The sequence below is a fragment of the Alexandromys fortis genome, unplaced genomic scaffold (genome assembly GCF_014885135.2).
Source record: "Alexandromys fortis isolate MF-2015 unplaced genomic scaffold, M_Fortis_MF-2015_v1.1 scaffold_37, whole genome shotgun sequence".
NCBI classification, from domain to species: Eukaryota; Metazoa; Chordata; class Mammalia; order Rodentia; family Cricetidae; genus Alexandromys; species Alexandromys fortis.
The window spans coordinates 4,762,254-4,813,726 of record NW_026067914.1 but is presented as its reverse complement, the minus strand read 5'-3'; the positions used below and the strand labels follow the sequence as shown (position 1 = coordinate 4,813,726).

The 51,473-nt window shown below is 38.8% G+C and overlaps 2 protein-coding genes across 2 annotated transcripts in view; both read right to left on the bottom strand.

The window, feature by feature from the left end:
* LOC126499649 (UDP-glucuronosyltransferase 3A1-like) overlaps positions 1 to 3,336 on the bottom strand; it is a 25,265-nt gene extending 21,929 nt beyond the window's left edge. The window contains exons 1-2 of the mRNA XM_050138920.1: positions 3,104 to 3,336; positions 2,545 to 2,643 (exon numbers count right to left, since the gene is read on the bottom strand). Of these exons, the coding sequence (XP_049994877.1) occupies positions 2,545 to 2,643; positions 3,104 to 3,197 (193 nt within the window). The 5' untranslated portion in view covers positions 3,198 to 3,336. The remainder of the gene's footprint in view (positions 1 to 2,544; positions 2,644 to 3,103) is intronic.
* A 4,566-nt stretch (positions 3,337 to 7,902) lies between these two features.
* Positions 7,903 to 40,243, bottom strand: Ugt3a2 (UDP glycosyltransferase family 3 member A2). Its single transcript, XM_050138921.1, has 7 exons — positions 39,754 to 40,243; positions 34,148 to 34,246; positions 25,352 to 25,466; positions 20,034 to 20,565; positions 15,006 to 15,237; positions 13,518 to 13,737; positions 7,903 to 9,524 (listed from the first exon to the last, which is right to left on the bottom strand). Exons 1-7 carry the CDS (start codon positions 39,845 to 39,847, stop codon positions 9,248 to 9,250), a joined length of 1,569 nt encoding a protein of 522 aa, XP_049994878.1. The 5' UTR covers positions 39,848 to 40,243; the 3' UTR covers positions 7,903 to 9,247.
* Positions 40,244 to 51,473: the final 11,230 nt, after the last annotated feature.

Sequence of the window (51,473 nt, the reverse complement as noted above, 5' to 3'; positions counted from 1 at the left end):
AAATTCTCCATTGCACTGAGGAAGGTATGCATTTTTACTCTGAGTACTGCCTTTGCACCTCCCAGGAGTTTATTCCATTGCACGGGAGGAGTACCAGGAGTTTTAGGCCTCCTTTGATCGGTCCTCGCATCATGAGGTGAGGACCTGAACGGGAGTAAGACCTTCTCACTGGCCTACAGAGAAAAACAGAAAGGGGGAACTGCTAGGAGCCGATTTGAGTGGCTGCCATTACAAGATGGCATTTGGCCCCAGCCTCGCTTGATACCATAATAAAGGTTGCAGTTCTTCCACCAGAAAACAGGATGAGTTGTTGTGATCTAGCTGCCCACACTTCCCCTGACCGGCAGGGGAACTTCCTTGTGGTCTGTAATTGACAGGGATGTTCCCCTGCTTTCTTTCCTGCGGGTGGGTCTCCAGAAAAGCAGTTAAAGTATCAAAGTATCAAAGGTTGCTAGGCAGACTCCCTATATAAGCAGCTGCAAATCAGAGCTCGGGGCCCCTTGCTGTCTGCTCTCCCTATGACCAAGAGGCTCCAATAAAGCGTGATTTGGGAGGAATCCTCGTCTGGTGGCTGTTCTTTCCTGCTGGTCAGGGAGTTCGCCGCAGAGAGGAGGATGCATGAAAAAGGAAAGTATAGGGAAACAGTGAGAACAACAAGGTTTAAGTGGCAAAGAGGACAGAAGTTATCAAGAAGTTGGGGTAGGGACTAGCCAAACCTAAGGATTATACAGAAACCATATGGAAATTTGCTAATCTAAAAGCTAACATTAAAATTCTACTGGGAAATAGAAAAAAAAAAGACTAACCCATTATCACATCAGAAATGTCAAGTGTTCATGGACAGAAAAAGGATCTCTGAGTTGGGAGTGGTGACTCATGTTTATAATTCAAGAAGTTGAGAAACTAAGATAAGAGAGCAATCATGTGAGTTTGACAACAACTGTGGATACATGAGAGAGTTCTACAACAGCCTGGGCCTGATTTAGAAAAAAAAAATCAGAAAAAGAAAAAGAAAAAAAAAAGAACACAAGGGGAGCAAATAGGAGGACATGGTGGTAGGGGAGAGAAGAGAGAGGGGAAATAAAAGACAAAATCTGAAATCAGCACCACTCGAATCTACAAATAAAAGACATCTGTTTCACTGCTATGGGGAAATTTTAAGTATCTTTTGTGCATACTTTGCTAAAGGAGGAGAAAGTCTGTATCTTTGAGCAATAGATCAAAGGTTGTGGGACTAAGAAAATAGAGTGAGCATGAATTGCAGTTATGAAACCAGACTATTAAGACAATTCAATATATAAAAATATATCCAAACAAAGAAGTGAAGTTTTCTGGACCCCTGTGTCCTATTCTATCAGCAGTGACTGATGATGGTCTTCATTTGGTTATGATTCTCTGTATTTAATAAGCTAAGAACTTCTTGTATCACTATGCAGAGTTTTTGGGGAGCCACTGATTCGTCAAGAATCTGAAGTCTTCTCAATCACACATCCTAAAATTTGTGCATAAATATAATGGCCACTAGAAAATAGTTCTTAAATTGTAGTTCTCATTAAAAAATACATATGGATTTGTGTGACATCAAGTGTAACAATTCTTAGATAATTAAAGCCCTCAGTATGGCAGAACATGTCTTTCAACAATACAATCAGACACATTTGACATAAGAATTTCTCGAATGATCAATAATCATGTGTAGTGCTGACTGGGAGTGACACTCAAGTAATTTAATCTATTTTCTTGCCATAATAAAATATTTGATATTACTTAACTTATATTTTTAATATTATTTACTGAGATGATTTTTCTGTTAAAAGTGTGTATTACTGAGGGCCCATGTTCAGTTCCAAACAACCACATCGATCAGGCAGCTCACAACTGCCTGCTAACTCTAGGCCCAGGTGACCTAACCACTTCTTTTGACCTCATTGGACTCTTGGACATTTATGCATAAATACACACAATCACATACAAAATAAAAATAAAAAATACTTTAGCTCATGGATCTAAAGATTGAGCACCCAGGATGGCATGGAGCTGTGTGCATAGCCTTTGCTGGGAGCCATTTCACTGCATCTTAATACAGAAGGTGACATGTGTGATGCGTGGTAGATACAAGAACCACATGACAAAAGAGAAGAAAGAGACCAGAGAAGGAAAGGATCTTTCTTTTAAAAACACCTACCCTATGAGAAATAATCCACACCTGGAAGGACAATGTAATTCCTTTCCAAGTGTAAACCTTTATAGGCCAATCAGCTTTTATTAGGCCTACTTCTTAGAGCTCAATAATGTTCAATACCTTTGGTTCTTGCACATTAAAGTTTGGGGGACATACTGCAATCATTGTCAACTTATACCATGAAGTAACACACAAAAATATGTCATAGGAGGCAAAGAAAACATAGTCTAATGAGATCTATAAAACTTACACATGCACACACACACACCATGATTTTTCTTGAAATAAGACCAAATACACAACTTTTATCAAAAGCTAGTGTTTACTGTTTAAATTGATATAATAATTGATTTTAAAAGTACCTCGGAAGGGAACATTTTCGTGAAGCAGGTTGGTCACATTATAGCCATGTTCTTGAAGAATTTGTGACACCTGGTTCATCACTCTAAAATGGCTTCCACCTAGAAATAAAACATAAGTTCATTTTTGTGGAGAACAATGAAAAGATTTCTGATTACCATAAATGACTGACATAAAGAAATCCAAAAGTAAGTGTAAAGACACAAAAAGTGTCAAAAATCCATATAGAGAAACCAGCTCTTCCATGTTCTCAATTACATTGTAGGTACTATCCAGGGTGAGAACCCAGCGCTCTGGCCAATAGTAATCTTCCACCAAAGTGCACTATTGCTGTTTCTACATTGGATGCTATTTCAATGTAATATTTACCCCCACCCTTGGTACAGTCCCTACTAAGCACCACATTGCACACACTCCATATGACTTCCCTCAGATTTTCTCTCAGCCTAGCTATAAAATCTCGTGTATAGATGATCCAGTACGTGCTATTTTTATGAGACATGTCCTTCCCTCCCAAGTATCCTGGTCCTACAAGACTCTACATTCACAGCAGGCACTCACCCATTGTAGCTATAGTCAGGATTTTTGCAGCCTCCAAGAAAAGAACGTCAGTGAGAAATAAGCTCACTAGAAGCCAACTCCGATGCTGAGCCATCTGTAGAACTCACAGAACGCAGGTATAGGATCCACACCTGGAGAATGTGCACCAATAAGGATCCCTGGGAGCCTCTGTCACAGTGTCCTCTTGCTCTTTACCTTGTCTCTGCAGGCCACTTTCCACTGGAGATTCTGTTTCACCTTTCATAAACAGAGTTGATAGATCAATAGATGGAGAATTAATATTTAACTTGACCTTTAGCCACAGTATCCTCTTTATTGCTTCAATAGAACTCTCTAAACTGTGACTGAAAGGACCTTGAGAAATCCTTCCAATGACAGCATCTTGAAGTGACATGTACCGTGACCATTTTATAGGCCCATTCACTAACTTACAAGACTCTGTCTGCCTCCTCTGTCATTTCTTTACTTGGATCCTATTGCCATATCTGTTATCCTTTAAGCCAGGTTCCAGTTCTAAAATCTCCAATAGTGGCAATAATAAGCTAATTTCCCAGGAAAACACCTACGATTTTTCCTCAAGACCTCTCACTAGCCACAAATTCACAAAAATGTGCTCGTGGCCTAAGTTCAGACTTTACCTGAAGACAAAACAATTAAGATTTGAATCCATGGCTCTGAATGAGCATCATAAAGCAGAATGGAAGCATTACACCATCTTCCCACGTGCAAGCACAAGCGAGCAACAACAAACTCTACATCTTCCTGAAGGAAGGGAGAGGGGGCTCATGCTATAAACCTCAAACATCTTAGATCACTAACATCATAGAGCTGTATAAACAATGTCACTACCTCCTGATGTAACACTACTGCCGTGTGATTTCTATTGTTTTTCTAACCCATTTATGGTCAGCTCTTCTGATATTTGCACCTAAAGAGCTCTTTTTTGGCACAACTGGCAAATACTTGTTCCTGCAGTGACCTTATTAGAGTTGATTCTAAATATTGGCCTTGTTCTCTGCTAAGCAATGTTACAGACTATGAGGATGAACCAACTGCTGTCTCTAAGAATTAGGTAGCAGTTGAGAGTGGGGGAGTACTGCTCCATAATAAACTTCTTCCTTCATTAGAAATTACTTGTTACGTATCAGCCTCTTTGGCATTTCTGACTATGAGAGAGAAATCTGCTCAGCGTGCCATTCAAGGACTCCTGTGTCTCTCTTTATGCTGCATCTACAAAGATGAAGGTTGCATCAAACACTTTATGACACAAAATCTGCAGTTTAATATAAGCTTTATGGGGAAACAAATTACAAAAGATAAAAATAACAGCAATCAAGTATGTGGTGGATTTTAGAGAAGGTTCAATGAGGTTCAATTAAGAAGGTATATTGTCTTATCTTCGGGTGGAATTTTCTATAGATGTCTATTAAGCCCATTTGAGTCATGATATCTGTTAGTTCCATTATTTTTCTGGATATTTTCTGTCCAGTAGCCATGTTTATTGGTGAGAGTGGGGTGTTGAAATCTCCCACTATTAGCGTGTGGGGTTTTGTGTGTGATTTAAGCTTTAGTAATGTTTCTTTTACAATGTGGGGGCCCTTGTATTTCAGGCACAAATGTTCAGGACTGAAAATTTATCTTCGTGAATGTTTGCTGCGATAAATATGAAATATCCTTCTTCATATCTTCTGATTACCTTTAGTTTGAGGTCTATTTTGTTATATATTAGGATAGCTACACCAGCTTGCTTCTTAGGTCCATTTGATTGGAAGTCCTTTCCCAAACCTTTATTCTGAGGTAATCTCTGTCTTTGACATTGAACTGTGATTTTTTTTATACAGCAGAAGGATGGATCTTGTTTTTGTAGCTATTGTGATACCCTGTATCTTTTAATAGGTGAGTTGAGTCCACTGATGTTAAGTGATATTAATGACCAATGAGTGTTAATTCCTGTTATTTTTGGTGGTAATGTGTATGTGGTTTCCTTCTTTAGGATTTGCTGGTGTGGGATTATCTATTGTCTGTAGTTTCATGGGTGCAGCAAACTTCCTTGGGGTTGGAGTTTTCATTCTAGTGCTTTCTGTAGGGCTGGATTTGTAGATAGGTATTGTTTGAACTTACTTTTGTCATGGAATGTATTATTCCCCATCTATGGTGATTTGAAAGTTTTATTGGATGTAGTAATCTGTACTGGCATCTGTGATATCTCTCTCTCTCTCTCTCTCTCTCTCTCTCTCTCTCTCTCTCTCTCTCTCGTTTTTTTTGAAACAGGGTTTCTCTGTGTAGCTATGGTGCCTGTCCTGGAACTCGCTCTGTAGATCAGGCTGGCCTCCAACTCACAGAGATCCGCCTGCCTCTGCCTCCCCAGGGTTGGGGTTCCACATCACTACTGCCCCCCAGCTAATGTCTATCTAGGACCATCTGGCTTTCAGAGTCTCCCTTTAGAAGTCAGGTGTAATTCTGATGGGTCTGCCTTCATATGTTACTTAGATTTTTCCCTTTGCAGCTTTTGAAATTCTTTCATTATTCTATATATTTTGTGTTTTGATTACTATGTAGTAAGGGGACTTTTTGGTGCAGTCTATTTGGTGTTCTGAAAGCCTCTTGTACCTTCATAGGCATTTTCTTATTTAGGTTGGTAAGGATTTCTCCTATGATTTTGTTGAATATGTTTTTGTGCCTTTAATCTGGAATTGTTTTCCTTCTTCTAACCCTAGTGTTTTTAAGTTTGGTCCCACATTTCCTGTACATTTTGTGTTATGACTTTAATGACTTTGTTTTCTTTGATTGATGAATCTATTTCCTCTATTTTATCTTCAATACCTGAGATTCCCTCCTCCATCTCCTGCATTCTGTTGGTTATGTTTGAATCTGTAGTTCCTGTTCATGTACCCAGGTTTTCCGTTTCGAGAAATCCCATGGTTTGTGTTTTCTTTGTTGCTTATTATTCAATTTTCAAGTCTTGAACTGTTTCCTTTACCTGTTTGTTCTTGGCTTTCTTTCAGAGATTTATTGATTTTTTTCCCTATTTTTTGTTTGTCTTTTCCTCAGTGTCTTCGAGGAAACTTTTCATTTCCTCTTGAAGGGTCTCTAACATCTTCAAAAAGTTGTTTTTAAGGTCATTTTCTTTTGGTTCCTCTGCATTGGTTTGTTCAGGTCTTCCTGTTGTAGGACCACTAGGTTCTGCTAAGGTCACAACGCTCTTTAGAATGTTGAATATATTCTTGCATTAGCATCTACCCATCTCTTCCTCCAATTGGTGCAGACACTTCCTTTGCCTTCTCATCCAACCATGGCAGGCACTGTCTGTGTCTCAGGGGATGTTCCTGGTCCACTCTTTGCCGTTGCTATCTGTGTACAGGGAGCCACTTAGGTCTCAGGGCAGAGGTGGATTTGGGAGCAGAGTGGGAATTGAAGATTACAGAGTCTGATAGGGGTGGAGTAGCCTGCCTGCAGTCTTGCCTGCTAGCTAGCGCAGCTGAAATGAGTTGGGGAAGGGCCCAGGATTTTGCTCCAGGACCTAGGATCTAGAGACTGGACTGTCCAGCTGGGAGGATGGTTACTCACCCTTTGGTCTGCAACAGAATTTCTCTAAGTTCAAATTCATCAAGGGCATCAGGATCCTAACAGCAAATCATCAAAACACTTTTTACCCAGGAACCCAGCATACGTACGCCACTCACAAAGTGTTGTCTCCTTCGCTTTTGCTAAATGATATTGGTTTTGGTCTAAGCATCTCTTCCAAGAACTAGCCCAGGGGTTGGGGGAGGGATCTGTGCTCTGATAGCCTAGGGAGAGGATCACTGGAACATAATTTCTCAAAGCTTAACTTTTCTTTTTAGCTTATAGATCCTATTGTTAAAAATGAAGAAGTGACAGAGGTTATAGAATAAATAAGAACATCAAGTTACCTAAAATGCTGATCTGTAGCAACACATTGCTTCAAGCTGAAACTATGGACATGAATTTCTGCCCCTGGGGACTCAGGTACCCTCCTATGGCCCTGTGTCCCCTCCTTCTTCTCTGTCTTCCTAAAGTGCCCCTGCCCATCAAAACGTTTAGTGCTAATTGGATGGCCTGGACATGCTGCGGCAGACTCACAGTCTGAGGGGCTCAACTCACTGTTAGTCCTATGTTGTTGGTCCTACCTTTTCTCAAGTTTACACCCTTGCTACCTAGGAAATCCCAGTGACTGTAAAATCCCATGCTGTTTGTTGGGGGAAAGATGACAGGCAGAAGTTCTGTCGACAATTGTTTGGTTTCTAACACAGCCTCAACACTGATCTTCCACTTTTAGAAAGGAAATGTTTGGAAAATTGTCGTAATTACTTCAGCAGCTTTCTCCTGACTCTACAACGATGACTCCCTGAATGGCTTATTGCCAGGTGAGACATGAAGCCACACCCTTTAGGAGCAAGCAGAGGTAATTCACACACCGAGAAGTTACCTTTTCCACATTTGTTTTGTTTGGCTTCTTTATTTTAATTCTTTATTTTACATTTGTTTCGTGATTATTCTGAGCAACTCCCCTGCCAGAACAAACGCAGGCTAGTTTGTTCTTGCTGTGGCAGATAAATCTAAGTCACATTTCTTAAACTGAGTTACTTTGACATCCACCCTTCCTCCATACTCCCCCCCCCTCAGGCTCCCTCCATCCTGGAATCATAGAAGAACTGGACCAGAACTTTCTAAAAAGGCCTCCATTACACTTTTCATTATGTATTTTACCTGTGTATTCTCAGTGTAGGGTGGTCATTGGTTTTTTTAAGATCATTAAAGTAAGCGGTATGATTTGAAGATTTAACACAGAAATTAAACAAGATTTATTTTAGAAAATCAACATTAGTTGAGGTGTGTTCTTGAAGGAACAAGAAAACAGCTGCTCAAAAAGAACTTTATCTATTTCTAAGTCAGACGGTATTTCAGGAAGTACTTGCAGTAGAACACTCTGCTTAAAAAGTTAAGAGAATGTGGAGACTCAGCAGGGATTCAGTGTGCTTCCTCTCTCTTCCAACCTAGTATAGTCTGAGCATCACACAAATAGTAAATTACAAGGTCATTTGAAATTATATTTGTCTTTAATCAGATAAATTAATGAACAATTTAAGCTTTCTCAACTCATATTCTATTAGGTTCTTTCATGCTTTTCATCATTATAACGATGCCAATGAAAAGAGCTGCATTTGTTTCTGTGTATATTTTATTTTTTTATTTTATAAGCCCACCTTATATTCTGGCTTCTGTGTGTAACATGAGCTGTGATATGTGTTCCTCATCCATGCTGCAGATGACCCCGCATGGGATTTTCCATGTACACTTGCTTTCAAGGATAAAGAATGTTTTATTAAGAATGGCCATGCATTCCTTGCTGTTGCTCAACTTTCACCATCTTAAAAATGGGACATTCAATATTTATCACTTCTCTTTGTATCTTCTTACTTAGCAGCAGTGAAGTTCATTCTGTATCAATTTATAAATCTCTGGTTTATTCTGTTTTGCACATAGTTGTGACTTCAATAAGTGGATAGACTGTGGCTTCTTTTCTTTACTTTAATTTCTCTGACAGAAGAAAATAAATCTATCATATCAGTCACATAAAGCTTAGGTCTCATGACACTTCAATTTTCTATGAACTTTAATTTTGATTTTACTAAGAAAAAATAATTTACTTTATTCATTTGTTGTCATTGTCAGTAAAATTTGTTCATATTGAATCTTGAAACTGGACAAATATTCTGAACTCTAAAGAGAGACTAAAAGAAAAGAAAAATATATAGGAGTAAGTGAAATTTGTAAATATGTGGGTTTTTTTTTTTAAATCTAAAGCAATTGGAGAAGTAAGAATCAGAGACTAGAAGTCACAGAGGATGAAACTCTCAAAACTCCGTGAATGACAGAAAGGAGTAAAGAGAAACAATGACCAGGAAAAGAAGGATTGTACAGATAGAGCAGGGAATGCTGAGCCCCCATCAGTCAATGTACTGTATGAGCATTATGAAAAACACAGAAAATAGTGAGGACAACTGGAGGTCCACCTGCAGGAAGAGGGAAAAAGGAGAACCCTGGGAGTTTCTTGTACTAGGGAACGGGGAAGCCTTTAAAGAGCCAGAGCTCCCAACATCCTCCCCCAGGTCAAACTGACCATTATGCCTTCTTTTCCTTCCTAGCCACACACAGCAGCCTGAGCAACAAGCCCAGCACTTTCTTCAACAGCCACAAGGTGGCCAGAGTGAGCCCCAGCAGGAACAACAGGACATCCAGCAGGTGCTGCACATGCCATGGCTGCTGAAAGCCATGGGGCTTTAGATGCGCTCCTCCCCCTGTTTGTAGGATGTGGTCAATCCAGCCCACCAGACGCTGGGAAGGTGTGAGGGGGTGGGAGCGCCTGATGGCCCTGGCAGTCATTGCTGCAGACTTGTACCTGAGGGCAGACACAGAGAGAATGTGTTACCAATGTGCTGTGCACATTTGAGACCTTATAACACACACAAAAACGTATACATACACACTTAAGTACACACCTATGTGTATGCACAGAGGTATATGCACATACACACACACAAACACACTACACTTTTTTTCTGATACAGATGCATAAGTTAGCTTCAAACAAAACTGTTGGCATACATTTCACATTGTCTACCTCGTCCTAAGGGTTCAATAAAAAACTAAAAAGGAAAACCTTTTTTTTAAAAAAAATTTTTTTTAAAAAAAAAAAGGATCAAAATTAACCATGGAAGAGAAATTTAAAAAAAAAAAATGACTATGTCTGTGAAGATTGCACTTATGGTACTGAAGATGTGCTCACATTAAATATATTTGAATACATGTGATAGAATATATATCTGATAAAGTGATTAGGACATCAAAAACTGAGTACTTAGTCTACTTTGGTTGTGAAATCATTATGCTGGATGGGCAAATGATATGTTCTTGTCTCTGTTCCTGCCCCATTTGTGCTAGATTTAAGAATTCTTCCTTTATAGCAGGCCTGTTTTGGACATTAGGAGCAGAGCAAAAACTGACATGCAGTGCTCCCCCATGGTGCATGTTTTCTATGTACTAGTGTGGACAGACAATAAAGACACACATGATGGAGCTATTACAAATCTTTCCAAGTGTCAAAGATAAACTAGTGAATGATGAGTGAGCTCAAGTACAGAAAAGATAATAGCCAAGTACATGGTCTCCTAAAAGTAAAATGTTGTAGGGATGATCCTGTGAGAAATAACACAAAGACCATAAGGAGCTGTATAAAAGGGATGCAAAGGTCCTTGGCAGGGCTTCCGTAAGAGTAGCTCCAATAGCCATGGATATTTGAACTCTTGTTTCTCAGTTGGTGGACTCTTTAGGAAGGATTAAGAACTGTGACTTTGTTGAAGGAGGTTTGTCACTGGAGAGTATCAAAAGGCCCACACCAGGACCAGTCTTGATCTTTCTGCCTCCTCCCTGCTGGTCAAGATGTAAGCCCCCAGCTACTGCTCCAGTGCCATGCCTGCAGTCACACTTGTCGACATAATCACCCTGCACTAACCCTATGAAACTGTAAGCAAGGCCAAATTGAATGCCTTATCTTATACACAGCCTTGGTCATGGCATATCCTACGACAGTCCTCTTCTAATTCAGTTGAAATTCTGTACATATATGGTGAGTCAGGGGATCAGCCACAACTGTTCTCTCCTGCTTCAATTGGAATTTTCTTATCAGTACCTAAAATATAAGAGGCCATAAACATAATGTGTGTAGAAGAAATCATCACACCACATCAGGTAGAAGCATATTCTGAGCACCTACCTAAAATTGAGAGTAATAGCAAAGGAAAAGCAGGACCTAAGCATTACACATGTATTTTACTGTAGTGGGAGGGGGCTGCAACAAATTGGCATGACAACATGGTGGACCAAATCCATGTAAAACCTGAGAAAGCTTAAAAATTAATTCTAGACACAAAAGAACAGAATTAAACATGATTTGCTAATGGCATATTCTTGAATTGAATCTGTTTGCTAGAAGCAAGCAGAGCCATGACTCCTTTAAGAGAGGTTTTCCTGACTCAACAATAGCAAAAAAGTCTCGCTGGCTTTCTGGGCCTTGATGCCAGCATGACCTCTGGCTCTTTTGGGAGACAAGCATTTGGGTGGGGTTTGTGAGCAGCATGATACGGCTTGCTTTATGGAAATTTGGACTGGCTGTGTGTCTGAAAGTGGGGCGGCGTGCATGGTTCTCAGGGACCCTAGAAGCTCTGCCATGCTGGACTGGGCAGGCAAGCCAGAAGTACCATATATACCACAGTAATGGTGCAACCTAAGTTTTAGGGAGTACTTGGCATTTTAAAAAGCATTCCTAAGAAAGTAAAGAATTATAGATATGCAATAAAAACAAATCCAGATGAAAAAGACCTCTAAATGAGACATAGTGTGTTTTAAAAATGAATGTAGGCTTGGGAAAGAGAAGAAAAGGAGTATAGAGAGTTATTAAAAGAAGTAAATGTTTTTTTTTAAAAAAAGGTAAAGTCTTTAAAGAGACAGAGTACAGACAATCAGAGATTAAAGAAGTAAAGATAATAAAATAAATATTAAAAAGTAATAGAGTAAAAACAAGCTACATAAAGATGGAAAATTTACAGAGAGTCTAGATTATGTATATTATTCTGTTTTCTTTGCATTTTTGACTGTAAAGAAGCCAAGCATAGAGAGACATTTCATTGTATGGTCTGCTAAGCTAAGCCAACATATATATTTTAAAGGTATCTTGAATTCAAAATATAGTTGTAAGGATATATTGCTTTGGAAAAGAGGTTCTTCTTGTTTCCACAGAGGATGAGAACTTGTGGATTGCTTCCAAACTGGTATGTTTTGATGGAACAAGACCCCCCCAAAGGTCACCGTGAACACCCCAAAAATTACTATGCCCAACAATCATCAGGAAGCAGTTTGGACAAAACTATGCTCATATTCCCAAATATTGTCTATAAATGTTTGTTTACATTTAAAGGGGGACATGCTATAGAGATGGATACTTTGCGTTGGTATGGATCTTGGTTTATTGCCACAAATTTAAGGTCAGTTCTCTTATATGTATATTTCTGCACTTGATTAAGGTGTTTGTGCTGCTCATTTAAAAATGCTATGTATAATTTTAAAATATAGGTTAATAGATAATAATCTATAATAGTAAAGCTTGTGGTCATGTTAGTTAAATATTCTAGATATATAGAGATATATTTCAGTTAGTTAGGTATTCTTTAAATCTCTCAGAGACTTACAGAATATGCATTTAAAATGTTTAAGAGCTTAACACTTTTCATGGCAGTGAGACACGTCTGCTCCTGACAACACCATTTATTTCGAGAGGAAGATGAGGCTTCTTATGGAGTTTGCTATACATTGAGCAAGAAACTGCTCTTGCCTGGACTATTTAACTGGACATGCAGGCCCACAGAGAAAAGACTGCTCAACTTGCCTAAAGGTTACATCATTCTTTGGGGTTCCTGCTACATGAAAGAATCTGCTAGACATTCTGCAGAACACAGAAGAAAATGATGGACAAATTGCCAATATAGGCAGAACTGTCTTTGAAGTTTCCTGCTTCATTGAAAAGTCTGCTAAATACTATGGGCCTATAGGCTTAAGATGGATGCCCAAATGATACAAAAAAAAAAAAAGCTTTGAATGACTGTCCAGGCAGTGAGATGTCTCTGTAAATTCTAGAGTTGCTTACAATGTACTTCCTGTTTACTTAGGTGATATAAAATTTTTCTGGAGTCTTTGATGAAGTTGAAGAATAGATAAGAACAATATGGTTTACCTTAGTTGTGATAAAAGATAAAATATACACAACTGTAATTCTTGATTGATAACTGTTTTGTTGTGTGTAATTTTACTATGTTAAAGATAAAGTGTTCTTTTTTATTTAAACAGAAAAGAGGAGGTGATGTGGGAGTCCCCTCTGTGTGTTGTGATTACCATTAATTACTAAAGAAACTGCTTTGGACCTATAGCAAGGCAGAACTTAGGTATTCAGGGAAAGCTAGGCTGAATGCTGGGAGAAACAAGGGCAGAGTTGGAGAGACACCATAGAGCTGCTGCCAGAGTCAGATTGCTGAAACTTTGCTAGTAAGCCACTGTCACATGGCGATACACAGATTAATAGAAATGGGTTAAATAAACATGTAAGAGTTATCAATAAGAACTTAGACCTAATGGGCCAAGCAGTGATTAATTAATACAGTTTCTGTGTGATTATTTTAGATCTAAGCTATCGAGGCAGCTGGGAATTACAAGCGACCTCCCTCCTCCTACATTTTACCACACCCCACAAAATTCTGGTTTCATTGATAAACAGACAACACAGACCCCTTAGTGTTAGGCCTTCATTCAACCTAAAGGAGCCCAACACTAGAAAACTGCATACCTCTTGTCTTCTATGACTTCTTTCAGTGTAAGTGCAAATGTCTCTGCCTTGATTGTCTCTAGCTGAACAGAAATACCAATTTTCTTAGCTTCTATTCGGACCAAGTTATCAGGCTGGTCTGAACAAAATGGAATCCCTACTATGGGTACTCCATGCTGTATGGCCTCCATGACGCTATTCATTCCACCATGGGTGACAAAAACTCGAATACTAGGATGGGCTGTTGCAAAAGAAAAAAAAATAGAATTCAATATTTCACTCTGAAAGTTTCAGATATCAGGTAAAGCAGCAGACCCAAGAAATACCAACGTACTGGACATAATGGATATACTGTTTTGTATTTTGAGATTTGCATTGTTCTAGGATATGATATCCAGCCTTCCCTCTACAAAAGGATTCCTTACTTCAGTACAAAACTATCAAGCACTTAGAACCCAGTGACAGCTATAAAGAGAGGGAAAGGACAGGCATGTTCCTCTGTCTTTCTAATCACCCTCATCTTCACCATTGATGCTTTCTTTTTTACATTTCTTGCCTCTGCTTTCTCTTGCTTTCCACATTTGATCTCTTACTAAGCTTGTATTCTATGTATTATCTCCTCCATTTTAAGAGAAACTTACAAAAGCTAATGATATATCAGACACTTCTGTATTTACCAGTCTTATCTGTCACTCCATATTGAAAGCAACTATACATTTCTTATGATCATAAAGAAATCATCTCAAATTATACCTCACACAAAATCTGCCCAAGTTCCCTGGAAAGCCAGTCTATTCTCTGTGTGTAGCCTGTAATTTTACTGAATGTAGAACTAAGTGAAAAATTTCCCAGCTTATTTTTAGTCACAAATTTAGGTACAAAATTCTGATTCAGTCATTGTATGTGGAAGTGATGGGTTCTCAAAAAGTCACACAGAAACAATTTGAGGGGATGTGACTTTAGGGAATTCTCTGTTGTACAGAGGAAATCATATCATACTCGGAGGTTACTTGAGTTGACACTCAAATAGCTTCCTATAGCCTCAATCCCCCAACATCAATGTAAATTTCTTGAGTTTCCAGTCCTTTGCCAACTATCAAAATGTGTCTGCATTCTTACATTTATATTTGTGTTTTTAAAATGCTGAAAAGTTCTCACACCATTGTGAGAATAGTGTCATCTTCTCTAAGGAGTAGCTATAGTTCACATATTGTTCAAGATTGTGTTGGAGAGATCAGTGTTAAATATTGTTATGTCAAGGGTACATATCTATTTAGGACCTCGAGACCTGTCTGAGTTGGGAAGGATAAGGAAATTGCTGCTGTTACCTGTCTAGAACACAGACTGATTGCTCCAAGAACTCTAGCTGCTTTTGCTTGCCTGCTGGAGATCTAACTTTACCTATCAGCAGTCTATTCTTCTGCCAGTCCAAATATTCAAACATCCGTTATCTATTAAGTTCCAAAAGCACATAAACTGGAATAAAGTAACAGGTCTAGGGATGCTTACCCAGAAGGTCATTCTGGGGAATCCAATCCACGATTTTGACATTTGGGGCCAATCTCACATCTTTGGGCCAATGAGCATCCTTAACTGTCCACAGCACGCCTTGAGGGAGGCGAGCAAAGGCACTGTTCATCTCTTTAATAAGTTCCTTGGTTTGATGCAGGGTTGCTATGGAGCCCAGGGCCACAAGGACAAAACCTGAGTCTCCAAACTTAGAGAGAAAATCCTCGAGATCCTAGAAAAATCATGAAGGAAAGAAGGCAAAAGAAGTGGTTTGTGAAAGACAAGGTAGCTATGACACAAAATCAATCCTGAACTTAAATAAACCTTTACTTTATTTTCTTGTGTTCTGTATGATAAAACACCCTGATAGACCCAAGCTCTGCTCTGAGTATTGACTGCATAGAGCGATAGTCCTCTCTTCATCGTTGGGCTCTTATGAATTGCTCCTAAGCAAATACACATACAAGATTTTATTTGAGTAACAGAATGCTACCTCTAGAAGTTTAAGTTCAGGAGTAAATGATTGTTAAGGGCAATTTTTTGTTTAATAACTTGAGTCCCCTCCTAAATATTTTCAATATGATCTGTATTCTTTTTTAATTCCAAAAATATTATACACAAAATTTCTTCACTTTCTGTGGTGTATAATGTCTTCTCTTCTGGTGTTGTTTTCTAGCTTTGGTTACAGGGTAATGATAGATTTATAGAATGGGTTGAGAAGTCTCCTTTTCTGTGGAACCACCACCAATATTTATAGAGGAAGCAGTTTGGAGAGAACTAAGCCCAAATTCCCTAAATGATTATTTACATTAAAGGGGGATATGCTATAGACAGATGAATACTTTGCATTGGTATGGATCTTGGTTTATTGATACAAATCTAAGATCAATTTTGTTATATAAATATATATATATATTTCTGCTCTTGATTAAGGTATTGTTTTATGCAGTTCATTTAAAAATGTAATGTATAATTATGAGATATGGGTTAATAGAGTCATTTATAATAGTCAAGCTTATAGTCATGTTAGTTAGGTTTCTAGATATGTAAAGATGTATTTTAGTTAGATAATCTTAAAACCTTTCAAAGACCTATGGAATATGGCATTTAACATTTTTAAGAACTTAGGAATTTTCATGACAGTGAGACACATCTGCTCTTGGCAGCACCAATCTACGTCAAGAGCATAATGGGCATTGAAGAGGCTCCTTATGGCATTGGCTAGCCATTTGGGCAAGAAGTTGCTCTTGTCTGGACTGCTTGTTGCTATGATGTATGAACTGGACACACAGGACCCACAGAGAAATGATTGCTGAACCTGCCTAAAGGTGAGACCATTCTTCTGGGTTCCTGCTTCATGAAAGAGTCTGCAAGACATTCTGCAGGACACAGAAAAATGTGATTGACAAACTGCCAATATAGGCAAAATTGCCTTTGAAATTTCTTGCTTCATGGAAAAGTCTGTTAAATACTATGGGCCTGTAGGCTGCAAATGGATACCCCAACAGTACAGAAGAACTTTCAGTGACTGTCCAGGCAGCGACACATCTCTGTCAATTCTAGAGTTTTGGAAGTTGCTTACAATTCACTTCCTATTAACTTAGGTAACATTATATCGTTCTGGAGTCTTTGATGGAGTTAAAAATAGTTATAATTATAGTTTTCCTTAATTATGATAAAAATAAAAGTAGATATAAATATTGTAACTATAATCCTTGCTTGATAACTGTTTTGTTATATGAATTTTTCTGTGTTAAAGTTAAAAACTTCCTTTTTATTTAAATAGAAAAAGGGAAACGGTGTGGGAAGTCCTTTTATATATGTATTGTTTTAATTGGTTAATGAATAAAGAAGCTACTTTTGGCCAATGACTTAACAGAATATAGCCAGGCTAGAAAAGATATAAATAGAGAGTAAGCAGAGTCAAGGAGATGCCATGGAGCCACCAGAGGAGAGAGCTGCAAGCTGCCAGCCGGAACCTTGTCAGTAAGCCATGAGCCTTGTAAAATATAAAATAATGGAAATGGGTTAATACTAGATGTAAAAGCTAGCTAGCAATACACTTAAGTGATGGGCCAAGCAGTAATTTAAATAATATAGTGTCTGAGTGATTGTTTCAGGGATGAGCAGACAAGAACAAACAAACGGTCTCCCCCAACATTAATTCTTAAGTGTTGCACTTAATTCACCAGTTAACCCATGTTATGTTAGATTTCCTTGGAGATTTTATTATTGTTTCAGTCTAATTAAATGCCAAAAGTTTAAGACTTTTATTTGTTCTTGAGTCAGTTGTGTTACCAGACATACATACACATTTTTCCATTCATGTAGGATAACTATTTTGATGATATACCATTTTTTTAAATTTCCTTATAATCTTTATTGTTTTAAGTAATAGTAGGTAATTTTTTACTTCATAACTTAATTATTTTATTACTCTTTCTTGTTTATTTTCTCAGTTATTCTACTGGTTTGTTAGCGTACTACTCTTTTGTTTGTATTGATTCTAATTTTTTTCTATTCATCATTTCAGTTACCTACACTGTGATTCTTTTAATACTCCTCTTTCTGTTAGCAGCCTGTTTAGTTTTTCTCTTTATTATCTGTGCCTGATACTGAAGGGTTAGGTTATCAATTTCAAATACCTTGTCTGTACTAATGATGAAAATAACAGCTACAAATTTCACCTAAGTCTTGTTTTTATCGTACTCCATTTTCCCCTTCTGTTTCGTCTCATTTCCTTGATATGTAATATTTGCAAATGTTCCTCTTGATTGTTCCCTTAGCCTCACCGGCTGTTTTATAGTGTGTTGTCTGTTTTTACATACTGTTGGTTTCTATCTCATGCCACTGTGACAAGAGTTATTTGCATTAATTTAAGATTTTGAAAGTTACTGGGGTTCTTTTGTCTGTGTGCTGTCTAATGCATGAAGCAAGGCAAGGAATTTGCTTTGTGCATTACAGACTATGTGCCCTGCTCTTGTTGGATGGAACACTTGGGTCTTGTGAGTTGATTCAGCAGCTAAGACAACTAGCTGTCCTTCCAGAGGACAACAGTTAAATTCCCACATAACAGTTCACAATCTTCTGCAACTCTAGCTCCCAGGAATCCAATACCCTTTTCTGATGTCCTCTGGGCCCAGGCACACATACATACACATTCAGAGCAAACACTCAAGCACAGAAAATGACTTAAAAGTAAATTTAAAATATACTCTATATATTTCTAATAGTTCCTGCTAATAAAGGGTGCTATTCAAATTGATAATTTGTATGGATATTCTTTTCATTCAAAAACTGTAGAATTGAAGTCTTAAGTTATTATTTATTTCTTCTTTAAATTCCTAAATTTTCTTCACAATTTTATTTCATATTTTGTGCACATATGACCAATTTCATTGTAAATTAACTGTTTAAAATATTTTAAATAAAATTTTGAAGTTTTGCAAACACAAAATTTCAAATAGTTATGTATTGTCATTAACCTGCAGTGAATGTTTTGATATTGTCTGTTTTCCTTATGCTGACAACCACCACAGTCTATTTTGATTCTCCATGGTTTTTTATGAAATATGACAAAACACTACACAGAGTAGATTTCAGACTCTTTAGTCAGGATTTACTTCAAAACATTTCTTCCCACTCTTTACTTTTAACCATACTCTATTTCATCTCTGTGTGCCAATATCTGAACTTCCTGTATAGAAGGTGAGGTCTCTGCCAATCATATCTAAATTTGTGAATATAAATTAATCTTCTACTACTTCAGAATTCAATCAGGGAACCCAGATGATGATTGTCTAACTTCCAAATCTATATACTGTACACCTATCCCACAAGTTTGGGTTTTCAGGAAATTCTATCCAAATCTCATATCAGAAACCTCCTTCCAAGAAGAATATATATGTATCATTCACAGATCACTTCCCAAAACATCCTTCTCACCCACTGCAAGGAAGTGTAGGCAGTTTGGTACCAAAGAGAGCTAGAGGAATTCTGTATCTTCTCTGCTTTGAATTGAAAGCAGAAGAAACATAACCTTCATCACCTCAACGTCTAGGACAACACTGTACAAAACCAAAGGTGATCCTCCCAGCATGGGACAGAGAATCCCACAGTAACAGATAACAAGCAATCAAATATCCTTAGCTCTCTGCACTTTTAGATTTTCAGTGGTAGCAATTCTGAGCCTGCACTTAACATGCAAACTACATACCAGTTTTGATGGTTTATGGTAGCTTGATGCAATACAAAAGGCTCAACAGTCTCAATAGAACAACAGAATCAGTTCCTCTTGTCGCTGCTAATGCCTGCATACATGTCTTCTAAAAGTGTTTTCTGTTTCATTATGAAGAACCTGTCTCCTTAACAAATACTATATGTGTGGACATTCACTGTAGTTATTTTATATATAGCTCAAAACTAATATGGAAATATCAAGACTAGCTACTGAAGTTATTCCAGCAAACCCAGGCCTACAGAGATACAAAAGAAACTCAAACTTTGTACCAAGATTGTCAAACTTAGCATGTGGTATTCTAACACTCTACTTTTGCAACCCTAAAAATGCACTTTCAGAGTGCCCCTCTTGCCTTATAGGGCATCTCTGCCAAGAAACAATTCCTACCTATAATGGTTTGAAAGAAAACACTCCCCAAAGGTAGTGGCACTATTAGAAGGTATGACTTTATTGGAATGTGTGTAACCTTGTTGGAGGAAGTGTGTCACTATGGGAGTGAGCATTGACATCTATGCCCAAGCTATGCCCAGTGTCACAGTTCACTTCCTGTTGCCTGTGGATCAAGATGTAGAACTCTCAGTTCCTTCTTCAGTTACATGCTACCACGTTTCCTGTCACTAGTATAATGGATTAAATCTTTGAAAATGTAGGTCACCCAAATTAAATGCTGTTGTTTTTTCTTAGAATTTCTGTGGTCATGGGTTCTCCTCACAGCTTTAACGTAGACACCCCCTAAGCATGGCAAGCTTCTGAGTGAAATATAAACTGAGGGCTGAGGTTTCACTCACTTGAGGTATTGGCCTGGCAGGTTTGTCCATTAAGCCTCCCACATAGACTGTGTTGGGAAATAAGGGACGAGCAAATTCAAGGGCAAAATCAGAGTTGACGAAAGAAAGCTCTGCTTTCAGTAGAAGGTCAGACAAAACAGGCCGAGAGTCTTCTGCAAAATGTTCCTGAATGGTGGCATCATATTGAGAAAGTATTTCTCTTTGCCTCAGGGAGAAATCAAAGAACATCAGGAAGTTCTTCACTCGGCCCCAGAAGTCCATTTGGTCAGTTAGAGTGGACCCCCACACTGGAACGTAAGACAAGGGGCTTGGCATCCCAAAGTCCATATAGCTAAATTGCGTGGGAAGAAAGGTCACAAATTTTTTCTCAAGTTTCTCAGCAATCAGGTAAGAGCAAAAATCAAAATAATCAAAAAGTAGTAGATCAAAATTCTCATTCCTTAAGGAGTCCATGATGTCCTCTCTGCCTAAAAAGTGACTGCACAAATCCCCAAAGACTTTATATATCTTTACAAGGACACGATGTGTGTTCCTGTAATAAAAAAGAAGAAGACATAATTTCAGGAGCTGTTTTATACATTTTGGAAGACTTTTATACTCAATAAAAGTATTTCATAACTAGATAAACACAAGTCTATAATCCAACACTCTGAAAATGGAGACAGGAAGATCAGAAATCCAAACCCAGTCTTAGACTTGAGACTTTTGAGGCCAGAAGACTAGATTAAATAAAAGTACGAGTCACTTAGAAAAAATGATTTTAATATGTTTTATGGAAAGAGGTCATGTATCCTGAATTTTTCTTTTCTTCTGTATAAAGATATACAAATCGTTATGTTATAGTATTACTTATTATTTAAAGCATGCTTTTTAATTAAAAACAAAACAGATCCATAGAAATTCATTTTCACGTCCTGCATGGAGATATTTCTTTACTTCTTATACTTCTTAATCATCTTTGCTAGAGAAAGAGAGAGAGAGAGAGAGAGAGAGAGAGAGAGAGAGAGAGAGAGAGAGAGAGAGAGAATATATTCTAGACAATACTAAATCACTTTCCCTCCTGAATTGCAGCTGTTGAACAAAACATTCAGCTTTACTTTCTGGTGTAGATATTTATTTGCTTCTCAAACTGTTCTTACTCCATCACATTTCTTCTAAGGATCTAATTCCCATTCATCATCAATGCAAGTTTGATTTCTTCTGTCTTGAAAGCTATCACTGATTATAGTCAATCTCGGACGATATCCATCTCCTTGAGTAGCTGTATAATGCTGTCTACCTCACATTACATAGTGAGTTTCAGGGTGATAATATTGTTCCTCTTCCAATCTGTGTAAGTGGCATGATTACAGCTTTTATAATCGTCAGTGGTAAAGCCAACTTTTTTAATCATGTTTTTCTTGGCTTAAATGTTTTGTCCCAGAAAGGAACTTTCCAATGATAAGACTGGAACTAGGCTGATCATGTTTCAACTTTCTGCCTAAGAACCTAGGCAATTAAAAATAAAACAAAATATAAAACCTTCTGCTTTTTTCTTTTCTATGTGAAATCTAAACTTAAGTGTGTATGTGTCTGTTTGTGTGTGTGTGCGTGTGCGTGTGTGTGTACGTTTGTCTTTTTACATGATGGAGTTAGAAAGGAGGCTATGAGAGCACATAAAAATAAAAGGCAGCAAAAGAGATACAGGTGTCATGGAACAGCGCTTTGGTGAACAGGGCAAAGGATAGTGACATTGTGTTTTCTTGAAAATTCATAGCAAAACCTATTACTTTGTAGGCTAACCTAAGATTCTAATGGGAAAAAGAAGTGTGATTGGAAGCTTGCTATTAGAATTGACAACTCTTACTGACTCAAACTTCCGCTGAAGATTGTGCTAAACGTTAGTCATCCTACCGATGACTCTTGCCTACAGCATTTTCTAGGGACCCTTTCACACCAATGCTTACTAGATAAGCATCCTGGTAAAAGTGCACAAGTGCAGCATGTCCTCCTACATCAAAAGATCCACAAGATGAAAGACCAGGGGCACTCCTATCTTTGCTCATTTTAGACCCAAGCTAAAATCAAACAGCTGTGATTTGTCTACAAGGGTTCATCTGTCAGAGAGTTGGTGCTCAATGTAGCTGTATATAGGTAGAAGTATCTTTAAGAGAACACCTTAGTAGGAGATTATTAAAAGCCCTTATCCTATAGATTGTTAAAACAGTCCTCCTTAGAGTGAGTTAAACCCAGTAGGAGTTGTAAACATGTTCTTTCTCTTCTCTTGACTCATCCAGTCCCACATACTTTAGTCATTATGATACCTTCTATCATGTTTTCACTAAAGCTGACATGATTGCTGTTTGCACCATGTGTTGGGGACTGCAGACCCTCATACCCTGAATTTTCAATAACTGCTTGCCTGCCAGATAAACAATTTGTTTTCCTATGCTTGCATCTCCTCTGAGTACAAGACCCTCATGAGTTCCGGATGGCAGAGGAGTGGTTTCTGGTGGGCTTACAGCTAAAAAATCCTGAGGGCTGGGGCGTAGCCATTGGTCAGGGAGAGCCCTATATAAGCTGCCCTTTAACACAATAAAACTGGCATTCTTGTTTCCAAGAGTGACCATGTCTTTGTGTGTTTTTCAATCTCCAGCCCCTTGCCCGACTCGCAAACCGTCCGGTAGTGCAGGTGCTGCACCATGAACTTGAACTTACATAACTGAGACCTGAATAAGCTTATTTTCATTATAAAAATCACTCAAATTGAGTTATGCTGTTATAATAATCAAATGTAGATCAATACAAAGCATAAATTCTCTAAACTTATCACCTATATTCGATTTTTAAAAATATTTTGTGTAACACTTGCCAAAAAATGTGATAAATGCAAGAGTGGTTTATTAACAAAAAGAATGGTAGTCCCTTTAAAGTAACTGAACTGTAAAATACTCAAGATGTTTCTTTTCTCACCATCTTGACTGTGTTTTCCTTGGAATTTTCACCACTCCTCAAGAATTCAAGCTTAGAAAAGATGCAATACATATGTTTTAACTGTTTATAAAAATCAGCCCTGTTAGATTGAGATGCAATTTGACTTCTCTTTATATGTAACAAAAGCTTTGTGGTCTTTAAGTGTCTATGAGTGAGAAATCTTTCCAAAAAGAATCTTGGTGCTGTGAGTACCACTTAGAGTGTTAAGTAGAATTATTAAGGAAACAGATGAGATCGAGACCAATGGCATTAACTAGGTGACATATCTGTACTTGCCCTCCGTGTGGAAGACAGAGGAGGTTCTGCACATCCCCACCAAGGACTAAAAGCCTCAGGCACATCTGCATCACCTGGTCATTGAAAATTATTAAAGTTTCCTGCTGTGATTAGATGTTAAGTCAATTATAACCAAGCTACAATCTATGGAACCATAGAGATTAAGTATAAAGTAAGGGACTAGTGGGCACAGGAAGAACTCATTAAGAAAGGGAAATAGAATATTGAAGGGTAGAATTGAAGGTCTGTGTTGGGAGGATCAAGTGGGGAGGAGAGAGAGTGATAAGGGAGAAACATCAGGGAGACAAAAAGCCATTTGAGGGGTAGTTAGTGTGGAAACCTAACACAGTAGACACTTCCTAAGATATAGACATCTGAAGGTAATCAAAATAAATTTTCCAAATAATGTGGGAGACATAGTCCCAGCTGGCCATCTCTTGCCACCAAATGAGCTTCCAGTACCATAATTGTGTCACATCTAATTGAGTTATTGTCCAAAGGGGTCCAACAAGAATCCCCCAAACAACCCAGGCAGTTGCCAAACTATAGGCTACTCTCTACAAACAGGCAACAAAGCTCTATTGCTAAAGATAACACCTATCCAGAACACTGATCATGGGGAAACTGGGCTGTTGCCTATAAAGAGCCTAGGTTCTGGTGTCGTTGCTATAGAGACATACTCTGTACACTACCAAAGGAGAAACATAAACACCAATTTAGGCACAAACCCATTGATCTACAGTGCTGTCCTGCCTGCAAGATATGCTAGAGCAATGGAGAGACAAAGCTTGTGGGAGTAACCAATGGATAACTGGTTTGACTTAAGGCCCACTTCAAAATGAAACCTACACCTAGCACTGATTGAGTAATTAAGAACCTGAGACTAGATACCCCAGGGGAGTAGAGTAAACCCAAATGCTATTGGTCTAAAACACAAAACAAAACATATCAATAAAATTACTTCTAAAGACATTTTGTTATACTAGCAGCTCAGTGCCTTACACGTTTCTTATATCATCAGAGAAGCTTCCTCCTACAGCAGAAGGGAATAAATATAGAGACCCTCAGTCAGACATTATGCAGAGAGTGAGAGACCTTGGAACACTCAACTAAATGGGTTGTCTCCATCAAATCTCTTGTGTTTGGGATCAGGGAACCCAGAGGAAGAGCAGATAGAAACACTAAAAGAGCCGGAGGGGATAGAATATATCAGGAAAACAAGACCCTCTAAACATGAACAAAGATCATGTGAATTCACAGCAACTGTGGTACACACACACACACACACACACACACGTGTATGCTTCTAATTTAGTGTTTTATGCGATTTCTGGGTGTGCAAAAGAGTGGGTCTCTGATTCTTATGCCTTCTCTCAGGTTCTTTTACTTTTGTTTCTTTTTCTTGACCAACTCTGCTATAACATTTTTGGTTTTATGGTATTCTATTTTGTTGATTTTATTATTATATGTATGTAACATATTATTATATATTATTAGAAGCCTGCTTGTTTTCTAATGAGTGACAGAGAGAGTGTGGATCTGGGTGTATGAGACCTGGGGAGCTACTGGAAGGAATAGAGGGAAGACTGTAATCAGGATATATTATATGAGAAAAAATAATTTTCAGTAAAATGAAGAAAAAGGAAATCTTTTAAAGTAGCTTAATAGGGAAGGAGCAAAGCATGACAGATGACATATGCACATGCAATGGAGTGTCCTCCATTAGGGATTGTATGTAGAAGGTGACAAAGAACGCGGAAGAAGGTGGCTCCTCTTTCCCTGACTAGAGAGGTTGCAGTGGCTGTACTGGCTTCATTGAGAGGACATGAGCAGATGACAAGTAAGATGCAGAAGAGAAGGTCTAAAAGGCACGTCTTCCACTTTCTAGAGAATATCCCATCATTGATCCAGCTGTCAGTCATCTACCATGCCCCACTCAAACACAATCCATCCCTACACCAATTAATTCACCCAGAAACCATTTCTCTTAAACTCACTCAAAGCATCATGAGACCATCATTTTCCCATTTGAAAGACTTGATTAACAATACTTTAATTCCATAAATTACCTCTGACAAACTAATTCTTCTAAAAGGAGATTTAGTTTGTTACGGAATTCCTCTTGTTGATCTTCAGGTAGATCCAAGCTTATAACCTGGTCTGATATTTCCTCTTTTTGAAATTCTAAGAAAACACCAATTGGGTAAAATTTAAATTTAATCACAATATATCACACATTATATAAAGATAAAAATAATTTAATTTCACATCTTTGCGGAATTTGATTTTGGTTTAGTTCTTTTGATCTATCCAGTTCTTTAATGTGACAACATTTATTGAAACTTTACAACAATTCAATAACTTTTATACAGTCTATAGTAAAGACTTCTAGCAACTGCTTTCATTTAAACACACAGTTATTATTCTTTACTTTACAGATGAGAAAATTCAAAGGAAAACATTCTAAAATGATATCATAGTTAATTGGGAGTTAATAGTTATGTAAAAGTCAGCTTGATTGCAGAGTTCTTGCATTTCATAGAAAAATTAAAGTGAAATATGCCAAGTATTGGTTTGCTTGTTTGTCTTTTTGTTTCTGTTAATTTCATGTTTGCGATTTGTTTGTCTGCTTGCTTGCTTGTATGTTTTGTGCCAGAGTCATGCTTAGTAGCCCCAATTGGCTTTAAACTCTTCTCATTGTGCTGTATCATGTGATTCAGCCCAAACCTGTCTTGGAGTCTCAGACTCTATCATGATTGTACATTCCACCACCAACTATGGCTGCCGCTCCTCAGTGGAAGGACTCTCACCTGTATGTGTGCAAGGCAGTGGTGTGCATAGTAAAGTGATGGGATGGAGACACCGTACAAAATATTACCCAGGCGAATAAAGCCAACTGATGCCTGTGCCCACACAACACAGATAGCAATCACACAGGATCTTGGAAAATGTCCTTTCAGTCCCACCTTATTTCATATCTATAGATTTAAAAGCATGCTATTAAAGGTATTGCATGACAATACGTGCACAGCACCATTGCGACACAATCAAGAGTTCACTTCAAACTAGATTTTAGCCTCTCAAAATTGTCATTCTCTTTGATAATGCTGGTTAGATTATCCTGAGGGGAGTTGTAAACATGTGAAACTTAGAAAGAAGCCACCGTAACTGAGGAAAGTCAAGCAACAAAGAAAAGAAGGAATTGGATGCTGGTCAAGTGTCGTACAAGAATATATACAACGATTTTTAGAGAAAACTGCAAAGTGCTTTCATTACTTTATGTATCTCTAAATTAATATCATGGGAATTGTACCAGTAGAAACATTAATGTCATTAAGGCATATTAGAGCAAACATCACAAGATTTCACTATATTTAATCAGTACCTTCTGTGCTCTTATAAAGTTGCCGAATGTAAAACAAATGAGTGACCTATCTTCCATGAGACTGAGCTGGTCTGTGGTAGGACCATTGAACATGGCCTGTGACCTGCCCAGGCAGAGCGGGGAATGAGGGGCCAGCTGCCTGGTCCCAAGTACCCAGACAGGATGGCCATGGCCTTCTCCCCACCACATAGCCTAGCTAGGAGACTAGCCTGACCTGACAGCCAAGCTACAGGAAAGTAGCCTCAGGGAACTGCAGCTTCAAGCCAGAGGAGTGTTGTGAAAATGTAAATGAGCAAGTTAAGCCTGTCAGCTAGGCAGACTTACAACTAGGATTAGAAAGATAGCTTACAAACTTTTAATAAAACATCCAGTGGTAAAAATATTATTTAAAATATCCTATGGGAGACCTTGAGCCACCAAGTGAAAAATTTTTATAGGAGACAGTAATCCAAATTCCAGGAGACGGATTACAGAAACTGCCAGAAAGGTACTCTCCCAAATGGAGTATATAGAAACAACAAGTACACTATACTAATTATGGTCAGCCTTGGTAAGCATGTATATTACCTACAGAACTTACTCCTACAGCAGTTTTATGGCAAAATGATCTGCTTTTATGGTTGCACCTTCCCATTTTGCCAGTTAGGATATTAAATCCTTATTTTGAAGCAGTAACTTTCTTAGCACAGAACAGGATGGGATCTAGGAGTTGGGTTGGCAGAGAGCTGGTTATGATCAATGCTCCTTATGCTAAACAACTAATTGATTGGTTATTTGAAAACAGTGATTCTTGGGCAATTGTGTTTGCTCAGTTTGAAGGCCATATTAATAATCTTTCCCCAGCAGCAATTTGCATAACTACAACCCTTTACTCTCCCTAGAGTTGTAGCAAAAGATCCTTTACAGGATGCTATGTTAATTTTTACAGATGGTTCTTCCAATGTTAATGGAGAAGGACATGTAGTACAAACAGAATCAGCCTCAGCTCAAATAGTTGAGCGGTGAACTATTGCTATAATTTTTCAACATTTTTCGAATAAGTCATTTAATCCATATACTGACAGCCGATATGTATTTAATGCTTTTCAAGACCTAGAAACCGTCCAATATATTGGGACTCACAATAAGCACATTAAGTGGAATGTTTTGGTCTAGGTGTGAGCGTGACTTGTTTTATTCTAGCATCAGAATGTTTAACTGTGGATGTAGCCCGCAACCTTCAATTGGTATGTTCGTTTTCTTGTATCATGTTAATGTTGCTTTTTGTCTTACACCTACCTTTTGGGGCCAGGGGTATTTAAAGCAATTGAAAATTAAACACGGGCGAATATCAGTACTCATTGGACTTCCCTTACGATATTATTCTACATATTTCTCTGTTTTAATATTTTCTTTCACCTATTCATATTCTTTATAAATATTTTCTAAATCCCCATGGCCCTACCCTGGGAAGAGGTATTTTTGTAGAAGCTGGTCCCTGACAACTACTTGCTTTAGGGATATTCTATCAAATTTCCATTCCTGACCTTGAAATATTTGTAGACACTAGAAAGGGGCAATGAATGGCTCGGAAGGGGAATCCTGATGTTAGTGGTGAGAGTTGGACACATGGAAAATTAGAGTGTGGGAAAACAGTCAGAATAACAAGGTTGAAGTGATAAAGAGGACAGAAGTTTAGCAGAATGGTGAGGGAGATACTAATGGAAACTACAGATTATACAGAAACCGTGCGGAAATCTACTGCTCTGAAAGTGAACTGTCAAAGAAGAAAAGAAAATCTAGGAGGCCAGTGAGTTGGTTGAGCAGGTTAAGGTACTCACTGCCAAGCCTGATTCCTAGGTCTCAGACTGGAAAGAGAGAATCAACTCCTGCCGCTTGTCCTATGTTCAGCACGTGTCCACACTAGAGCTTGCATACATGCATACACAGAATAAGTAAACAAAGTTAATGACAAAACACATGCAACAAAATTTTAGATTGTTTAAAAAGTGACGCCATGCGTATTTAAATAATGCTGGTCTCAGAAGCCAGGAATGATGAAACAAAAAATTCCAAGACAGGGTAGGATAGCTTCCTATGAGTTGTTGGTTAGGAAGCCCCAGAAGTACTCACAATAAGATAGACTGTTGCCATTGTTTTAATTGCTTAACTAGATCACAAGACTGTAGGGCTGGAGAGATGGCTCAGTGGTTAAGAGCATTGCCTGCTCTTCCAAAGGTCCTGAGTTCAATTCCCGGCAACCACATGGTGGCTCACAACCATCTGTAAAGAGGTCTGGTGCCCTCTTCTGGCCTGCAGATATGCACACAGAATATTGTATACTAAATAAATAAATAAATAAATAAATAAATAAATAAATCTGTTAAAAAAAAAAAAAAAAGACTGTACTGGTAAAATCACCACAAAGTTTGGTTGTAATGCAGAGCAAAATCAAGCTGGAACTGAATTGGAACTTCCTTTCCTTCTGGATAGCTTTTATCTTGTCAGAAGGTGCTACACAGACCACTAGTGGAAAAATTCACCAGTGGTTTTTTCTAGTGATGGGCCTTCCCTGTCACAATACCAGCGTATAGAGAAAATGGACCCAGTGGTGTGGTAGTGGCATAAATGCTATAGAGGTATTGACCAACGTATAGAGAAAATGGACCCAGTGGTGTGGTAGTGGCATAAATGCTATAGAGGTATTGACCAACGTATAGCTGAATTTACAGTTTGCTGCAAGGAGAAAACAATGAAGGGACTTGGCTCTATAAACATGATCAAAACCCCATGGCTGTGGAGATCACAACCCTACAGAGGAAACTACTACTTCTGTTGCCCGAGATGTACAGGTTTTCAAACCACCTTCCTGATATTTATATTTATAGCCTGAAGAAAAAGAGGCAAGTTTTCTTTTAGATGGTCTGAAGCACAGGACAGAAGATGCATATTAGATATAAAACACTTTTAGTGTCACTATGTCTTGCAGACTGTCAATGAAGCTGCATACAAAGAGGTATGATAATCCGTACCCAAACTAAAGAATTAAGAAACACCTGTGTTTGTATAAGCAGGGAACTCTGAGTCCCAGAAATCCTGACATTTATGACTGCTAATCACAGAATGAATGATAAAAACGTTTATATACTCAAAAGTATAGCTTACAGTACATAATTTCCTAATTTTCTTAGACTCCTCAGCAGTTTTAGGTTTATAACTCCTTTAAAATCCTTTACAAGACTAGCTCTCCAGATTGACAATGAAATGACCAATTCTTTGCAGCTGCAATTCTTTACAGCCCACCAATTAAGGAGTTGCCTGAGAAAAAAACTTCTCTTTCCTTGCTCTGTGATAAGTTATTAAGATTTATTGCATGTACATAACCTGCTTTCATCATTTACTTAAGAAATCGAATGTGACAATCCAATGTAACTCCTGTGTTGCCTGGAAATTTTTCTCGTGTATATCAACTGTGGTGAACAATGAAAGATGGAACATCCTGAGAATATACAGAAAGAAATGGTCAGAGTAGCTGTGTCTTTTTTCCTAACACCCCCCTCAGATACAAAAGACTCCATTTCATTCTCTAGATGTCCCCATGTCTGATGTTGTGTCCCCCTTTACATCTCTGATTTTGTTAATTTAGATGTTCTCTCTCTCTCTCTCTCTCTCTCTCTCTCTCTCTCTCTCTCTCTCTCTCTCTCTCTCTGCCTTTGTATTAGTTTGGATAAAGGTTTGCTTATCTTCTTGATTTTCTCAAAGAACCAGCTCTTTGTTTCACTGATTCTTTGTATTGTTTTTTGTTTCTATTTTATTGATTTTAGCCCTCAATTTCATTATTTCCTGTCTACTCCTCCTGGGTGAGCCTGCTTCTCTTTGTTCTAGAGCTTTCCAGCATTCTGTCAAGTCACTGGTGTGAGATTTCTCCACTTTCCTTATGTAGGTACTTAGTGCTAAGAACTTTCCTCTTAGCGCTGCTTTCATAGTGTCCCATAGGTATGGATACATTGGGCCGTCATTTCCACTGAAGTCTTTAATTTTTTTCTTTATTTCTTCCTCGACCCGGAGGTGTTTCAATAGTTCACTGTTCAATTTCCATGAGTTTCTAGGCTTTCTGTTATTAGTGTTGTTGTTAAATTATAACTTTAAACAATGGTGATCCAATAAGATACATGGGGTTACTCCAATTTTTTTTTATATCTGTTGAGGTTTGCTTTGTTACCAAGTATGTGGTCAATTTTAGAGAAGGTTACATGAGGTCCTGAGAAGAAGGTATGTTCTTTTGTGTTTGTGTGGAATGTTCTGTAGATGTCTGTTAAGTCCATTTGATTCATAGCATCTGTTAGTTCTCTTATTTCTCAGTTAAGTTTCTGTCTGGTTGACCTCTCCATTAGGAAGAGTGAGGTGTTGATGTCTCCTACTATTAGTGTGTGGGGTTTGATGTGTGATTTAAGCTTTAGTAATGCTTCTTTTACATATGTAGGTGCTCTTGTATTTGGGGCATAGATTTTCAGGATCGAGACTTCATTTTGATGGATTTTTCTTATAATGAGTATAAAGTATCCTTCTTCATCTCCTCTGATTGATTTTAGTTTGAAGTTTATTTTGTTAGATTTTAGGATAGCTATACCTGCTTGTTTCTTAGGTCCATTTAAATTGGAAAATCTTTTCCCAGTCCTTTACTCTGAGGTAATGTCTGTCATTGAGATTAAGATGTGTTTCATATGGAAAAATGAAAAGCCCAGGATAGCCAAAACAACCCTGTACAATAAAGAACTTCCAGAATCATCACCTCCCTGAAAAGTGACCAAAGTGGAGGAATAGATAGATCTGCTTATGTTTTAAATGAGTAAAAACAAAACTAGAAACACTATCTGGGGAAAAATCTGATTCACTCATTGTTCATTAGGAAGTACAGGACACTTGGCACTAATTGGACTTAGTTTTGAGAATTCACATCATGGAGGAAGTATACTGAACTACCAGCTGCCAATGTAGAGAGAGTAATTTTCACACAGAAATGTGTGTATGTGTATCTGAGGATCACTGATATTATTGGATTGATTCCGTCAAAACAAAGATGGCATTTAGTTTGAGATATATGCCTAGTGAAAAATGGGCTCGACAGGTAATGATATGTTACTCAGTTGTTACAGTACCAGGCTAGTGTATATAAAATCCTACATTTGATCCCAAGTACCACACAGAAAAATGTATGGCACACATTTATTATCCTAGGACTCAGAAGGTAGAGGAAGGAGGAACAGAAAATCAAGGTTATTATTTAATATAAAGCAATTTTATAACCATCCTAGGATACATGAGAATGTTTCTGTAGATATAGACAGACAGACAGGTAGATAGGTAGGTAGGTAGACTTACAGTTAGTGTTGAAATGAGGCCAAAAGAATGAAACACTGTGAAAAATGCCTTGGGGAACTGTGAAAGAGGCAGAGGAACTTCACCTTAAGTGCATTTTGTTCCTTGGATTGTTGTTGGACATGATCTCATGCCTCCTGTGATAAACATTTAAATTCAATTTATAGGACATGGTTATTCACATTGGATGTCAGAGCGTATAGAGCACAATAAGCTGAAAGGATAAGCTGAGTGCTCTCCTCAGTGTGCCCTGATCAGGATACGGCCTTCTGCGTCCCTTTTGTGCTTTCCCAGATAAAATCTATAGTATATACTTAAACTGCTGTATCATTAGAAAATTCTGGGGAAAGTCTGCTCTGTTAGTATTTAGTATGTGCTTACTGTCATTTATTTACATGGTTTTTCTGATCCTGTTTTTCTGAACACACACACACACACAAAAAAAAAAAAACCTTCCTTGGATCATTGCTTTCATTGTTACATTTTTGTGTAAAAAAAGTACACAGAAACTGCAGTAAAGTTCCACAAAACCTGGGCCCATCTCAGAAAAACTCAGAAAAAGAAAAATAAAGAAAAGGACACAAGACAGCAAATAGGAGGACAAGGTGGCAGGGGCGAGGCGGGGGGAATAAAGGACAAAAGAAATCTGAAGACAGCAACACTTGAATCTACAAAGAAAAGACATCCGTTCCACTGCTATGGGGAAATTCTACAGAACTTTTGTGCTTAGTTTGCTAAAGGATTAGAGTCTGAAGCTTTGAGCAGTAGATCAAAGGTTGTGGGACTAAGAAAACAGGGTGAGCATGAATTGCAGTTAGGAAACCAGACTATTAGGGACCATTAAATGTATAAAAATATATCCAAACAGAGAGTTGGAGTTTTCTGGGCTTCTGTGCCCTAGTCTATCAGCAGAGACTGCTGGCCTTTAGTTGGGTTATGATTCTCCGGATGCACTAAACGAACTGAGAACTTCTGATAGCACTGTGCAGAGCGTCGGCAGAGATCTCTCAATCAAGCATCTGAGATCTTCTCAATCACACATCCCAAAATTTGAGCATAAATGTAAAGGTCACTGGAAAATAGCTCTTAAATTATAAGTCTCATTTAAAAATAGAAATGGATTTGAGTGGCATTGAGTGTAGCGAACCTTAGATAATTAAAGTGCCAAAATTCTATATGGCAGAATATGTCTGTTCAACACTACTCCTAGACACACTTGACACAAGAATTTATTCACATAATCAACAATTACGTGTAGCGTTGACTGGGAGTGACACTCACGTGATGGGTTATTTAATCTATTTTTGTTGCCATAACAAAATAGCTGATATTAATTAACTTGTATTTTTAATATTTTACTGAGTTGGCTCTGCCGTTAAAAGTGTGAATTGCACTTGCCAAGGGCCTATGTTCCATTCCCAGCAACCACATCAGGCAACTCACAACTGCCTGTTAACTCCAGGTCAAAGTAATCCAACCAATTCTTTTGGCATCATTGGCCACCTATACTTATATGCAGAAATATGCGCAATCACACACAAGTACACACAAAGAAAAATAAACCTAAGAAACTCTTTAACTTATATTTCAAAGATTGACCATCCAAGATTACATGGAGCTGTGTGAATAGCTTTTGATGGCTGTCTTTTCACCGCATCTTAATACAGAAGGTGGTGTGTGTAATACATGGTGGATACAAGAGCCACATGATGGAAAAGAAAAAGAGGCCAGAGAAGGTAGAATTCACTCTTTTATAAACACCTACCTCACTCTACTGAGAAATAATCCACACCTGGAAGGACAATACAATTACTTTCCAAGTCTATTCCATTATAGACCTACTTCTTAGAGCTAAATAATGTTCAAAACCATTGGTTCTAGAACATTAAGATTTGGGGGACATACTGCAATCATTGTCAACCTATACCAAGAAGTAACATACAGAAATATGTATTTTCTAATGATATCTACAAGAAAACATTTTCTAATGAGATCTACAAAACCTTTACACACACACACACACCACAATTTATCTCTAAATAAGGCCAAATACAGAACTTTTATCAAAAGCAATTATTTATTATTTAAACTGATTTAGTGTAATAATTGATTTGAAAAGTACCTGGGATGTACATAATTTTATTAAGCATCTTGGTCACATTATGGCCATTGTCTTGAAGGATTTGTGACACACGGTTCATTAATAAATAATGGCTTCCACCTAGAAATAAAACATAAGTTCATTTTTGAGGAGACTAATAAAAAGGTTTCGGATTACAATAAACAGCTGACATAAAGAAATCCAAAAGTGAATGTAAAGACATAGAGAACCTCACAATGCATAGAGAGAAACCAGTTTCTCCCTGCCCTCGATTACACTGTAGGTAATATTCAGGACACGAACCCATAGCTCCGGTCAATAGAAATCCTCCACCAAAGATATGAAGACTATGCCTGAAGAGATGGCTCAGTAATTGAGAGCATTGGCTGCTCTCCCAGAAGACTCTGGTTCAGTTCCCCACACTCACATGATGGCTCCCAATAATCTCAAACTCCAGTTCCAGGAAATCTAACATACGAATTTATGCACATGGCATATTTATATGCTATCTGTGCAATGAAAATGCTCATAAGAATAAAAATAAATAAACCTTTACAAATCTGAGGGTTCCCATTCTTGATATAATGAGCTACTCTGTTGGACATTAGATACTCTTCATCCTATGGTACATTTATATTTTCCACTGTATCTTCCCGTGCCTACAGTCATTTGGTTCAAAACAATTTTCATAATGATGGAAAAAAAATATCACAATATAATGATTGATACCTTTTCAGTCAAAGAAATTTTCATGGAGACAGAAGAGTATGGAGCTCTCAGTTAAGAAATATCTCTTCTTAGACCCGAGTTTATACCCTTTGCAATAAAGCCATTAAGGATCACCATGAGGCCTCAATAAATGAGATGAGCAGGAGGAGCGCCAGTCACACAAGAAGGTGGGGGCAAAGTAAATTCTCCAACACTCCTGGGATCCTCAGGAAATATACAAGTATCATCACAATAATGGCTTCTTCACAGCCACAATTTCTTTAGAACATTAGTTTTGAGTCCAAAGCTAAAGCAGGGAGAGATACGTTAAGAAAAGAAATGAAAGCTGTATAACAAAGGCTGGGAAGGCAGAATGACTGGGAGAGCTAAAAGCACCACCATTAGATTAGGGCAGAGCAGGATAAGTCAGGGAAATAGAATGTATCTGTTGAGTGAGTCACTATTCTCATTTACATGTGTGTTGTCTGAAATAACACAGCACACATAAAAGCCCACTACACCTCGGACTGCTGCTCCTGTTCTTATAGACTGAGAAGAAGGGCAACGCCAGTGATGCAGCCATTCAAATGAACGCTCATGAGAAAGAGTTCAACCAGGAGGAAGTCTGAGAATTTCAAACTGGATAAGTAAAGTCAGTGAGGCCAGAAACAAGTGCTATATCAAGAATTGGGGGTCTTTACCTTCATAACATAAAAGAACCATGAAGAAAGGAGATAAATGAAGCAACTTCTTCCCTCTGAGGCTCAGGGATCATTTCAGAGGAGGAGGTAAGATGATTAAGAGCCAAAGAAAGCTAAACTCATAAATCTCGCCAGCAGGACTATGTTAACATGAGCTGAACAAGGACAACAACATAGACAAGCTAAAGTCAATGTGGAAAAACCCAGGAGCCTTCAATCTTGTAAACACACACGCATGTACACACACAAATAGAGAGAGAGAGAGAGAGAGAGAGAGAGAGAGAGAGAGAGAGAGAGAGAACAAACTAAAACAACTACAATAAAAACAGAGGCAACTAAGAGTGTCAAGAGTGGGAGAAATAGGCTTCCCTGGGGAAGACTACAATAATTCATTATCCGATAAAAACAATGGTCATCCCTCAAAACATACGTACAAGTAACACTATACAGACTGAGCAGGTCATATTTAGTAGTGCATTTGTGTGCAAATATACATCTATGCATGTTACAACAATGAGGCCAAGTCTTTCAAAGAGATTATGCAAATGTATATGGGAGGGTTTGGAGGGTGAAAGGTAAGGGGAACATATCATAATTCTAATCTCAAATAATAAAAGGCCAGAGCCAGTAGGCAATAGGCCCACCTGCCAGTGCACAAACTCTGTCAAAGCCACCAAGCAAGGAAGGCCTGACCACATCCCATTTCCACAGTCACTGAGCAACATCCTTCATGAGCTGAACCATGGCACCAACTCCACCACGAGGAGCCGTCATCTGAGCCTAGGATCCAGGGGTGCCTGGAGGACTGATCACCAGAGACAAAACTCAACTACAACAGTTGGAAGAAAGGATGGGAAGACAACAAGATAAGAACACACTCAACAACACAAAGTAAAACATAGCACCACCAAAAACCAGTGGTTCTACAGCAGCAAGACTTGAACACCCCCACACAAATGAAGCAGAAGACGACATAAAAAAAAATGACTTTAGGATCTTGAGTCCCTTAAAGAGGAAATGAAAAACTCCCTCAAAGAAGTAAAGGAAAAAACAAAACAATTGAAATAAATTAATAAATCCCTTAAAGAAAACCAAAAAAAAGAGATGAAAGCAATGATTCAAGACTTGAAAATTGCAATAAAGATAATAAAGGAAAAACAAACCGAGAGAATTCTGGAAATGGAAATTATAGGTAAATGATCAGGAACCACAAATGCAAGCATAAATATCAGAATGCAATAGGTGGCAGAAAGAATCTCAGGCACTGAAGATATGATAGAGGAAATCAACTCATCAGTCAAAGAGAATGTTAAATCTAACAAAAGCTTAGCACAAAATATCCAGGAGCTATGGGACACGAATTCAGCCCTATAAAAAGTACTAGAAGGATAACTCGAACCCAAAGAAATCAGATACACCCACAAAAACACAGATAGTAGATGATCTCACAGCTGCAAACCCCAAAGAAGGGAAACGTACACAATAACATCACCTACATGAAAAACAAAATGACAGGAACTAGCAATTACTGGTCATTAATATCCCTTAATATAAATGGACCTAACTCACCTATAAAAAGACACAGGCTAACAGATTGGATACAAAAACAGAATCCATCCTTTTACTGTATACTAGAAACATACCTCAACCTCAAAGACAGACATCCCCTCAGAGTTGAAGAAAAAATTTCTAATCAAATGGAACTAAGAAACAAGTTGGTGTAGCTATACTAATATCAAACGAAATAGACCTCAAACTAAGATCAATCAAAAGAGACAAAGAAGCATATTTCATATTTATCACAGTAAAAATCCATCAAGAAGAAATCTCAGTTCTGAACATCTATGCCCCAAATACAAGTCCACCTTAACAAGAAAACAAACAAACTAAAAAACCAAACAAACAAAAAAATTGTTAAATTTTAAATCACACATTAATAGTGGGAGACTTCAACACCCCATTTTTACCATTGGACAGGTCTTCTAGACAGAAACTTAACAAAGAATTAAAGGAAGTAACAGATGTTATGACTCAAATAGACTTAACAGACATCTATAGAACGTTCAGGACAAACATAAAAGAATATACCTTTCTCTCAGAACCTCATGGAGCCTTCTCAAAACTTGACCACATACTTGGTATCAAAGCAAACCTCAACAGATACAAAAACAAAAAAAAATGGAATAACCCATGTGTCGTATTAGATCACTATGATTTAAAGTTAGAATTCAACACCAATACTAATTTCAGAAAGTCAACAAACACATGGAAATCGAACAGTGCTTACATAAATCACCAATGGGACAAGGAAGAAATAAAGGAATTAAAGACTTCATGAGATATATTGAAAATGACCATACTATATCCCAAACTTATGGAACACAATGAAAGCAGTGTTAAGAGGAAAGTTCATAGCACTAAATGCCTACATAAAGAAGCTAAAAACATCCCACACTAGCAAGTTAACGGAATAACTGAAAGTTCTAGAACGTAAAGAAGCAAACTCACCCAGGAGGACTAGACAACAGAAAATAATCAAATTAAGAGGTGAAATCAACAAAACCTCTCTACTATCAGGCTCAGTATGGTTGGTTTTATGTTGAGGTCTTTGATCCATTTGGACTTGTATTTTTTGCAAGGTGATAGATATGGATCTATTTACATCCTTCTACATGTTGGTATCTAGTTATGCCAGCACCATTTTTGAATATGCCTCACATTCAATACCCAGCACCCAATGAAGGCTCATAGCCACCTAGAACTCCAGTTCTACTAGCCCTGATGCCTTCTTAGAACCCCTACCACGACTGGGTACATGGGTACCAAACAGACATACATGTAGGTAAAATATTCATACAATAAAAATAAATATTTTTTTAAATTTATCATCTTACTGAGATAGCTAGGAGAAGTGAACAGGATCGATACAGCAAATTTACTTTTCATTGATAAATCCATAAGGCTAATAGCTTTGCCATAAAATGCTAGATCATAGGCCAAGGATGAAATGCTTATAGGATAACACTCCTTTATGATTAGGACAGCTAGATACACAAATGTAAACAAAAGTTTTAGTGACAGAACACCTTATATAAGCTCCTTAGTAATTCGGCAGAGTAAGCTGTGTCAGCACTTTGTAACGGCAAGATCATACTTCCTTCAGAATGAATAAAACATCTTACAATTACCACAAAAACTCTCAGTAAGCCACCCAGTTTCACTTGCTTTTAATTATCTGTTTAAAATCATTAATTTTAAATATGAAAGATGTGATAATATGTGAGTTATCCTGAAAACTTGGCATTGGGGAATAGCTATGATGAGGGGATTGTTAGCACAGTTTGCAAATTACTTGTCCATGTTAATTGTGGATGTCAAAGTTTACTTTGCTAAAATCTTGAAACTTTACTGGCACTCATAGGTGTCCAGTTGAGAATTAAAACAGGATAGCACATTCATCAACTCTGCTTTTCTATTATGTCTGGGTTCTTTCCTGCCCTAATCCTGGGTAACATGTATTTAAATATGAATGCAAACAAATTGATCATTTGAAAAAAAAAAGTTTTCGCAATGTCTATGAATGGGAAGCTACTTGTTGGTATTAATATGTATTTCCCCTAAATGACCCTGACTTTTATCAGAGATTCTTGTCCTGAGTCCTACAGCATTGTCATGAGCCCCATACCAAACAATGGGGGCAGAATACTTTTAGTGGTAAGAGTAACATAATAGTTCGTAGAATAAGATGCTGGCTTGGGTCATGCAGACTTCAGTGACTATGTGCTTAAAGAGAAGAAGAGGCTCTTTTTAAACCAAAAATCTTTATAGATGGCAGCCTTTCCCAGAAAAATCTAGAAATATTCACTGCTCCCTTTTTTGAAGGATTAGCCTGGAAATTTGACTCATATGCCTCCCATCTACTCACAATCTTAGGTCCCAGTAAAGAAGCCATTCTTGTCTACTTTGCAATACAATGCTTAGTCTCCTGGAGCTGTGTCCACATCAGATGCTATTTCCGTCTACTATTTATGCCCACCTTTTGGTGGAGTCCCTTATAAGCACCACTTTGCACACTCCATACCTCCTCCCCCAGGTTAGATCCAAGCCTAGCTAGAAAATCTTGTGCACAGATGGTCCTCTACCTGCTGTTTTATGAGACACATTATCCCATGTGTCCTGAGCTACAATACTCTGTCTGCATTCCCAGCAGGCACTCACCCAGTGTAGATATAGTCAGGATTTTCCCAGCCTCCAAAAGAAGAACCTCAGTGAGAAATAAGCTCACTAGAAGCCAGCTCCGATGCTTAGCCATCTGTAGATCTCGTGGATCTCAGGCATAGGAATCACACCTTGAGAACTGAAGCCCACTAGAGGACCCCGTGAGCCTCAGTCACTAAGCACTGGCTATGGCCTTGAAATGACATAAGAAGGGGGAGATCTTATATTTTCTTTCTGACCTTCCAAGTGCCCTCCTGCCCTTAACCTTCTCTGATGATCATGTTCCATTGGACATTCTGTTTCACCCTCCTGAACCAGAGTCCATAGAGGAATGGGTGGATGGTTACTATTTAACTTGTCCTTTAGCTACAATATACTCTTAACTGCCCCAACACAAAGCTACAATATCCCTTTTACTGCCCCATCACAACTCTCAAAGTGTGATTGAAGGGATCTTGAGAAATCTGGTCAATGACAGCATCTTGAAGTGGCATGTACCGTGACCATTTTACAGGCCCATTCACTAACTTATAGGACTCTGCCTCCTCCGTCATTCCTCTACTTGGATCCTATTGCCATATCTGTTACTCATTAAGCCAGGTTCCACTTCTAAAATCTCCAGTAGTGTCAATCATAAGCCAATTTTCCAAGAAAACATCTAAGAATACTGCCCAAGGCCTCTCACTAGTTACAAATTCATGAAAATGTGCTTGTAGTATAAGGTCAGGACTTTACCTGGAAAGCAAAGCAATTAGGATTGAACCCCATGGTTCTGAATGCGCATCATAAAGCAGAATGGAAGCATTACACCATCCTCCCACGTGCAAGCACAAGAGAGCTTCCAGTTCTGCCACTTGTAAATCCACCCAAGAGGAAGGAGTGCATTGTCCCACATGGTCATCTCCACATTCTAGTTGAAAACTTAACAGCTTTAGTAAAATTTCCCAGTGCATCCTCAAAGCAGAAGAGAATCTGCTTCAGGACTTTCAAAGCATGCAGAGGAATACTGCCTGGAGTTCTGCTTTGCAGCATTGTGTCTTGTGTCTACGTCTTTACCTACGTCTGAATGTAAGCATTGCATTCTCATATCCTCACGCTGGTTTCACAGTCACACAGATGAAAAGACAAAATGGGAGAAATAATGTGAGAAAGGGGGCTGCACTGTTCTTCACAGCAAATCTTCAGTCCATCTACTTTCCCGTACTTTCACATGTATTAATGTGATGATTAATTTCAATGTCAACTTTGCTATATTAAGGGATACTAGATAGGTGGGAAGGTCTTATTTCTGACCATGTGTGAGACTGCAACCAGATAGAAGTAGCCTTTATATCAATAAAAAGTGTATGGATATTGTACCCTCACCCAAAATATCTGAGTACTGTCACATCTGTTCAGTCCTTGAAGTAAAAAAAAAAATTATAACAAAGATGCAGATTCTCTCTTTTCCCTCTTTTGTAGCTGAGACACCCTTCTTCTCCTGGCTTCAAACATCAGATCTCGGGTCTGAAGAGATGGGTAGATGACCTCAGTGCAGAGACCTAATACTCACATTAAAAAGCCAAGCACCTATAATCACAGGACAAGGAAGGTTAAGGTAGGCGGACCTGGGGCCTTTCTGACCTGTCAGTCTAGATTAATTATGTCAGTCTAGAAAAATTATGGCAAGGTTCATGTTCAGTAAAAGACCCTGTCTCAAAAAATAGGGTGAGACGTATAAAGGAATACACCTAATGACACCTCCTGTCAGCCCCTGGCTTCCACATGCATGTTCACATATGCATGTGTGAGTTCTCACACTGATATATAAATACATATATACCATACACATACCTTCTCTCTTGCTCTTTCTCTCTATCCCTCATTCTCTCTCTCTCTCTCTCTCTCTCTCTCTCTCTCTCTCTCTCTCTCTAATACTAAACATGTTAACTGTGACAATGCACACAATAGAATATGAGTAAGAAATATAACTAATTATTCACAAGCATTGTGAATGACTCTTTACATAATTACATAATAACTAACATTTAAGACAATACAATAAAAGAAAAATCTTATTTATCATCCCATTCATATAAAACCCAGAAGGTAAAAACTAGCATAGTAATATTATTTATTGATAACCAATGGTTATTGGAAAGATGGCCAAAAGCAAAAATTATGGATAGCTGTAGAAGAAAAAATTTCCATGATGATAAACCTTCATTGTGTTCAGTGATGTAAATACATTAAAAATGCCATTTACAAGTTTCTTATTAGGAAGTACAAAACGCCGAGTACTCATTGGACTTAGTTTCAGAACTCACATCATGGAGGAAGTATTCAAATCTGGTCAAGCATTCTCCCTGAGTGGGAGGACTGAATTCAGATTTTAGGAAGAACAAGACAACTGCCTGGATTTTACAGAATCAACTGCAAAGACAGAGCGATGCATGAGAGAGCAGAGTGCTATGTGAGAGGGGCAAAGTCTGGTGTTGGAGATTTCCTAGAAAAGGTCAATCCGAACATTCCAATCCCTCCTCAGTTCAGCAGTGATCTAAGAAACAGTCAGTCAAGTGAGATAATTCGCAGAGGGCATATCCTTGGTTTACAGAAGACTGCCAATTGACTTTATGTACTTAACATTGTGATTCTGATTCCTGCGATTCTCTCTCTCTCTCTCTCTCTCTCTCTCTCTCTCTCACACACACACACACACACACACACACACACACACACACTCAAACATGCAAACATCTTGCAGTGCTCCCTTCTATCAAGGACCTGCTTTTCTGTACAATACAACAACCTTAGTATTAAATGCTGCTTGCTGGCTGGGTCACTCAAGATTTATGCTCGGCTAGCTTTTTTATACATCCCATAACCACCTGCCCAGAAAATGGTACCACATACACTGGTCTCTGCCTCAGCTTCTGCCTCTAAGTCCCTGCCCTGTTTGAGTTCCTGTCCTGGGTCATGGTGTTTCATCATAGCAACAGAAATGCTCTCTAAATAAAACACCAACAGAACAAAAGCAAGGAACCAAACCAAACATGTAACTTCAGCCATTCAATATTTGACAAAGATACTAAAAACATAATCTTGGGGGATGTGATTTCAGCAAATGGTGCTCCAAAAATTGAATGTCCACATGCAGAAGAATGAATTTAGAGCCTTATCTATCATCTTGCACAAAAACTCTCCAAAAGGATCAAAGACCTAAGCATAAAAGCTGAAACACTGAAACTACTAGAAGAATACACAGCAGTGTTCCACAGGCTATTGGTCTGAAAGGACTCCCTGAATAGGATTCTACTTGTTCAAAAATAAGTCCAACATTGAGAAGTGGATTTTATGAAAGGCAAGAGGAGACAGTTGTTTGGGTTCCTTTAAATTATTTGATTAAAAAAAAAAACTTACTATGCCAGAGACTCCCAGATCTCTCCATTTACTTTGATGTTGGCTTGCAGTATATTGCCTTTATTATGTTTAGGTATGTGATGGAGTGGTTTCTTAAAAAGCCATGAACAAAGAGTAATTAATAACTAGTGCCCCTGACCACAGGGATAATGGAGATAAGGCATACCAAGCCAGGGCAAAAGGATCAGCCCCCACAGCCAGAACATACTAGGCCATCCAGCCAACACAACAGCTCAGGGACAAAGCCTATGCTTTGTCTAGGCCTAGCCAAAATTAGAATGGCTGTAGTCTGAAGAGCCCCTGACTAGCCCTGACCAATTAGAATGCATCAATATGATTGCCACTTGCTTAAACCAATCATATCTGAATGCCCTAACTGCCCTAGGAACTCCCCTCAGCTGTGCTTCAAAGGAGACCACACATCTCTCTCAGAGTCTTTGCCATTTTGCTTGTGTGTGGGCTGGCAGGCCTCAACATGCTCGCTGATTGCATAAGTGGATGGTGATCTTGTTGGGACTTTTCCAGCCACAAGCTGCTTCAAGCTAAAACTATGGACATGGACTTCTGAACCTGGGGATGCTTAGTATCCTCCTGTGGCCCTGTGTCTCCTCCCTCTTACCTGTCTTCTTAAGGTATTCCCATCCTCCAAAGGTTCCAGTGCTAATTGGATGGCCTGGTACCACTGTAACAGACTCCTGTCTTGATTGGCTTAGCTCGCTGTCATTCCTATGCTGGTCCTGTTTTTTCTCAAATTTACATTCCTGTTTACCCAGTAAATCCCAGAGATTGTGAAAATCCAATCTGTTTGTTCTGGAAAGAAATGACAGGCAGAAGTTCTATTGGCAAATATTTGGTTTCTAACACAGCATCAAAACCGGTGTCCCTAGTTTAAAAAGGTAATGTTTGGTAACTTGTCTGACTTGTTTCAGGTGGCTCCCTCCTGACTCTGCAAGATTGACCCCTGAATACCTTATGGCCAGGTGAGGAATAGAAGCACACCTTCTTTAGGAGCAAGCAGAGGTAATTGTAGAATTGCCCTCAGGGTTTTTCTACATTCACTCTCTGAGAAGGTATCTTGTCCACATTTCTGGGTTTAGTTAGTTTGTTTGTTTTGTCTTCTTTATTTTGGGCTTCTTTAATTCTTTATTCAGCATTCACTTCATGCTTGTCCTTATCAATACCTTTGCCACAGCAAAATCTGGCTTTCTAGTTATTTATTTGGGGCATCTACCTAAACCCCATTTCTTGTACCAAGTTTCTATGACATCCACCCTCTCTCCATCATCCCACCACCAGGCTCTCTGCATCCTTGATTCCTACAATGAACAAGCATCAAAACATTCTAGATCCTTTCCACCTCCTGTTGCATATTTTAACTGTGTATTCTCAAAATAGGGTCATCATTGATTTTTAAGATCATTAAAATAGTATACTTTCTAAGATTAGCACAGACATCAAACAAGAAGATTTGTTTTTAAAAAATCAATACTAATTGAGGTGATTTCTATTAGAATGATATGAGGAGCAGGAAAACAACCACCTGCTCAAAAACTGCTTTTGTTATCTCTTTCAGGGTCAGATGCTACTACAAGGGGGTCCTTCCAGTAGCGCATGGTGCTTAACAAGTTAAGAGAAATTCAAGGGGGACTGGAGAGATGGCTCAGAGGTTAAGAGCATTGCCTGCTCTTCCAAAGGTCCTGAGTTCAATTCCCAGCAACCACATGGTGGCTCACAACCATCTGTAATGGGGTCTGGTGCCCTCTTCTGGCCTGCAGGCATATAGACAGAATATTGTATACATAATAAATAAATGAATACTTTTTTTAAAAAAAAGAGAGACATTCAAGGTACAGCAGGGATTCAGTGTGCTTCCCTCTTCTATCGCAGGGCAATCTACGAACTTTAACACAGCACAAGGCATTCCTCTTAAAGTACCTTGAGTTGGTTCATTTGACTTTCCCTGAGGGAAATTATGAGCCTAGCAGAGTTAATCTGTAGGACGGACCACTTAAATAAAAAGCACCACCAAGGACAGATAAGTCTTGCCTTGAACTGATCTGTAAATGATGGAAGACAGCTGAGAGCTGTCAGAGATCCAGGAGGAGTCTTTCTTCTTCATCTCTGCATCTCCTCAAGTCCCCATCACAGCACTCTGTACAACCTTGAAATTAATCGAGGTTGGTTAATCAAATTGTTGAACCAAATAAAAGGTATTCATATTCAGGACATTTAAAATGGAAATCAATCTTCCACAAACAGCTACTTCCTTACACTGAGCAGATCTTTATCAATTAAATTAGCTCTTTAACAGCGTCCTCCATGGACTTAGTGCATTCTGATTGCTCTAACGTCGCCGCATCTCCCTGCAGTTCCCTCTTCCCATCAGTCATTTTCTCAGATCCACGGCCTTGGGTCTGCTTTTATGACTAATTTAGTTTAATGAGGGTTATCTGTATAACCACTGGGTTGAACCAGGGGATACAGAAGGCAATCACTCCCCTCTCCCAGGATGTATCATCTGCTGATAGTTCAGCACTGAGGAGTGGGGCCCCTCTTGTCCCTCCTCCATCTGTGCCTGGCTATTACTGGGCATCACTCAGATGTTTATTCTCCTTAAGTGATTTCTTCTTAATTTTGTTGTTTTGTTTTGTAGTGTTTTCTTTAAACTCCTTGTGTTCTGATGAAGTTTGTAATTTTCTTTTAATTATGCATCCTGGGATTCATCCAGGTAATTCTCAGTGACAAGCACATCTATAGACCTAATAGGTTTGGAGTCAAAAATGCTGCCTTGACCTTTTATATATTGGTACTTTGTGATGAGATCCCATCATGGTGACTGCTTTTGTCAGTTTGGTGTCATATGTGAGCAGAGCAGGCTGGGCAGGAGAAAGGTGGGGTCTGGAAGTCGGGTGTGGCCTGTGTGGAATGACATTAGCAGACTGGGGGGCAGGGCTGCTGCGCAGGGAATGAATACTTCAAATTCCACATTTTCAAGAAATCTTTGTTCCTTTTTCATGAGAAATAGTGTTTATAGACTGGAACATGTTACCTAAGTCCACTCCTACCTAGCAAAAGACTGCTGTTTTTGTTGTTTATCTTTCTGTTGGTCAGATCAATGGAATAACAAATGAGCTAAGATTATAAGTTTCATATCTGTACCTCTATGTTGAGTTATTCCTATCTTCATCAGATAAAATTAAGAATTTTGGGCCAGCCTGTTATAAGAGGTCGCTTGTTTGTTCCTGGCTGCTCAGCCCCAAAATAATCACACAGAAACCATATTATTTGCAATACTGTTTGGCCAATAGCTTAGGTGTATTTCTGGCTAACTCATATCTTAAATTAACCCATCTCCATTAATCAATGTATAGCCACAAAGGCAGTGGTGACCTGTGTCATCAGCCTGAAACCCAGAGAAATGCTCCTGCACAATGCTGTCATAATAAGAAAGCAATTCTCTTTGCTTCATGGAGGAATCAAAGAACATCAGGAAGTTCTTCACTCATCCCAGAAGTTCATCTGATCAGTTAGACTGGAACTGAATACTGGAACATAAGACAAGGGGTTTGGTAGCCTAATGTCGATAAAGCCAAAGAGCATAGGAAGAAAGACCACAAATCGTTTTCCAATTTTCTCAGCAATCAAGAAAACACAGGGATCTGTCGAATCCAAAAACAGTAGATTAAACTTCTCATGCCTTAAAGAATCAAAGATATCCTTTCTACCTAACAGATCACTGCATAAAATCCCAATGTGTTCAAATGGAAGATGCAGTCAACAGAGGAGGAGGCCATCCCAGCATTAAGAAAGCATGGAAAAAGGCAAAAAGTTGGACCAGGCTACCAAACCTCAATTCTTGCCACCAGTAACATACTCCTTCTGGCAAGGCTCCACCTTGTAAAAGTCCTACAGCCTTCCTAAACAGCACCATCAGCTGGTGCTCAAATACATGAGCATATTGGGACATTTTATGTTCAGATCACAATGACAGTATTGTTCGTTACTTTCCCCTTAATTAAACTTTCCTGATCAGGGCTTAAGACCACGTACGCGACCCAAACTTACCCTTTGCTATCATCAATTATGCCTTAGGATTACTCTTGGGAATGCTGAATGTGTGGCCTCGTGGCCCTTTGATTTTATTCTACCAATTCTACCAGCTGTTTTCTCTGGTATGATGGTAGGGGTCTTGACCATGTGGCTTCCTTGGAAGTGATGAGAACATTTAGTACTGGGGATATTTAGAGGATGAGTCCTCTGTTCAAGAAAGACCTACTGCAGTTATTTCTCTTAGAAGTTCCTTCCACCCGGTTCCTGCACTGCCCTAAGCCCCACTCACACCCAGTAGCAGTTACACCTGTTTATGCTTTGGAAACTTTCAATGACAGTAGCAAATCACGGACTTCTAAGGTTTTTGGTTTTTGTTTGTTTGTTGTTGTTTTATATCCTGACCAATTTCCCCTCCCTCCTCTCCTCTCAGCCCCTTCCCCATCCCCATCTCCTCTGTTTCTCTTGGGAAAAGGGCAGGACTCCCATGGAGATCAGTCAGCCATGGTCTATCAAGATGCAGTGAAACTAGGCACCTCCTCTCCTATTAAGGCTGAACAAGGCAACCTGGTAGGAGGAAAGAATCCCAAGAGCAAGCAGAGTCAGATATAGCCCCTGAGCCCACTGTTAGAGGAGTCCACAAGAAGATTAAGCTACCCAAGTATAACATGTGCAGAGGGCCTAAGTCAGTCCTGTGCAGGCTCCCTGGTTGTCAGCTCAGTCTCTGTGAGCCCCTGTGAACCCAGATCAGTTGATTCTGTGGGTTTTCTTGTGGTGTCCTTGACCCCTCTGGCTCCTACAATCTCTCCACCCCCTCTTCCACAGGATTCTTTGAGCTCCACCTAATATTTGGCTGCATCTGTTCTATCAGTTGCTTCTAAGTTTTATTGGTCAGTTTTGTGATACCCTATTTAATTGTGCCATGACTTTTTCAGTGAATATATTAAATTCCTGGCACTTTGGTAAATAACTTGATTAACTCTTCCACAGAAATAGATGTTTTAGTCTTTTATAAAACCCTGTGAATTTTACATTTGATGGATTGTCTCACACAAGGAATCTTCTCATGATAGTATCAGAAGCCAGAATCTCAGCTCAACAGGAGCATTCCATCTTTTAGTGCAACAGTCAATCATCTGAAAAGAAACAGAAAACATCCTGAGTCAAAGCTGGCTATTGCTCTTATACCTTATGCTGACTTAAGGCTGAGCAGGGCTGTGGTGGTATGTACCTTTAACCCCAGCACTAGGGAGGCAGAAGCAGGTGGATCTCCATGAGTTCAAGGCCAGCCTGGACTACAAAGTGAGTTCAAGGACAGGCTCCGAGCTACTGAGAAAACAAACAAACAAACAAAAATAAACAAACACACAAACAAAGAAACAAGAAATACCTGAACAACACCTGTTCTTTAAACAATGGACCTCCTGGTATAAGTTCAGAGAGAATCAACAACCTGGCAAACTTATAATCCGTTTAACACAGGAAAACTCACAGCATCAAGGCTCAGAAACCATCCGTGTCTCTGCTCGTTATTCGAAGTCAATTTCAGGTCATCATGTTTGTTTATCCATTTGTTTTCTTCCTCGAGTTCTTTTTTCCTCTTCAGTGTGAATTGTTAGAGGTAATGGAACCATTTAAAGGGTCAAAAATACATCTTTAAGAGCAACAAATATCAAAATAACCAGACCTTGAAAGAAATAAAAATAAAATTTCAGAAAGGCACAGTGGGAAGTCATAGTGGTTCTGTTACTGGAAGTGAGTGGAGTAGCTATCATGGGACCATGCAATGGTTCTCATGGCTGACTTTATTTAAAAAGAAAGCCTTCCCTTGCTTTGGTATCTTGTCTTATTCAGTAATTTTGTCCTCCCACTATTGTTACTGTGACAGTATCATCTGCAGTGAACCCTTCCCAGATCCCAGCAGATGCTGAGGACCAATTTTAAACACTAAGAACTGTAAGTTAGACAAATTTCTTGTCGTTAAACACTTAATTAGCTTCACTTATTTTTTTACACAAAAAGAAAACAAAGTTGTACTGAAGGGGACTCCCACACATAGGTTGGTCCCTTCCAAACCCCAGATTAGACACAAACCACACCCAGGCACCTGTTTTCACAGAGAGATCCTTTATTAATCAGGGAAGAAAGGTTAAAGTGGCTGCATTCTGATTCAGGCAGAAAAATAGCATCAAATGACCTTGCAGGTGTCTTTCTTAGGAAGAGGAAATGGGGAGGTCTGTGCTAGAATGGGCTAGGATATGGTTGTACAGGAGATAGATGATGAGGGAGAAGGAGAAGGGGACAAGAAAAAGGGGCAGGGATATTTGTCCCAGAGGGACAAAGGACTGCCTCTTGACAGAAAGGAGACTGTGGCACACAGACAAATGGCAGTTTATAAAGGTAGAAGGGGAAACCCTGTGTTAGGATGAGGTTTCATTTTATATAGGCATGTTAATTATGTGAGCCAAAGGGGGCTTCTGATTGCTGGACTTTGGTAGTCAGCCTCAGGAGCAGGAAGTGTCCAAATAAGGGAATAGACCTGGGTGGTTAATTTTAGGAATGTAATCTAATAGTTTTCAGGAAGGCAGAGGGAATGGGGGCGGGGGGGGGGGCAAGGCTTGCCAGAGCAGCACGCTCTAGAGAGCTAGTGTCCTTTTTCATCTACCTCTTATAATGATTTTATCCAAACAGATGTCATTTATTTAATTTATGGAAAACCTTAATATTGAGAATACAGTTTTTTTGGGGGGGGCAAGTTTGTTTTCGTTTTTGTACTTTTAAAGCTATGTTGCACATAGAATACTGCCAAATATTGTATATAAACTCAATATGTAAAGGTTATTTCTTTAATGGTTAAACATTAATCCACGTGGATTGAATCTTAGTAAATTCTCAGAAAGGCACTGGCCTCAGTAAGAACATATTTAACTTATTGATTAAACCAGTTTTCAAAACAATCAAGCTGGCAGAAGATCAGATTTAAAAATTCACAAGTACCGCCTTTGTTTACTAGTCACCCAAGCAGCAAGGAGATCCGGTCTGGGCACCAGGAGAGACATCATTGGGGTGAGTGAGTTTCTGACCTCGGCAGCAGCCCGGAACAGGGAACTCAGACTTTCCTCATCCCTCCTACACTTCCTGGTCATCCTCAGGGGTTACTCTGCCCAATACCTCCTCTCTCTTCCTATCCCACCCAGCTTGCATCACAACCCTCCCCCCCTCCGTCTGACTCCCACCCCTCTTTGACCACATAACATCTCCCAGCTCAGCCTATTCGGGCTCTAGGACAGAATCCTAATCGGGAGGGTGGTAGCCCCTTTGTCCCAATAGCCTGCCTGCAGCAAGCAAGGTAGGCCCTTTGTTTACGAGCCACCCAAGCAGCAAGGAGATCCGGTCTGGGCACCAGGAGAAACATCGGGCTTGCATCCACAACCCACCCAGAGCGGTGCTGAGGAGTTACATCTGGACGGTAGTCCATGTTTGGGTACTGAGGAGTTCCAGCTCGACAGGACGGTCCCTGCTTCTACACTGAAGAGATACACCCAGAGACTCATTCACAGCAAAGACTGGACCAAGACACCAGGCCTCTCCTGGCTCCATTTGAAGGAGGAGATGGGAAGGCGCCAATGCAAGACTTCCTCCAACAACCTGAAAGGCAACATGACTTCACCAGAATCAAGGGATCCCGAAATAAGAAGAATTGTACACCCTACTCCAGAAGAATTAGAAGAAATCGACTCAAAAGTGAATTATATGAAAATAATAGAAGACCTTAAGCAGGAGGTGAAAAACTGCCATAAACAATTAGAGATTACAAACAAAAAGGTAGAGGAAATGAATAAATCGCTTAAAGATACCCAAGAAAATCAAGAGAAACATGAAAAAGCAATCAGACAGGTACGGGAAGCAGTTCAAGACTTGAAGAATGAAATGGAAGTAATGAAGAAAACACAAACCGAGGGAAGATTGGAGATGGAAAATCTGGGTAAACGAACAGGAACTACAGAGACAAGTACTACCAACAGAATACAAGAGATAGAAGAAAGAATATCAGATACTGAAGATACCATAGAGAAAATAAACACACTGATCAAAGAAAACAGCAAAACCAACAAATTCTCATCACAAAACATTCAGGAAATATGGGACACAATAAAAAGACCAAACCTAAGAATAATTGGAGTAGAAGAAGGAGAAGAGGTGCAACTCAACGGCCCAGAAAATATATTTAATAAAATTATAGAAGAAAACTTTCCCAACCTAAAGAAAGATGT

Bases quoted from the DNA above. Each gene is read 5' to 3' on its own strand.
- Ugt3a2 (XM_050138921.1), bottom strand. From the start codon at position 39,847: ATGGCTAAGCATCGGAGCTGGCTTCTAGTGAGCTTATTTCTCACTGAG. The intron at 15,238-20,033 runs GTGAGTGAAACC...TGATTTTTCTAG, and splicing joins CTGCCAGGCCAATACCTCAA to GATCTCGAGGATTTTCTCTC. The intron at 9,525-13,517 runs GTATGCAGTTTT...GTCTGCCCTCAG, and splicing joins GAAGTCATAGAAGACAAGAG to GTACAAGTCTGCAGCAATGA.